This window comes from Rhinolophus sinicus, chromosome 7, assembly GCF_057876585.1.
Source record: "Rhinolophus sinicus isolate RSI-liver-muscle chromosome 7, RSI-T2T, whole genome shotgun sequence".
NCBI lineage: Eukaryota > Metazoa > Chordata > Mammalia > Chiroptera > Rhinolophidae > Rhinolophus > Rhinolophus sinicus.
The window spans coordinates 20,592,060-20,664,148 of NC_142507.1; the positions used below are offsets into that span (position 1 = coordinate 20,592,060).

At 38.4% G+C, this 72,089-nt stretch overlaps 1 protein-coding gene across 1 annotated transcript; it reads left to right on the plus strand.

The window, feature by feature from the left end:
- Positions 1 to 2,017: 2,017 nt before the first annotated feature.
- On the plus strand, positions 2,018 to 33,958 carry BPNT2 (3'(2'), 5'-bisphosphate nucleotidase 2). The gene is made up of 5 exons (XM_019717578.3): positions 2,018 to 2,667; positions 16,996 to 17,158; positions 18,683 to 18,778; positions 26,214 to 26,375; positions 27,857 to 33,958. The coding sequence occupies exons 1-5, from the start codon at positions 2,275 to 2,277 to the stop codon at positions 28,126 to 28,128; spliced, it is 1,086 nt and encodes a 361-aa protein (XP_019573137.1). The 5' UTR covers positions 2,018 to 2,274; the 3' UTR covers positions 28,129 to 33,958.
- Positions 33,959 to 72,089: the final 38,131 nt, after the last annotated feature.

Consider the following 72,089-nt stretch of genomic DNA (forward strand, 5'->3'; position numbering starts at 1 on the left):
ACCACAAATTCACTATTTTACATTTACTTTCCTATATTTTTCACTTGTATATATGCATTTTTAAAAGGTTCTAACAACTTATTATTGAGAAAGCAAGTTTCTTTTAATCAAATCGCTATAAAGGTTCTAAGAAAACATCACTGTCCCACATGTAATTAACTAAATTTTTTCTCCTTGTCCTAAGCTTCTCTTAATGATTACATGTTTTCTTTTATTAATATTTATTATCAATTGTGTCTTGACTACTCGAGCACTTCTTGGAACTATGATCTTTAAACTTGCACTTTTTTTCACATCCCTTGGCATTTTTTCCCTCACTTTTTAAATCCCTTTCCTGCAGCGTAAATGCTCCGGAGCTTTTAGTATCTCTCTAGTTGTCTCATCATTGACGCTTTGCATAAGTGTCACAGTGACCACGGCCCGATACTCCTTTCCAATATCCTTGGAAAATAATATTCAGTTTATTTTTACAAACATCAGCCAGGCTTTCCAGTGACGCTTTTAATATTTTCACAGCTACTACCCAACTCATACATTTTGTTGATTTCATAGTGCAGTTTCAGGTGGTTCTGTTCATTTTATGCCTTTATACCTCAATCTTTGATCCCTTATATTTATCCCTGAATTTAGTGACCTTCACTTTCAGATTTCTTTTGAAAGGAGCTTTGCTTAATTTCAAAGATGCTCCCAAAAGCTGGCAAGGACAGTGCCAGTTCCTTAAGATCTAGTGCTGTCAACACTCCAGGAACGGTTCTTTCATTGATTTGTATTTGTACTTGATTTTGTGCTGTGATTATTTTTAAGCTATATACAGACTGCCAGCAGGGAAACCAAGCAATCAGTAGTCTTTGTTTATTGTATCTGTATAACCATTTGCAGATTCTACAGCAGTCCTGAAGTATAAGGAAGTGGTAAAGGTCAGGCTGTCTCTAATGACTTGTTTAGCAATGGATGTTCAGAATCCATTCTGTACACTTACAGTTTTTAAGGTCAACAGTATTAAAGTCCACTTAAAACCAATGACTTTTGACTATGAATAGTAAAATAGGATGCATTTTAAGTTGATTTTATGTAAATATTCTAACATTTAAGAATGATACTGCACATCTTAATATTCACTTTTAAGATGGAAGATAAACTTATTAATACTTATTTTAATACTGATTAAAATTTAGTGAAGTATTCACTACTCTTGCTAAGACCAATGGCATAGTAGAAGGCAGTCATTTCTGTTAAATGCTTCTGTAAGTACATTTCGAGGGCGTACATTGTCTCAAAGATTACATATTCTAGATTGACTGACCATCATGGGAGGACCTTTATATCAAGTGGACTTTCTCAGGCAATTCCTCTCCCCCCTCAACCTCTGAGAGGATGGTATAGGTAAAGTATCCTTGCAAGGGAGAGAAGTCCGGAGTGTTTTTTCATTATGAAAGCCTAGGATCAAGGTATGCTTTTCAGCAGCTCAGAGTGGAGGTAACGGGAAAAATCTCTACATACATACAGATACAAATGCATAAACATTTAGATCACAAGAGAGGCCAACAGAATGAAGGGCCAAGTAAAATTCTTCCTGTCACCGCTCACCTCCCGCTCTGCCTGGAAGAGCGCGGAGAGGCGATTTAAAGCTACAGGCTCTGTCTACACCAGTGCTGAAGAAAAACGCATACAGATCTCTATGAAAATGACTTGTATTTTCCTTGGTTCCTCAACAATCTGAGCGATGGGCAGTCAGGACTGTCATTATGGCTTTATTTCAGCCATGTACAGGTGTTAAAAGGGAGATTAGACTTTCACAAGGCACTCTGTAGCCTTCCCTGCGTAGAAAGTAGCTTCGCCACATCCAGGAGTGGTGTGAAAACCCAAACACTACGGGACCCCAATAAAAGGAAGCAGCGCAGCCCAGCACCTCCCAGAGCACTTGGCCGGCCGCCTCGCCCCATCCTCGCCCCGCCCCTCGCCCCGCCCCTTGCGTAACCCGGATACACACCCACGCTACCCTTTCACCTCCCGGCGGTTGGCTAACGTGGACGTGCAGCTCGTTGGCCAGCTGAGGAGCTGGGGCCGCGCGGCCCCGGGGAGTTGGGCACGCGGAGGCCGACTGTGTCCTTGGCGGCACGGCTCTGCCTTTCCCAGGAAGGAGCGATGGGGCGCGCGGGCGCCGGGGAGCGGGCGCCGGTGTAGTCCTCGCGGCGCCTGGACTGGGAGCGCGGCGGCGGTGGGCGCCCGGAGGCCTGTAAGGGCCGCTGCCCCGAGCACCCGGCCTCCGGCGTCATGGCCCCCATGGGCATCCGCCTGTCCCCGCTGGGGGTGGCCGTGTTTTGTTTGCTGGGGCTCGGCGTGCTGTACCACCTCTACTCGGGCTTCCTGGCCGGCCGCTTCAGCCTCTTCGGCCTGGGCGGCGAGCCCGGCGGCGGCGGCGGCGCGGCGGGGCCGGTGGCCGCGGCGGACGGGGGCACCGTGGACCTGCGCGAGATGCTGGCTGTGTCGGTGCTGGCCGCCGTGCGCGGTGGCGACGAAGTGAGGCGTGTCCGCGAGAGCAACGTCCTCCACGAGAAATCCAAGGGGAAGACGCGCGAGGGAGCCGAAGACAAGATGACCAGTGGGGACGTGCTGTCCAACCGCAAGATGTTCTACCTGCTCAAGACCGCCTTCCCTAACGTGCAGGTGGGTGCCGCGAGCGGCGGGAGAGGACGGGCGGAGAGTTCGGGCCAGGAAGCATGGAGCCTTGGAACGAGTCCCAGCTCGCAGACTCCTCCCAACAGCCTCAGGTGGTGGGGCTCTGGCTCCCATTTTACAGATGTGGATGGAGATTGACACGCAGAACTTTAGGTGCTCAAGGTCATACAAACAGTTCGTGGAAGAGCTGGATGAAATTGCTGGCAGTCAGACTCAGGGCCCATGCCCCTCTGTCCCCTTCCCAGGTGTCTGTGCGACTTTAGACCCGGGATCTGGAGCTCAGGGTTCTGGGTGGGCTTTCACGTCGAAAGGCTGAGAAAGTTAACCGCTCCCTGCCTCAGGCTTTTCTGTAAAATGAAAGAGTTGGGCTAAAACCCACAAAGCCCTCTAGCCTTCCTTGATGTAATTACTGGAAGAGTCGTGACTAGAATACCGGTTTTCTGGCCGACCTGCTAGGAGCCCACTGAAGGCCGAGAACTGGGGAACTGTTGCTGTGGAGCTGTTTGCTGTATGCAAGGCGTTTGTGGGGGTGTGCTCATCATTTACTTTAGCTGTAGTGTTATCAGGACCCTCTTAATGGCATATATTTTGAGGGCCCTTTAAGGAAAGGAAGTTGCTGAAAATGTGTTTTCCAGCAACTTCCTTTCAACCGCCTATCCCTTATTTACTCCAGAAAAGAACAATTTAAGAGCGTTCGCCTTTTCTTTCGGTAGGTTTCTGGTAAGGAATTGATATTTTCTTAGGGCAATCCAGACACAGACACTTTGTATTTGCTGTTAATACTTCATTTTAGTGGAGCTGCTATTGAATGAATAAAGCTTTTAAAAACGTATTACAAATTCCAGAGGAAGAGCTCTACATAGTGTAGCAGTACTTTATAAATGAATGTCTTAACTTACCTAACAGTAGGTTTTGGCTACTGGGAAGAAAAATTGTTGTTTCTAGTGGAATTTAATTAATTAGATAAACAGTGAAATCTACCCTGGCTTCTTGGAAAGGTCTAACCTTTTACTGTTCTTGAAAGAGTTAGGAGAGGATTGTCTTTGTAGAATTAAGTATATGTCTTGTGTGATCCTCCCTTTCGTCTGTCATGTTATTGCTGTGATTTTCTTTCTCTTTCTTTCCATCTGTCTTTTTTTCTTACTCTCTTTTCCTTTCCTTTAAAAAAATTTTTTTTGCAGCAGGAAGGAACATTGACTTTCATAATATGAGTTGCTGAATACCAGATATAATTGACACAAGAATTCTCAAACAAAACTCACATTTTCACTTTTTCTTTTGCCCCACCCTGTTGTCATCACAGATAATACTTATGTGTTGGCATCTAGATGTGAGACGTACTTATAAAATATATTTTTCTCTTCTGCAAAATGCAGCGTTCTTTAGAGTTTGTGGAAGATAACAGGAGTTTCAGAGAAGTTGATGTATAATAGTTATAACAATAGTAATAATAACAATTTATTAAGTGTATTCTAGGTGTCTGGATACTGGCGATACAAAACTTTATTTGATCCTCACAGCAACTTTAAGAAGTAAATTTTGTTTATGCCCACTTTAGAGATGGGAAATCTGAGGCTCAGGACAATTTAGTACACAGTTTATATCAACTATCTAACTCTTTTTTTTAGCTAGATTTTTAGGAGACTTGTTGAAACAAAATTTATGTTTGGTTTCCTGGGGAAAACATAAAAATGTAGAAACTTAAAAACAATAATAGTGAAATATAGTAAGCAGAGCTGAATTTTTTTTTTTTTTAGAGTAGAGACAAAAATACTCTTAAATATTAAAAACATGTATCTGTGTGCATGTATGTTCACATGCAAACTCCATCCCACCCCATCCCTGCCAAACCTTTTGCCTTGGGTAAATTCCACAGGATTCTGAGTTTGCTTTCTCACTTATTAGCAAACACTAAGGGAATAGCTGCCAAGGATAGTGAGCTGCATTTTATTAAACACAAAAGCTAAGATTTTGAAATTGCAGATGTTGAAATCTCTGCCTTTATATAAAATAGCTTTTTTTCCCCTTGTGACTGAATATTTGCATGTACATCTTTAGTGTTCATGTTGGATGGTGATTGGTGGAATAGAGTGGGTTATGTTCATTTATACAATGGTAAAATAGGATGGTGTCATGTTGAGCTATCTCCTTTTATCACTATGTTGTTAGACTAGAGGCCAAATGTTGTAGCCATCTAAGTAGAGACAACCCTACATTCTTTGCTTTCTTCCCTCCCCTCCCCCAACACCCAGAAGTACAGCCTTAAATGTCCGGTTGTTTTTGAAGCCTCACCTGAAATGGTAAGGAACTTAAATCCCATTCAGTTTACTTCCTTATGGAAAGTTAGCACTGAGAAACCACAGAGACTCTTTTCTTTTATCCTGGTGCCCTGTACAAATGGAGCAGGTCTCTTCTTTTCTCCCATGACCTTCCTATCTAGAGTAAGATGCTTGAACTCTCCTATCTAGTGTTCATCCCTCAGTAAAATTTAGGGTATACCAGGTGTCACTGTAGAGCACTCATCTGGGGGCGTTTTTCCCCAAAAGGACATTTGGCAATGTCTGTTGGTTTTCACAACTGGGGGTGGCATCCTTTTGACATCTGGTGGGTAGAGGGTAAACAACCTACAATGCTTAGGACAGCCCCCCATAATACTGAATTATCTGGCCTAATTTTTCAATTTGTGCCCAAGTTGAGAAGCTCTACACTAGAGAAGTGAGTATTGTCCTAAGAAAACTCAAGTTTGGCCTAGGATTCCTGGATTTCCTTTTGTTTTCAACCTTTCTCATGTTAGGGATCTTGTGAGAATCCTCAGGGCAGCAGTTCTTCTCCTAAACACATTGGCAATACTTGATTTCACTGTGTAACTGCAGCCATTTGTGTGACACTGTGTCTCATTATATCCCGTGGATAATGATGAAAATGAAGGCTGAAGGTAGTTTCTTGGAGTAGATTTGCAGACAAACACAGAACAGACATACTTACACTTATAGTTTTGATTTAAAGTAAAGGGAATTCTCTATTTGAGGGGCTCCTGTCCTCTACTTGACTTGTTCAAAGTTTTGACAATGATTTATTTGAAGATAAAGCATGGTACTCCATGCTGGTCGGAGCAGCTTGGGTTTCTGTCTTCCTTGACCTCAAGGATGGGAGTTAAATTCTTTCAATAGAAGTACTCTCTGGAAAAGTTTGAGAAGTTCTAATATAGTGCAAAGAACATCTGCCTTGACATCTTTTGCAGTCTTCAGCCTACGTGATCCTGGCCAGTCTTTTAACTTCTTTGAGTTACAGTTTCCACTCCTATAAAGTTGAGATAAATAGTAATGTGGTAATTAGTGCAGCCATAAGTGTTGCAGACAGGGAGAAAAACAAGTTCAAAGGGGCAGACCCAATAGAGATGGTACTGTGGTAACTTCAAGTAGCCTGGTGAATCTGAATCAGAAGCACAGTCGAGAATTACTGTGGAAGAAGTTAGTAAGGGAGGTAGGCGCTGTATTATATGCCAAAGAAGTTTGTACCTGATCTTTGGTTTAACCCTAGAGTACTAAACGAAGACCAGATTTTCCTGACTTTTCTTAAAGCCTACAATATGCCATACTTTGGGTTTTAGGCATTTAGAGGCGGGTGAGACCAGTTAGGAGAGTGCTAAAATAGGCTATGTGAGAGATGAGGACCAGGACTCAGGCAATGGGAAAGTTATATGTAACTTGTTTTACTAGCTAACATTTATTTAGACCGTGACAAATGGCAAGCATTGAATTAAGCTTCTGTTGCCACTATTAATTTACTCTTGACAAAAGCATAGGAGGTTAAGTACTGTTGCCTCCATTTTGCAGGTAAAGAAATTGAGGTTTGGAGAGGCTAAATAATTTGCCAAAGGTTACACAGCTAGAAAATCTTTGACTCACAGAGATTCATTTAATGGTCTGAGAATCATTTCAGGTCTGTCTAATTCTGTATGTAAGGTAGTATAGGAGGTATAACTATAGAAGATACTATTAACTACAATGTTTGGAATGATTGGAAGGGCTCAGGGTAGATGCTTAGAGAATAGTTTAGAGGGGGTAGACCAGTTAGTAGACTTTTTCAAGTGAAAGATGAAACATTTTGAATTGGAGTTTACGGTTGTGGAGAAGATAGATGTGGAAGGATATGAGAATTTCAAGGGATGTGTCAAGAATGACTCCTCTATTTCTGGGACTTGCACACTTGGTGTTTTGCTGGTGGTGAAGTGGAGTGGGGGATGACAGTACAAGGAGGACGGTTATGAGGGGATGCTTTTGATATGTTCAAGGAGACATGTTAAGGAGGTAGTTTAACATATGGCTCTGAAACTTTGAAGAGACATCTGAATTAGAAATACAAGTTTGTAAGCCATCAGTGAGTATTGTGATATTAATTGAAACCAGTTGTGGACAGGATTGCTTAGTGAAAAAATATTGTGTGAAAGGATAAGGTGAGGGCCTAGGGCCAAGGATAACAGACTGAAAATACCATTTAATAAGAACAGTAGCAGCCAACTTTTATTAAGTACTTATTGTGTGTTAAGCACTATACTGTTTGTTTGTTTTTACCTTTTTTATTTTATTGATTCATCCAAAGAACTCTCTACAGAGATATATCATCCACTTTTTAGTAATGAGTAACTGCAGCTCAGAAAGATTAAGTGACTAGCCTAGGTAAGTCACATACCAATAAATCAAGGTGCTGGAATTCCTATCATAGAACACATACTCTTAATAATGGTTCTGTATGTAGGTCATCGGTAAACTTTGTGAGTGCTTGCTTACTGGGAGCGAAGCAAAATTGAAAAAGATGGGAGGTAAAGAAATGGAGACAGTGAGTAAAGACAGGTCTTTCAAAAAATTGGGCTGTGAGGAACTTGGCTCGGGTGTTATATGAGACTACGAGAAGGTTCTATGTGGGGGTGTTGTTTGTTTTTGGTGTGTTTTTAAGATGTGAGACACTAGAGCATGTTTATTTATAGAGATATATTTGAGAGATAATTAGTTGATAGTCAAAGCCTTCTGAAAAGGTAGAAGGAGAATAAGACAGGTAGAGCAATGTTTATCCATTTAGAAAATAGTTATTGAATAACTGCTGTGTTATAGGTACAGTGTGAGGCATTATACCCAAAAATTTATTAGGATTTAATGATTTATGGAGAAGTATAGTAAATGGTACCTTCTTAAGGCATTAACCAAAAGCCTCTTTGACCCCAAAGTAACTGAACTGTCATGTGAGTAGCATTAATTGTGTTTTGGGGTCTTGATTTCTTATTGTTCAATTCCCTGTTGAGAAGTGGGACAATATAGGCAGTAGCAATGTGGAAGGGAGAGTAGATTGAGTGGAAAAGGATTGTGGAGAAGAAATGAAACTATATTAGTAAAGAATAATGTTGTCAATCAAGAAGTATTTATTAAGCATCTATTGTTAAGGCAGTGGGAATGAGGCTACAGTAATGAAGGAAACTGTCTTTGAATTCACAGAACTTACGTTCTAGTACAGGGGTGTCCAAACTTTTTTCAACGTTTTTTTACCAAGGGCCATATGCGGTAAAATACACAAACAGCCGGGCCACTCACTCGAGGTGAAGTACATATTGCCTCACCTGGTTTATTTAAGTAAACTAAATATATTTTTGGAATTTGCTGTGGGCCAATTAACAATGGATTGCCGGCCGCAGTTGGCCCACAGGCCACAGTTTGGACACCCATGTTTAGTAGCTTAAGAATTATAGTTTACATGTAAACAAATGAGTTGATTTCATCCTGATACTGGCTTTGAAGAAAAAACAGTAAGAACATATGGAAAGAGTGACTGGGGGATCCTGCTTTGGCCATGGTAGCCAGGGATAGCCACTTTGAGGAACTGTCATTTGAGCTGAGAGCTAAATGACAAAAAACAGACTATCATGCAGAGATTTGGGGAAAGGGTATATGAGCAGAAGAGTACAAGTACAGGTGCAAAGGTCCTGAGGCCAAGGGACCGGAAGACAAGTAAGTCTGTACCAGTAAGTGCCAATAGAGAAAGTTTACTGGGGCCGGATCATCCAAGCCTTGCCTTGTAGATGATGGTAAGCAGTCTGGATTTTATCTCCGTGTAATGAGAAATTGTTGGAAGGTTTTAAGCAGGGAGAGACACGGTCTGATTTTGGAAGAGGCAGGTTGCTGAGTTGAGGAGAGAAGCTCCATAAAAGCAGTGAGTTTTGTCTGTTTTTTTCATTATTATATCCCAGTACCCCAAACAGTTTAGAATATGTAGTCATTAAATAGTTGTTGAAAGAGTGAATAAATCAGAGAATGCACTATAGGAAGCAAGACAATAAAAGGCTATTTTAGGAATCCAGGTGAGGGGTAGATGGCAGTTTTAACCAGGATTTTCTTAGTATATGTAGCGACATGTATTTAGAATTGGGTGGTAGAATTTATAGGACTTACTGCCTGATTAAATGTGGAATGTGGGATAGAATTGAAGAAGACTTACTGTTTTGACCTTAGCATCTGTTTGTAAGCCCATTTACAATGGTGGATAGTGGATTTATTATATTTGTCGGTGTGTAATGGTGTAGTAGCAGGTTATAAATAGTTGTACAAAAGCAGATCAGCTAATTGTGCTGATGATCTTGCTCTCAGTTTTTTTCTCCCTTACCTGACTTTTAGAGAGGATCTTTTCAAATATAGTTCCATAGTTTTTAGTTCATACTCAGTTGAAAGGATATGGAGAAGCTGACTTGAACTCTAGTCAGAAATCTTAATCATGAGGTACAGTAGTTGCCACACAGACTTTGCACTGCATTTTTGTAAACTAGAGTGACTGAGACACAGAGAGTATGTTTTATTTTATGGGATTTATTTTTGTTTTAAGTTTATTTTGTGATTTTTGCATGGTGTTACTCTTAAATTCATTCATCTGTGGTAGCCTAGCATTGTCATTAAGAGTGTAAATTCTAAAGCCAAAATACTTTAGAGTGACGTCTGTAAGATGGCAGAAGATGAGTTCTCTACTGTCATTCCCTCACAGAACATAGATTTTGGCCATTACCCATGAACAAGAGTACCTCTGTGAGAGTCTGGGAGTCCAGTGGAGAAGCTCCAGCACACAACTGGAGCAAAAAAATCTAAGAATAGAGGCATTGACGAGAGTAAGACCAATATTTTTACCTTGCTTGCATCACTCCTTCCCCAAGGCAGCACAGCAAGGAGGGACCCTCCTCAGCCTACAGTTTAACCCACAGGAGCATGTGAAGAAGCACCTGGCTTCCCCAGCTGTTCAGGACAGCTTGGGGAAAGTGGGCCCAGAGACCCACTTCCTCACCTCACCTAGATTACTGAGGTGATCTGCAAGGCTGATGGGTTCAGAGGGACTATGGGAGCACAGCAACCAGGGTTCAGAACTCATCAAAGGAACGTTACTAACAGCTTTGCAGACTCCAGAAAGCCTACCCACTAGCCACTGGAGACTCCTTGCCTGCAAGAATCCAAATGGCTCATGGGCATCCCTAAAACTTCACACATCTCACCCATAACCACCCCACCCACCTTCTTTGGCTTGATTTTGGTACTTGCTCCTGCAGACCATGAAAGCAAGCTTTTGCAGATAGCTAGTGAGCAAATGTAGAAAGCCAACATGACTCTGAAGAATTGGGAAAAGGCTCACATACTTAAGCATTTCAGGGCACCACCCTAGAGAAAACAAATGAAAGGCTCTCAGCACTTGGCCTTTCTGTGGGATTGAGATAAGGCCTACAGTTACCCTCCAAGAGGAACTGAGAAGTGTGGGGAAAGCACATCCAAATAAAAAGTCTGAGAAATCTTCAAAGTCCCTAGTCAGACTACCTGGTGAAGGTAGTTCTCTCCCAAAGTCACTCAGCAAAGACTGGAGGAGGTGACTTCAAGGAAAACAGAAAAATCAAGGAAACAGGACACCACCAAAGGAACATGATGACTTCCCAGTAACCAACCTGAAACAAATGGAGATCTACAAATTGCCAGACAAAGAATTCAAAATAATTGTTTTAAAGATGTTCAATGAGCCGTGAGAACACAGATAGACAACTCAAATAAATCAGGAAAACAATGCATGAACAAAATGAGAGGTTCTACAGAGATAGAAGTCATTAAAAAGATAGAGATTTTAGGGCTTAAGAATACAGTGAATAAAATTTAAAATGTAATACAGAGAATCAGCAGAACACGTTATCAAGCAGAAGAAAGGATTTGTGAACTCAAAAACAGATCATTTGAAATTATTCAAAGGAGAACAAAAAGAACTAAAAGAATGAAGAAAGCCTATATGAATTATAGGGGACCACCAAGTGAAACTATTCACATTTTGGGAATCCCAGAAGGAGAAGAGAGAGAAAAGAATAGCTAGTTTATTCAAAGGAATAATCGCTGAAAACTCCCCAAATCTGTGGAGAGATATGGGCATCCAGGTTCATGAAGCTCATAGGTCCACAGTTTCAATTCAAAGAGGATTTTATTGAGCCACATTATATTAAAACTCAAAAATCCAAGACAGAGAGAATTTTGAAAGCATCAAGATCTAACAGACATATACAGACCATTCCACCCAGAAGCAGTAGAATATACATTCTTGCAAAGAACACACAAAGCATTCTCCAAGATAGATCATATGTTAGGACAGAAAACAAGTGTTAACAAGTTGAGGAAGGTTGCAATTATATAAAGCACTTTTCTACTCACAATGGTGTAAAACTAGAAGTCAGTAACAGGAAGAAACCTGGAAAATTCCAAATATGTAAAAATTATACAACATACCACTGAACAACTAATGGGTCAAAGAGAAATGAAAATAATATCTTGAATAAAAATGGAAGCGCAACATAGCAAAGCTTCTGGGATGCAGCTAAAGCAGTTCTAAAAGGGAAGTTCATAGTGGTAAATTAAGCCTACATTAAGAAAAAAGAAAGATGTAAAATATGAAAAACAAACCCAACTTATAACTCAAAGGACTAGAAAAAGAACAACCAAAATTAGCAGAATGAAGGAATAAAGATCAGAGCAGAAATAAATGAAACAGAGACTAGAAAGACAATAGAAAATATCAACTAAGTTGGTTTCTTTAAATGATAAAATTGACAGACCTTTAGCTAGGCTAAGATAAAAAGAACAGATATATAAAATTCAAAAATGAAAGCCTAGATATTGCACCTGATACTGCAGAATACAAAAGATCATAAGACACTATTATGAACAATTACATGCCAACAAGCTGGATGAAACCAAGAAGAAATAGATAAATTCCTAGAAACGTACAATCTCTGTGACTGAACCATAAAGAAATAGAGTATCTGAATAGGCCTGTAACTAGTAAGGGTACTGAATCATTAAAAATCTCCCAACAAGGAAAACTCCAGGACCAGATGGCTTTATGAGTGAATTCTACCAAACATTTAAAGAATAATTAATACCAATTCTTCTCAAATGCTTCCAAAAAATTGAAGAGGGTGGAGCACTTCCAAACTTAATTTATGCTGCCAGCATTACCCTGATACCAAAGCCAGACAAGGACACTGCAAGAAAAGAAAGTTATAGGCCGATATCCCTGATGAGCATATATGCAAAAGTACTCAACAAAATACTAGCAAACTGAGTGTAACAGCACCTTAAAAGGATCATACACCATAATCAAGTGGGGTTTATTCCTGGGATGTAAGGACGAACAAAAGATAAAAATCATATGGTCATCTCAATAGATGTAGAAAAGGCATTTGACAAAATTTAACATCCTTTAAAAACCCTCAACGAATTATGTATAGAAAGAAGGTACCGTAACGTTAAAGGTCAAGTATGACAAGCCCACAACTAAAATGTTCAGTGGTGCAAAGCTAAAAGCTTTTCCTTTAAGATGAGGAACAAGACAGGGATGCCTATTCTCACCAATTCTATTGAACATACCAGTGGAAGACCTAGCCAGAGCAATTAGGTAGGTAATAGGAATAAAATGCATCCAAATTGGGAAGGAAGAAGTAGAATTATCTCTGTTTGCAGATGACGTGATCTTACATGTAGAAAACCCTAAAGATTCCACCAAAGTACTGTTAGAACTAATAAGTGGATTCAGTAAAGTTGCAGGATACAAAATCACTATACAAAAATCAGTTGTGTTTCAATACACAATCAATGAACTATCTGAAAGAGAAGAAAACAATTCCATATATAGTAACAGCAAAAACAATAAAATACAATAAAAACTTAATCAAGTCCCTGAAAGACCTGTGTACTGAAAATTATAAGAAATTGATGAAAGAAATTGAAGACACAAATGCAAGGGTATTGCATGTGCTTTGATTGGAAGAATTAATATTGTTAAAATGTCCATACTACCCTAAGCAATCCGCAGATTCAGTGTAATCCCTATCAAAATTACAGTGGCATTTTTTTTTTTTCCAAAGAAATAGAACAAACCCTCCTAAAAATTTGTATGGAGTTACAAAAGATCCAAGTAGCCAAAGCAATCTTAAGCAAGAAGAACAAACCCAGAGGTATCACACTTTCTGATTTCAAATTATATTACAAAGCTAAAGTAATCAAAACAATATTGTACTGGCATAAAAAAACATACACATAAACCAATGGAATCGAATATAGAGTTTAGAAACAAACCCACACATAGATTCAGCTAATCTCTGAAAAGGCACCAAGAGCACACCATTGGGAAAATACAGTCTCTTCAATAAATGGTGCTGGAAAAACTTGTTAACCATGTGCAAAAGAATAAAACTGGACTTCTGTCTTCCACCACTGAACAGAAATTTAAATGTAACATGAAACCATAAAGCTCTTTGATGTTTGTCGAAACAATTGTTACTTTTTTTTTTTTTTGGCTATTACACCAGAAGTACAGAAAACAAAACCAAAAATAAACAAGTAGGACAACCTCAAACTAAAAAGCTGAACAGCTAAATGAAAAGGCAACCTGTGCAATGGCAGAAAATATTTGCAAACTATATAGTCTTTGGTAAAGGGTTAATATCTAAAATACATAAGGAACTCATTCAACTAAATAGCAAAAGAATAAATAATCTGGTTTAAAAATTGGCAAAGGACCTGAATAGATGTTTTTCCAAAGAAGACATACAAATGGCCATCAGTTATATGAAAAGGTGCTTAACATCACTAATTAACAGGAAAATACAAACCAAAACCACAATGAGGTATCACTTCACACTTTTTAGGATGACTGTTATCAAGTAGACAAGTGTTGACAAGGATGTGGAGAAAAGGGAACCCTTTTACACTGTTGTTGGGATTGTTAAATTGGTAAAGCCATTACGGAAAACTGGAGTTTATACCATAGAACTACCATGTGATCCGGCAGTCTCACTTCTGGATAAAGAGCTGAGTGAAGTGAAATCAGTATTTCAAGATATCTGCACTCCCATGTTCATTATAGAAATACAGAAATATTCACAATAGCCAAGATATGGGAACAACAGGATGGTAAGTGCCTATTGATAGATGAATACGTAGATAAAGAAGACGTACACGCACACACACATACGGGATTGTTATTTAGCTATTTTAGTGTTAGTACTAAATTTAAAAATCCTGCCATTTGGGATAACATGGATGAATCTGGAGGGCATTATGTTAAATGAATTAAGCCAAACGGAAAGACAGATATTGCATGGTATCACTTATGTGTGAAATTAAAAAAAACAAATTGAAATCCTAGAAACAGTGGGTGTAGAATGGTGGTTGCCAGAGTCTAGGGGGTGGGGGAAATGGGGAGATGTTCCTCAAAGGGTACAAACTTTCAGTTGTAACTGAGTAAGTTTTGAGGATCTAATGTACAGCAAGGGGACTATGGTTAATAATACTGTATTATATACTTGAAATCTGCTTCAAGAGTAGATCTCAAGGGTCTCACCACAAAGGAAAAAAGTAAATTGGTGAGGTGATGAATGCATTAATTAACTTAATTGTGATCATTTCAGTATATGCACATATCAAATCATCATGTTGTACACTTTATATGTACAACTTTATTTGTCAATTATACCTCAATGAAGCCATGGTGGGGAGGAGCTAATATGGCACCAGTGCCTCAGTCTTAATTATTCTAGCATTAAAATAAGTTCTGATATTCCTGGTGCGGTAAGGAAAGTCACCCCACTATAATATTCTTTTTTTCTTTTTTTTCTCCCCAGAGTATCATGACTTTTTCTAGCTTTTTGCTCTTGCATTTAATTAAATTGCTCTGTAAATTTTTTTTAAATGGCTTGTCCTATTTCCAAGAGTGGGAAAAAAAAAACAAAAACCTGTAGGGATTTCTATTAGACTTACGTTAAATTTGTAGTTTACTGAAAATTGACATCTTTACCATTTTTAAAAAGTTATTAGTGTTTTTTAATATAGTTTTAATTTTCTTGATAATGTTTTTGCAAATATTGGGTACATTTATTTCCAGGTAACTTATTTTGTTGTTGTTAGGTTTCCTTTTTTTTATGTTAAATATTTTTAATATTTGTTGCTGGTGTATAAAAATGCAGTTGTTTGATAGTTATTGATCTAGCAACTTGGCTATATTCTGTTATTATTCTGTAATTTATCCACAAGTTCTTTTGGATTTTCTCAATAATCAGCCATCAATTGCATAATATTAGGATTTTGCTTCTTCCTTTCCAATCCTCGCCCCACACCCCCACCTTTCTTTAGCTTTCTGCAATGGCTAGGACTCTGCACATTGGTAACAGTGGTTATGATGGAGGGTAACTGGCTCTGTCGTGCCTGCAGGGTCCTTTACCATGTGGCTCTCAGACCTCATCTCCAGCTCCTTTCTTGGCTCATTGCTCTAGCCATGCTTGCCTCCTTGCTGTGCGCCAAATGTACCAGGCACACTCCCACTTCAAGGCCTTAGCATTTTTTATTCCATGGGCTGGAATGTGCTTTCTCTAGATGCCTGCCAGGCTCACTTTTTTTTATATCTTCACTCTAATATCACCTTCTCAGTGTGGCCTTCCTTACCTATCCTGTCATTTAAAAATAAACAAACAACTTTAGTGCAACATGTTTTACATATCATAGAATTTGCCCATTTCAAATATCCAATTCAGTAGTTTTTTATAGATTTGCCGACTTGTGCAATCATTGTCGTTAGTCAGTTTTAGAACATTTTATCACCTTAATATCCCTGTGCCCATTTATGGCTAATCTGTGTTCTACTCCCTGCCCCAAGCAACCACTGATCTACTGTCTCCATAGACATACCTGTTCTAGACATTTCAGATAAATGGAGTCGTCCAATGTGTAGTCTCTTGTGTCTGCTTCTTTCAGTTAGCATAATGTTTTTCGGTTCATCCATGCTATAGTATGAATCAGTACTTCATTTCTTTTTATAGCTGAATAGTATTCCATTGTATGATGTACCACATTTTGTTAATCCATTCATCGGTTGATGGACATTTGGTAGTTTCCACTTTGGTGCTATTATGAATAATGATCCTTTTACTCCTACAATATACTTCCTGTTCTTCCCTACTTTATTTTTTCCTCCTTGCCACTCTCCAACATACCACAGGGTTTAGTTATCTTGTTGGTTGCTTATCTCCTTCACTAGAATCTAAGCTCCACAAGGGCAGAGATCTTTGTCGCACATTGATCACCATTTTACATTATGACGTGGCACTGTGTCAAGCATATTGTAAACAATCAGTAAACATTTGCTAAATCAATAAAGGAAAAAGTGAATGGATGAATTGGATGTTTACTATACTCTGTACTAAAATGTTTTGTTACTTAAGTGGCTTGGTGTTTCAGAAATATTACTATTTTTAACCTCTTCTATAACAATTTGGGATATTTTGGGGTACTTTGCAGAGATTGTTGACAGTTGTAGGGTTTTCACCCTGAATGACTTTGCTTATGTTCTGTCAGTGTTATAATTATTCTGACACTGTAGTATGGGGTCTGGGCATGGTATCACATTCAGTATAAATATTAATACACTGATCTACTCTGGAAAGGGAGCTTGTCAGAAAGCACAGTAGCCTGCTTGTTTCTTTGATGCTTACTTTCTCTGTATTTCTCTATTTCTCTATATTTGGATTCTTTGTCTTGCTTAGACTATAAGCTAAGCTTGAACATTAGATTGGAAAGTACTTGAAGACAAGATGTTGCTGGAATTTCTTTTACATGTAGTTTTATTTTGCAATGAAATGCCTTGAAATAAAAAAAAAATCTACTTTGAATTTATGTGATTTTTGTGTGAAGTGTTTCTTTTCTGCTTTCTCAGCTAGTGATTTTGTTTTACTTCAAATTTTTTAACTATCAGCTATTTTTAATGCAGATAAATACGGAGGAACATGTGGATGCAACCGATCAGGAGGTTATCTTATGGGATCGTAAAATTCCAGAGGACATCCTGAAGGAAATAGCCACCCCGAAAGAGGTACCAGCGGAAAGTGTTACTGTCTGGATCGACCCACTTGATGCTACACAGGAATATACGGGTAATTTTAAAATTAAAATTGATCTCAATCTTTAGATTGCCGTTATATATCAGAGAATCAGAATTAAGGCAGGCAGTGTGTATGTGGTGATAGGTATTTTACCAAGCTAAAACATCTTTTCCAATTAGATTCTTTTAAGACAGAGAGCTGGATTAATGCAGAGTCATATGAACCATTTGCACAGGATAGGTTATTATCAATGTTCCCCCCCCCAAAAAAAAAAAAAAAAAAACACTGTATTTATGCCATACTCTTAGTGATAGTGGCTTGCTATGTTATGTCATTGATTCTTGTGTGAAGGGAAGTTTTTAGCAGTCATAACAAAATAGTTCCTATTTGACACCTGTTTATTCAGGTGTTTATTTATACAGAGGGTGCCAAAAAAATGTATACACATTTTAAGAAAGGAAAAAACTGTATTAAAATTGTAATACTCAATATATATAATACCAATATCCGAAGATGAATACAAGTCACGTTTGACTTCTGCAGTTACAAGAGGTGTTCAAAGTGGTTACCATCAGCATAATTTTAGTACAGTTTTTTCTTTCTTATAATGTGTATACATTTTTGGGCACTCTCTGTATATTGAGGTGTTTGTTTATGTAGTCAGAATACAATACCTGTGATAGTGGGAATTTCAATTTTATTACATATGAATCTATCATGGAAATTCAAAATAGTAAACTAAACCCTAGACACCAAGACAGCAAGTAAGTAGCAAAACAGAATTACCACCCCATCCCCTTTTTCCATTCTTTTTTACCTAGTCCTAGCTCAGATTTAATTTCTGTGGACCCTCTCCCATGCCTTGTTTCTTACCTAAAGATAGCTAATACCTGCCTTTTCTCTGTTCTCTTGGTGTATATGTTAAACTTGCTTGCTTCTAGATGGTAAGTTCTGAATGTATGGGGTTTCTACTTTTTCACCTTTTGTGTTCTAATGCTTAAGCACTGAACTTGTCCCTTAACAGACAATAGGTAATAACTATTTGGAGAACAGGACGAAGACACTAGGTGTGTTATTCTAGCTGTTATAGTAGCAACTGAAATTATAAAACTATTTTTTTCTATTAAGATAATAGGAATACAGAATATCAAGGAGTTTGTTTATAAAAAGTTTTCCCTAAACAGAGATTGGCCTGATTATATGATAGTGATAATACTTAGTAAGCACATCCCTTGTGCAGGAACTATTCTAAGTATTTAACTTAATTTTTAAATTTAATGTTAAAATTAAACATTATTTAAATTTATACCTAAAGATGGGTACTTAATTAGTGTCCATATTTTACAGATGAGGAAACTGAATTTAAATAATTTTCCCAAAGACATGCAGCTAATAAAGCAGTAGGCTAGAAAAATAACCCAGCTAATCCATTTATAAAACCAAAACTCAACTATTTCCTTAAACTGGCTCTCATTGCCAGACTCTGTTGCTTGAGGGGGGGTTGCATTGTATCCTGAATTTGTATGTTACTTTGACAGGCGTGTGTTTTGTTTATTGGTTGGTTTTTTTCCACAGAGGATCTTCGAAAGTATGTCACTACTATGGTTTGTGTGGCTGTAAACGGTAAACCTGTGCTAGGAGTAATACATAAGCCATTTTCTGAATATACAGGTAAGAAATATGTTAGAGTAAGAATTAATGTTATTAAATCATTTGTCTGTACCGTGTTTCCCCAAAAATAAGACCTAACCGGAAAATAAGCCCTAGCATAATTTTTCAGGATGACATCCCCTGAACATAAGCCCTAATGTGTCTTTTGGAGCAAAAAGTAATATAAGATCCGGTCTTATTTTCGGGGAAGCATGGTAGTACTTACCATCCTGTCAGAGTCTCAACTGTAGCTCAGTAATTATTAGAGTCAATCCCCTACCCTACCTTACCCCTTCACTGGATACAGTGAGGAATTTATTGTTGGTACTCATAATACATGACAAAGCAGGGCTTTCTAAACTTTGTTTAGAGGATAGAGACTGTTTAATGAAGATGAAAGATTCCTAGTGTATAGGAATACATCTGGTTACGGACTCCCCAGCAGCTGAGGTCCTCCCTGTTTCTCTCAAGATTTCTACCCCCACCGCCCCAAGGGTTTGACCTGTAAGTTGCATAAGTCACTTCGGCTCACATTCCATTGATCAAAACAGCTAGAACCCATCTACAAGGGAGGCTAAGAAATGTAGTCTTTATTTTCAGTGGCCATCCAACCTAAAATTCAGGGATTCTGTCACTTGGGAAATAAGGAAAGTTGATATTGGAGTATAGTTTAGCAATACTGCTATACTTAGCATAGCTCAGGAGGGAGAGACACAATTACTATCAGTATTCCCACTTACAAGTGAAAAAAATGAGACTCACAAATTTAGTACATTCCTTATGCTCATCCAACTAAATTAGTGGAGAAGTCAACCCGGGAATTCTATGCTAATCAGTAAATTGCACTACTTTTATAATTCCATGGTTCCTAATATTTGTATGGTATTTAATAATTTGCAATATGTTTAACATTATCACATTTGAACCTTTCAGTAAACTGTGTGACAAGGAAAATGTTTTTGTCTTTTTTTGCTGATCATAAAAAGGGCTTAGCAGTTTTTACCATGAAAACGATACATTTCAAAATGTTGCTGTAAGAGCTAACGACGCCTTTTTCATATCTCACATTTGTTCAGTCTTTTCAGTTTATGAAGTATACTTACATAAATTCATTTCAGCCTCAGAACAACTCTAGAAAGAACATAAAACAGGAATTATAGTCATTTTTTAAATAAAAAAGAACATGGACGCATAAAAGTAGAGTAAGCTTGGGGCTTTAGTCTTTGATGCCCTCTCATTCTTTTGACAATGTCTCTTATTGCCTCTTCTATACCAGTTAGGATTGCATTTAGCTGCATATAAAGTAAATCTGATTACAGTGGTTAAACAAGTAAGGGCTTTATTTTTCTCACTTAATAAGACAGTCAAAGAATAGTATTTGCTCAGTGGCTTTGGTACCGTTTAGCACCTGACTCCTCATTTTGTTTCTGTTCTTAGATGACTTTTTGTTTACATGCTCACAAAGATGGGTGCTTCCAGTTACCACGGGTCTGTTCTAGACAGGAAGAAAGAAAAATGAAAAGAGACAAAAGATCATTTCCAGCTATTTTTTATATTAACTTGAAGCCCTCTGCTTCATTTCCTTGGCCAGATATCACATGGCACCCTTAGCTACAAACAGAGCCTACTACTCCAAAGAGAGTTAGAAGCATAATAAAGAAAATGTGGAGGAAAATGATATCGGATAGGCAAGTAGATTCACATTCTCTGGGCCCTAGTTTCCATATCTGTTCATTTCAGCCAGGGAATTTGGGGTAATAAAATGCTCATTTTCAAAAATCTTTATTCCATAAAAATATGTATGATAAGGCTTATCTCCCTTAGAATAAAAAAGCTGAAAGTCTCTAACTTAGGGACAAGTTACATTCTTCTCTGATGTAGCTGACTTGCCCAGCATGCTGGAACATAAGGTGTTTGCTTGCTGGTCAGCAAACATTCCACAAGAATCAATAAGTCCTTAATTAGGTGTGGGTTGACCTTCTATTCCTGGATCAAAGGTTTGTTTGGCTTGTGCCCTCTTTTTGGACTGTTATTTTCAGATCCAGACTGTATATTGATGTTGACAGAGCACCACCTGTCAAATATTGTATGTTTACCAGAATTTAACTGCAACTGACTATAATGAATGGGAACTAGGTACTATTGTTGTTGGCAGCAGTTAGAGCAAAGCTGATCAGAATTCTCGTCAGATTTAACTAGAATTCACTGAGTGTAAAATTCTTAGAAGCAAGAGATGCTTCACTATTTTAGTGAAGTAATGTATAAGTGTAGTATATCCACTCAGTGAAAATTTGTAGCTGTTAAAAATAAGTTATAACATTTGAAGTCTGTAGCAAAATACCAACCCCTTTTTATGTCCTACTGGACTTTTTTTTAGCATATAGAGAGAATAAACATTTGTTAGCTATTATGTTACCTGATAACTATTACCTCATCATCAGTCATTAATATTTACGTAAGCACCTACTATATTTTTTAAGGTGATTGAAATCATTTTGTCCATGTAAGTGTTGGGACTGAATGTATTGAGTTTATGGAACATGAAATATATTTTTAAAAGTATTAAATTAGTAATTCTTTTACTAATTAGTAATTAGTACCTAAAATTATCCTGGTACTATCTACTGAGATATGCTGTCTTTATTTTCTTACACAATACTGACCTCTAGAGATAAAGCACTGTAAATTCACTTCTTAGTAATACTATATTTTTTAGATCATTTCTAAAAAGAATTGAGAGGATTTTAATTTTTCCCTTCTATTTCTTTTTCTCAAACTTTTATTATGAATAATTTCAAACAAACATAAAATTGTAATAAATTACCATATACAGTAGTACCCCCCCCATTGCAGTTTCGTGTTCTGTGGTTTGTTTACCGAGATCAACCACAGTCCAAAAATATTAAATGGAAAATTTCAGAAATAAACAATTCATAAGTTTTGAATTGCTCTCCCTTTTGAAGTAGTATGACGACATGTCGTGTCGTCCTGCTCCATCCCACCCAGGATGTGAGTCATCCTTTTGTCCATCCTTTTATCCGTGCTGTCAACCCATTGGCCACTGAGTAACTTCCTTGGTTACCAGAGAGAGAGAGACTACTTTCACATAACTTTTATTACACTCTATTGTTATAATTGTTCTATTTTATTATTAGTTGTTAGTCTCTTGCTGTGCCTAATTTCTAAATTAAACTTGATTATAGATATGTGTGTACACATATAAAAACAGTATAAAAAAGTGTTCCGTACTATCTGTGGTTTCAGGCATCGAATGGGGGTCTTGGAATGTGTTCCCCTCAGATATGGGGGAACTACTGTTTCTACACAAAAACAGTACTATAAAGATAAAATTAAAAATTATTCCCTAATTGATTGAATATTCATATTTCTCCCAATTATTTCTAAAATGGATTTTTACAACTGGTTACTTCAAGCCAAGATGCAGACAGACAAGCATTTCTTTTGGTTGTTATGTTACATTCTTTTAGTCTAGAACAACCACCTTCAGTCCCCTTTTCCCCATGACGTTGACTCCTTGAGGATACCAGGTCAGTTTTCATAGAATGTCCTGCCTTTTGAAGTTTTGTGTTTCCTCAGGGTGTCATTTAACTTATTTTTATGTCTTTTTCTTATAAAGTGCAAATTAGCTCTGGAGCCTTGATTGGATTAAGGTTAAGCATTTTTGTCAAGACTACATTGTAAATATTCTTCATGTACTTCCCTCTACATCATATTACGTGACATATAATATCTCACTATTGATGGTGGTCATGCCCAGATATCTCAGTTATAAAATTATTTTGATTCTCTTGCTGCCAGCATATAATCTGGAGAGATTTTGACACTATTAGAAATTGAGATTCTTTCATATAATAATTTTAAGATCTATTAAAGATGTAAAATGGGATATTCTGGGGTTTTTTCCTACATGTACTAGCTAGAATTCTTCTATAAAGGAAATTTCTCCATCAACCGAAGTTACTTGTTTATCTTGAAATGTCGTTCTTATAAGATAAATGTTTAACTCATTCCTTTACCAGTTTTCAATTAAGGAGTTGGGGTGAAAACTATCTCCAGTGAAAATAAATGTTATTTGGTGGGGGAGAGCAGGCTTTCTTGGTTTTTTGTTTTGTTTTTTTGGTATAACTTTATGATTGCATAGATTTTTATGTATTCGATGTGATTCAAATTACAGTTATTTTTTAAGTTAAATTGGTTTTTTTGTTGTTGTTCACTTTTCCTAACACCTTAATATATACCACTTCATGGTCCTTTTCTTTAGCTATTATCTGTTGTTTCTCTCATATGATGAGCAACAATTAAGTCAACTTATTTTAGCCTCCTTGACCACCATCCCATTTTAGTCAATCATATCTTTTTTTATGTGTGTATTTCTTTACTATTTAGCTCTTCAGATTTAAATGGTGTCCTTTGACTCTGATCAATCAACTATGAGATAACATTTACACACCTTTATTCTCCCACCTTTGTTCATATCTTTTGTTTCCTCTTAAATACAGTTAAATTCAGTGCTAACAAGCAATGCTTTTGCTGAGAGTTCCTCAGTCATCTCTTGGTTGGATAAAGCTTGTTCTCAAATAGATTTCTTCTGGAGAACTAGCTCATGGATATGGTATTAACCTGAGTTCTTACATGGTAAAATCTTTCCCATTCTGTGATACTTGAAAGACCTCTTGGATAGTTATAAAATCTTTGGTTTCATCCTGTATTTATTTCCTAGGGCTGCCATAACAAAAGACCACAGCTTAAAAACTACAGAAACTTACTCTCAAAATTCTGGAGGCCAGAAGTCTGACTGATAGCAAGTTGTCAGTAGTGTCCTGCTCCCACTGAAAGCTCAAGGAAAGAATCCTTCCTTCCCTCTTCCAGCTTCTGGTGGCGCCAGGGAATCCTTGGAGTTCCTTGGTTTGTAGACACATCATTCCAGTCCCTGCCTCTGTCTTCACATTTCTTTGTATTTCTGTGTCACCGCTTGTAAGAACACCAGTCAGTGAATTTAGGGCCCACCCTAATCCAGTGTGACCTCATCTTTAGTTACATCTGCAAAGACTCTATTTCAAAATGAGGTCACATTCTAAAGATTTTGGGTAGATATGAATTTTGCGGTAGGACACTATTCAAGCCTCCATACTCCCTTTTTTCCTGGTTAACTGGTAGAAACTGTTGAACTGGTGTCATGGCTGTCTGAGCGCATGTTCATTCTTGGTGGCAAAAGGATGACAACCTGATTTTCTTTCCTTTTAAGTGGCTTGGTCTCTTAGCCTGGAGAGCCAAATAGTTTATCGTTAAAGTTTAATAATAGAATGATGATAAATCTCAGATTCGGGGTTGGCATTCTGGGCAGATAACCTACATAGTATCTCGCTCAGTGTCGACATTTAGGTCATCTTTTATTTCAGGGACATTTTCTTGAATTATCATTTTAAAGATTAGTTCTGTTTCATTATTTGTTTTTCTTTTACAGGGACTCCTAACATATGTTTGCTGACTCTTCTTTCACTGGCTTCTATATCTGTCACTTTCTCTCTGGTCTCTTTTATCTGTTTACTTTTTCATTTTTTGCTTTTCTCATTGCTTGCTGTGCTTTTGGACAAGTTCTTTGTGTATTCTGTGATTTATTGCAAAGTCTTCAGTGGTTTTTGTGTCTTTTTTTCAGTTTCTTTCCTGTGTTATAGAAGTTCCTATTTCATATCTTCCTATTATTAGCTCATTTTTTCTTGAGTTGTTTTTTTGTTTGTGTCATAGCATTTTTTATTTTTTTGTTGCTTTTTATTCATGCTGTAATGTTGTGTTATAGTTTTCCCCCCTGCTTTGTAGAAATTTTCAATTAGTCTGAAATGTTTTCATCTTCATTCTCTGTGTTTTCTTCTGTGATTTTTCAATTGACATGCAGTTTTACATTTCTTAATCATATTTGGGCCAGCTACTATGGAATCCATTGGAGGGTGATGATTCTCAATTTAGGAGCCTCCTTTTCTGTTAGCCAGAAAAAGGCATTTATTTCAAGCACCTTTTTTTGTTTTCACATTTCTTCTTTCTCGTTTGATCCTGTGTTGGTCCAATAGGGTCCTTATCTTCAACCCATTGCTTCTCTTTAGTTCTATTTGCTGTCTTCCAAGTTGTGTCTCTTTTGGGGAGACATCCGAAAGATGTCAGACATCCTCCAGTATGTTATTAAGACTTCACTTTTGGTTCCATGTCTTCTCCAAGACTCTTCTCATTGCTCTATTGTCAAGTTCCTGGCCTGCTTTTAGTAGTTCTCATTTTACATGGGACCTTTTCCTTCTGGGGAGAAATCCTGGCTGATGTTATCTGAGTTCTACCACCACTGATAGTCTTCTGACCTCTTGGCACTTCTGTGAAGCTCCCGCCATATTCCCCACACCGAAGTCAGTGGCAGCACTTATTCTGCCGATCTTGAGTATTTACTCCCCTTCTTTCTCATAAATTAGGGTTTAAGTTATCCTCTGTCTTCTACTTACAGGTATTAAGGGTGTTTGTGTTTATTCTCTTTTTTGCAATGTGGGGTTTTAGAAGGAAATGTGAGAAAAGTCTGAGAGACTGCCATCATCCTTGGGAAACTCAGAAACCCAGACTCGGTTAATTGTTTTTATTTTTTTCTTCAGCCAGGAATAAGTAGTAATGCAGCTCCTTCCTTGCTAGCCATGGTGGGTTATAGTTACCCATTGTGAGTGAATGCTAGAACAACACTCTAATTGGGAGAATTCTGAGTAAGTTGGTTTTGTTGTGTAGTTTGGTAGACAGTAAAGAAAACTTATAAACCAAGGAAAACATTTCAAGCCATCTCTAGAGTCTCCTCACCTTCTTAAAAACTTCTACTCTATTTTAAAATCTAGAGCTTTTTTCTTTTTATGCTGTCTGATAAAGCAGATATGTTAACTTACCCCTTTAACAATTTTAAAATTTGAGTTATCCAGGGTATCTAGTTGTGCTTATGTCCCAGGTTGGGTTCCCCAGGAATCAGATTTTGGTATGGAGATTAGCATGCGGAATATTTACCAGGGGCTATTTACTAGGGGCGCTCTTGAGATTACTTTTGTGGAAGGGGGGGAAGGAAGCTGGATTAGGTACCGGAAGAAGTTGAGTTGCAGTGGGATTCCAGTGAAGATTCAGCCACCACCCCACCAGGGGCTCTGGAGCCTAGGAGCTGTTAAGCCAAGTATTTAATAGCTATTATCTCTGGCTGGGCAAGATGATATGGTCTTTTTTAGATTTGTCTTAATACATGCCTATTTTAATGTTAAAAAAAACCATGTTACTCTGTATTCAGAAAAAAAAAGTAAAGCTTTCTGTTTTGGAAAAAATGTACAAGTAATTCTGTGGAAAAGGATTTTTTTTCAGTCTTTGTACTTTGAGTTGTAGTTTTAAAAACTTCAATGCTCTAAATGGATATTATTGTATATTTGCTTTTCAGCTTGGGCAATGGTAGATGGTGGGTCAAATGTGAAAGCCCGCACTTCCTACGATGAGAAGACCCCAAGGATTGTTGTATCTCGCTCCCATTCAGGAATGGTCAAACAGGTTGCTCTTCAGACTTTTGGAAACCAGACTACAATTATCTCGGCTGGTGGCGCTGGTATGTTCCTTCTCCCCTGCAATGCCTGTAAAGTGTTCCCAGCATGGTCAAGGCTTCTTCTGTTAGGAGGAAGAAGTAGTTGTGCCATACTTGGGAAGAAAATGAGAATGGACAGTGGACTTTCGAGACAGGCGTGGTCTCATCTTGGTTATTTCTAGGGTGGGATTTCAGTCACACATGCCTTCTTGTTAGAAACAATATCCCAGTAGAAACGAACAACCTCACAATAGTGATTTCTATTCCTCGAATACTACAAAAGCATCTTCCTGCCAGTGATGTACCATCAGTGGTTGTTTTATATATGATCTGATTTCAAAATTATTGTCCTATTAGTTTAACTCTAGGAATATCAGGGAGAGAAGAAAAGTTCCAAATATATTCGATGCTTCATATGGCAGAAGGATGCCAAGAGTCATCGTGTTATTACAATGGCTAATCCCTGGGTCACTTTGAACACCCCTGAACTCCTCAGCTTGCGTGTCTAGGATGAGCCAGAGAGTCTAGTGCCCACCCAGCTAGCTTAATGTATATTCTGTATTATTATAGCCTATGTTATCTAGATCAAGGATCAGCTGACTTTTTCTGGAAGGCCAGAAAGTATATATTTTAGGCCTTGTGAGCCACATATGGTCTTTCTTGCATATTATTCTTTGTTTAGTTCTGTTTTTTTAAAACCATCCTTTAAAAATATAAAAAGTATCCATACCTCGAGGGCTATGTAAAAATAGGCTATGGCCTGGATTTGACACATGGGTCATTTGCCCACCCTAGTTTTGAATGTTGTTTAATGTCCTAGAAGTGTTTTATTTCAAATAAATAGCAAATAATGGTCAGAAATGTGTGTTTAAAACCTTTTCAGCACAATAATAAAGGGAAAAGTAATGCTTATTAATTTTTAAGCCTAATAGTTTTAGTTTACTGATTGCACATATATGCCTTCCTTAATATAACTTTGTTATTTTCTTACAGACTCTCTGTTAGGTCGATTATGAAAAGTAATGGCCAGAATACTCAGTAGGAATGGGATAAACCAGATTCTAGACCCAGTTTCTTCTGTGGTTGTTTTGTTATTTTATTTTTAAACTTTGCCTCCTTATAAAGAGGAAGTAAGATAGTGTTATTTTGTATTCTCTTCTTTCAAATCTCGCCTTCCTAGATATTCAAGTGAAGCCTGTGGGTGTTAGTTGCAGCATAATATCCATAGGAAATCATACATCCTAGATGTTTCATTTCACGAAAAAAACCACAAAGATGTAAATTTTAAAAATTACAGACATGTATTTGGTTATATTTGAGAATACCTTAATAAGTTCCTTTGCAGTGTATTTTTTGCTCATTTGGTTTTAATGTTTGTGCTGTAACTTTTTTAAAAACTATTTTAAAATGTTAGACTTAGCAGTTGCAAAGATAGTACAGAGAGCTCCTGAACAGCTCTCTAAATCTTTCCAACAGTAACCTAAATTCTGTGTTTTATCTTTTAGGTTATAAAGTTTTGGCACTCTTGGATGTGCCTGATAAGAGTCAAGAAAAAGCTGATCTATATATTCATGTGACATACATCAAAAAATGGGATATATGTGCTGGCAATGCCATCTTAAAAGCCCTTGGGGGACATATGACCACCCTGAGTGGTGAAGAAATCAGTTACACCGGTGCCGACGGCATTGAAGGTGGGCTCCTGGCCAGCATCAGAATGAACCACCAAGCTCTGGTCCGAAAACTCCCAGATCTGGAGAAGACAGGACATAAATGAGCAAAGCTGATTACAGATCACAGCTCTTCCAGAGCTGAATGGTCAGCCTGAAACGCTGGAGACTTCAAAGGATCAGTGGAGACTCTGCATGGTTAAGGCCATCCTGAACTTTTTAAAGTATTTATGAAGCATCAGAGACTTATTTTCCCTGTAATAGGATGCAAGATCAGGGAAGATGGGTTGCTTCGTGTCTCAAGTATTGTCTTTATTTTTGAGACTATTTTCGTACAGTTGTCATACACAAGGCATATATATATATATATATATATATACACACACACATATATATATATGTACATATATATGTACATATATATATATTTGTGAATTACAATCTATAGCTGAGTCTACATTGTTGTGAGTCACCATTTCCACACATCATGAATCTTCACTGTTAGTACTTTCATATAGAATTGGGCTGAAGAAAGGATAGATTTCGTGTAGGTGTTTAATGTTACTTTATGCTTAATATCTCATTTAAAATAAAGGGATTGGGGGTTTTTACCCCTAATTCAGATGGAAAGCACAAGAAGACACATGTTCATTAATATGCAACAAATGCTCTATTTATCTGTTAATGAAGATTTCTTATGGATTAAAATAGAAAGAGTTTAAATTGTTTTTATTTCTTTGAAATTTTAATAACAGGTTCACCAACTAATAGAGAATATAGATATATGATGGTTGTGTTGTAATTTCTGCGTGTGTGTGTGTGTGTGTGAGTGTGTGTTTTGTTTCTACAAGAAAAGTGTGTTTGTATTCATGGGTTCATCTTTTCTGCCATCGTTCTGTTGATTTTCATTTGCCCTTTGGACAGTGCATGATTCCATCCTTTTCCTCTTGGCCAGCATTAGTCTTCAACATGTAAGGTTTGCATTACGGTTTCAGGGTTAGCACTAGAATTATGGTACATTTTCTCATTAGGGACAAAATATGCTGTAAGGCACTACAGAAATATAAACAGTTATATTATTAATTGAAAGTTATTTGAGACTGTGTGAATTGCGCTAGCTTTCATTATTTTCAAAAGATGTGTTTAAGTACTTTTTAAAAATTTTGCCAGGTTTGTGTATAGGGATTCTCTCATTATCAAGAATGAGTTATGGTTGCTTTTGCCATGGTTGTTTTTGCCATGGTTGCTTTTACCATTAATAAATGGATCTAACCTAACCAAACTCTCATAGTAGTAACTTTTGAGATAATTTATAGTTTCCCTTTAGAGTAAAATAATGAGGGTTAAAGTTACTTTTTGATGCATTTAAAAATTTTTTTCTCTTCAGTATGCAGAATCTGGTTGGAAGAAAAGTTGTGGCATACTTGTTGTGTCACTGTAATTAGAACCTTGCTTTGTGAACTACCACTGGGATGTCTGATTTCTCTCATGTGGTATCTGAAAGCTTCATGTATACAAACAAACCCTTATTTCATGGGACTTTGATGCCCGTGTAGTCCATAATACACTGGTAAGGAGAGGGATTTCTCATGGTTTCTTTCTTTCCTTCCTTTTTCTTTCTTTTCTTTTTTTTTTTTTTTTTTTTTATAATTTTTTAGCAGTAAAGCAACTTTCCATTTGTTTTCTTATCTTGGAGGTATAATTGACCAAAGAGTGGACATCCTCAGCTGGTAGAATGTGCATCCAGCTTTAGGTTTGCACATTACACTGTCCAAAGCCCTTTAACTCTTCATTAGGGAATTAAGCCTAGTATGATGCACATGTTTCCATCCAATCTCTAGCAACTGGTCACAAATCTTACAGAGTAGTGGGTCTCAGTGGGTAAGCTTTTGTTCAAAGTTTTGTTAGTAGGAACACTTGACATTTAAACAGGACTTAGGAATTCTAAGTCCTGAACAATATTGAAGACCTCATCTTTTTACTTTGCAATGACATAAAGGATTCCTGTTGTCTCAGGAGAGATGGCAAAAGGCATATGCTGTTTCCTGAGTCCTATAGTAGAAAAGCATTTGTGTCGTTGTAAACATATCAAAGTTAGGGAAATCTGACTGGCATAGTGGGAAATGGGATTTAAATGGAATTTTTCCCCCCAATATTACATTGGAAACTTTATGATTTAATGGAAATGAAGCTAGTTCATCTTAGCAAGCATGATTGCTTTTGGTTTTATTTTTAATTTCGTTGATCTGCATATAGATAATGACTGTGAAGGACTTATGTGCAAACATTGGCTGTCAGTTAAATGCATTATTTTTATAATTTGTTGGGTATAGTCTAGTTACTAATGATTTTTAAGTGTTTTTATAGAAATTTCCATTAAAAACATTTATTTTGTTTCTAAAAGTCAATATACATTACAGAACTAATATAACTACAAAGAACAGTATTTATATTTATTTATGTGAGACATTATTATTCCAGAACATAGCAGTAAAACACCTTCATAAATGAGGCATATAACATCTCCCAGAATTACATAAATAAAATTTCTAAAATGTAGCAAAATCACTAGAGTTTACTTTTAGTGACCCTTACCTCTCCAACTCCTGATTTTCCATTTCCCTCATCTTTGCCCTTATTTAGAGGATAATTTTCCCTTAAAATTGAGTTTTACACAATTAGTAAAAGCAGAGACATCAGTAATCACAGTAGCTGTCCCCTCCGTCTCTCTTCATTTCTACCTTTTATTTCTGCTCCTCTTTCTTAACCTGTATACTCTTTCCCAGCGCTTGTCCAGGAATTCTTTCGTAGACCTATTTCTCTCAAGATTGGCTGCTGATATCTTACAGTAGAACTGAGACTCAAGTAAAATTCCAAGTGAGGGAGATCAGTCCTGGAGGAATCCTACTTGACCATTACTTTCCAAAAACTGCAAAAAGGAAAGGAAAGTCACTTGCAAAACCGCAAAGCTCTAAGCTGTCAGGTCTAATTCAGTGCTTCTGTCTTTGTAAAGCATTTTTTCCAAACCATCCTTCAAAGAATGAAAATGCAGAAAATACAAGAGAGTTGGATATATAAGCCTGTTTGAGACAATTCGCTTTTCCTATTAGTTTTCATATGTGTATGCCTATTGCAGTTGAGATTACAAGGGCTTACAAGATGGGTCATATTTGTCTTTGGTATTCAATTATCCCCTTTCCCCCAATTTCAGTGGGATTTTTTCTTGATTTTAAATCAATATTCAAGCGAATTGTTTATAGCTGTATAATGAAGTAACAAATGTTTCAGTTTATGTGTTTTACGTAATAGTGCAAACTCTTCCTGTTGCTGGGTGCTCCTTTTGAATATTGTGGGAACTGTGTCAGAGGAAGTGAGGGAGGGGCGGTGGCTAAGAAAAGGTTGGGAAAGGAAAACTCAGTGGAAGAGGAGCAGAGGGAGGATGCAAAGCAAACACCTGCCCGGACCCCTGTGATCAGGAACTTTGCCCTTCTCTCAGATATTTAATTTCAAAAACTGGATTTCACTCAGGCTTTGACGGTGACAACTATCCCTGATAGCTCAAGCTTAAAAGAAAGCCAGAATGCCACCCTCTACTCAAAAAAGAAAATACCCAGCTTGCCTCTCCTTGATAACACTTTGAAAATGGCCTTATGGAGATAATCTTTGGCAAGTTGTAAACAAACTATCTGGATTTTATTGTGACTGCAACTACTTATCTTGGTTATGTGTTGATTGCTGCTGGATAGAAACAGTGATTTTTCATTTTAGATCTTGGTTAAATTTCAGATGTATTTAATTATTTTCACTATATGCCTACAAAGTCTGTCTTGTAACTGTTGTGTAAAATAAACCTAATATGTGGTTTCATTTCTATCCTAAAATAGTTGTGCCTTAACAATAGGGCATTGTACGTTAAGGGAAACCAAAATGTGTCTGTCTTTTTTTTTTTAACAGATGGGGAAAATAGGAAATTTTTGCCATTAAAATTTTAAGTTCTTTTAATGTGTTTAGTATTAGAGTTGGGGAAATTCATTAAAGTTAAATAAAATTGATATAAAATTATTTTTTCATAATCTAGCATTTACAGCTAAAATACATTTTTATAACTGGCATCTTGATGTATATAGGTCTGAAATGATACCATTTGGTTTTTAATTTAAATTAATATAGGCCAGTATAGATTACATGTTTTTTTTTTGTTTGTTTTTTTTTACTTTTGAATGATTTCACTGTGCTCTTATATCTGTTCTAGCCCTCTGAGTCACTTTGGTTTTAAAAACAATAGCTATTCATGGTGCCATATCACTACGTTATTAAATGTTTCAAAAATCATGTATGTTGTACTACGTGACAAACCTGAACAGTTCCTACACTACATGGGGTTCTGATTACCAGTTACTAAGAGGGCAGGAAGAATTGAATTTTGTACTTCAAAGGGAGGTTTTGGTTTTGAGGTGCTGATTATGTATATTGTTGATTTTTATGTCATCAAAACCTGGCAGGTGTTTGCATTGACATTTTCCATTGGTAAAGGCTTGCAGGAAAGCTTTTCCTTTGCTTATTTTTAAAATTTGGTGGTGAGTTAATTCTGTGAGATTTATAAGTAGTTTTCCTTTGAGATAATACAAGCCAAACTCAGAAGTTAAAGATGATGAATAATATTTAAAAAGTTGTTATATATTGTGTTTGTAAGGTTCCCTAAAGTGTTATAATTAAGGTAATTTGTGTAAATTGCAAAAGAAGAAACTGATGTTTGATTAGGTGTATGTTCCATTAAAATTCTTTTTGAAGTGTATGATATCCACATAGTAAATTATTCAGGAAAGATCCTGTATTTTTTTAAATAGGAAATATAGCATACCAACTCATCATTAGATCAATTAGCTTACAAAGAGTTCATCTCTCTCCCCAGGTTATCTCTTCTTCATTTATGTTAAAGGGGGAATGTTTATGGACTTTAATTTCTGTGTAAAACATGGACTTCAATTTCCATCTACCCTCACATCCACCATTGGCAGTGGCCGAAGCTACTTTATAGTCCAACAGGAGAGATGTTCCGCCATGATGAACTGTGGCGCTGCCGGTGGGTTTTTTCCCCATTTGATGGTATTACTTAAGCTACTAGATGTATATACACAGAGGGTTGAGTTTACACTGAAACTGTGAAATGGTGTTTCCAGTCTATGCCCCTCTTCAAACTTTGTTTTTTATCATCCTCACTTAAGTCCATCTCTTCTGTATAATAGACTATTGCTGAAAGGGTTAAAATAAAAACACCTTTGAATACCCCTCCCCCTCATACATTTAAAGTGGTGGAGGAACTAGACCATTTCCTGTTGCTAAGACATGCTGAGATGCCAGAGTTTCATTTACTTGGCCTGCTAAGCCCTGCCTCACCCACATCACCAAATTTAAGGGGGTCCCAACTTCAGACTTCTACTGAGAAGTAAACTCTCCTTCCTGTTTTTAGAGCAGTTTTTTGTTTGTGTGTCTGTGTGTGTTTTGTTCTTCACCTATAACATTTATTTTTATATGTGCTGTTGTAAACTCCTGAAGGATAGGGATTATGTTTTGGTGATTTTTGTTTCCACCTCAACACCGGCAGCTAGCCCAGTGTCTTGAACAAATTAGGTGCTTAATGTTATGTTGAACTAAATCGAATAAAGGGTTACTATTAGCATTAGCATTTCTCATGCCTCAAGTTATGTGAGCTGGTAGCTCGTTCTGTTTCCTCTGTAAATATTTATGATTATCACCCCACCACACACACACTAAATTATTTTTATAAGTTTTGCTTTCTTCCGATACTAGTCCACGGCCCATCAGCTCTAGAAATTGTGATTGCCTCCAATGAAATGGTTATCCCAAACTCTGCCCCTGGATATACTTTGCCAAACTGAAATTTGAATTTTCTGAATAAATTGGTCATGTCTGAAATGGTGTGTCGCATGTGCTTTTTTTCCCACCGTTTTTTTTTTTTTAAAACTATGGTAAAATATCTATAGCAAATTTGCCTTTTTAATCATTTTAAAATACGCAATTCAGGGGGTATTAAATACATTTACAATGTGCGTCTGAAGAACCTGTTCATTATCCCAAACTCTGTACCGGTTAAACAGTCACTCCCCATTCCCTCCTCTCCAGCCCCTGGTCACTGTTTTGCTTTCTGTCTTATGAATGCATCGGCTTTTGAATGCTTGTGTTTTATAGAATTTTCTGTCTTTCATGTTTGCAAGTTATCTGCTTGACAATGGGTGTATATGACAAACAGTTACAACAAAAGTATAACTTGAATCCTTTTTAGATTTTTTTAAAGTAACTAAGATGGAGGATAGAGCAAAGGAAGACAACAAAATTGTAGAAAGGTGGTCATAGAAAAAGTAAGATGAGAAATATCCAAGGCTTTTGTTTTCCTCAAGTCTTGTAGATGATAAAAAGAGGTCATCCATCTCCTTTAAGATGTTTTAGTTCTTAATTTGGTTTCTTCTGAGGATAAATAAAGCAACTTTAGAAGAATAAGGCCTTTCATTCTATCACTGCTATTGATAACTTTTTGTTACATTGTTTTAAGTTTTTTAACTACACTTTTATAATATAAATAGACATCTTTTCAAATGCTACATGATTTTTCTGAAATTTTACTTGAGTTTCCTGAGTATTTCTTGAAAAATTATTTGTCAGCTTTGTAGATTAGCATTTCTAACTTTCATTAGACAAAGTTGAGTATAAAAATGGCAGTGACATGCAATATTATATTAGCTTCAAGTGTATAATGATTTGCTATTTATATACCTTACAAAGTGATCACCATAAGTCTAGTAACCATCTGTCACCATACAAAGTTACTACAATATTGACTATATTCCTTACATGTCAACTATGATTTTTAAAACATGGCAAGGTAGGAGAGTTAGATGGGCTTGCTCTTGAAGCTGGTGAGCCCTGTCCTGGCTGTGAATTTCAAAGTGGTTGATACTCTGGAATTTCCTACTACCCCTTCCAGCCTCGGCGGGTCTCTCTAGGCCACAGTTACATGTAGGAGGCAGAAAATACCTGTTTTGACAACTGGAAGAAGCAAATGTCGTCTTGATGCTTTTTAGAAATCTGGCATGCCTGGTTTTACATTGAGTCATTTGCACTATTGGGTTTGTATTAGATACTCCATAAATATACCTTAATCATTGCTTTTATTATTATAAGTGTTCAGCTCAGGAAAGGGCAGTGTGAGTGTTCTATTTTATCTAGCTATCCTCCCCCTCTTTTTATTTAACCACTGGTGAGATGGAGGAAATATAAACCCCTGGCATCCACTTCACATTCATGCCATCTAACCAAAAAATATCAAGAATTTCCATGATTTATTTCTTCATAGTACATTTTAATTTCCTGCAATGTTGGATCACCTCCATGGCCCTCTTTTGATATTTCTGTTTCTACGTTCTTTGAAAGACAGCATATGTTAGCGGCATCATTTCCCATAGCCCTCTTCTCCAAAGAAGGAGACTCCTTAGAGTTAAGCGTCTTGCATTGAAACAGATTTTGTGAAAAATCCCTAGAAAAGTCAAAATCAAGGAAGGTAAGGTGATAAAAAAAAAAAAAAGAAAAAGAAAACAGCACAGTGGATAGTCACCAATTAGGGTGGGGAATCAGGTTATGTGCATCTGATGGTTAAATAGTTTGTGTGGTATTTTTACATTTTTAAAATTTCAATCTCACTAAAAGCCCCTGGGGAAAGCATATATTCCCATTTTAGAGATGGTCTTCCACGTTGCAAATTGCCAAGTGACATTTTGAATTTTGGCACTTGAATTTTGCTGTGGTTTATTAGAACTTCCTGGAAACTCTCGTTCCCCCCTTTGATGTCAGTGACCTTATTTCCTTCTTGTTTTCCTTCTGCCTCTTTAAGTACTTCTTTTCAGTTTGTTTCCTGGATCTTTTGTACTGTTCATCCCTTCGGTGTTTGTGTTCCAGAGGGTCAGTTTTTGGGCTTCTGTTCATTATATTCAACATATTCTCCTAGGGCAATTTTAAACTATCACGTATGTCCTATCGCCAATGACCCCAGATCTATATCACCCATTTAAAATTTCTCCTACGCTCTAGATTCGTATTCCAAAATGCCTATCCTTAGTTGAATAACCTGTATGCGCCTCAATTTAAGCATATTAAAATCTAAATTTGTATTCTTAGGAGTTCAGACAATTAAGTTTGTGAACTCATCCTAGAAAAAGTGCTACATACCTCACTGCTGAATATCACTACAGTCACCTTCGAAGCACTCCCCTTGGGAAGCTATGCACCGATGCCAGCACCTAGTCCACCCTTCCAAGCAATTTGGGAACGTTTTCTGGAAGAGCCATTAGAGTAGTCATCGTATTACCCTTGATGTCCTGAATGTCATCAAAATGTCTTCCTTTCAATATTTCCTTTATCTTCGGATAAAGAAGTCATTGGGGACAAGATCGGGTGAGTAGGGAGGGTGTTCCAGTACAGTTATTTGTTTACTGGCTGAAAACTCCCTCACAGTTGGTGCCGTGTGAGCTGGTGCATTGTCGTGATGTAAGAGCCATGAATTGTTGGCAAAAAGCTCAGGTTGTTTTCGTCTAACTTTTCATGCAGCCTTTTTTATCACTTTCGAATAGTAAACTTGGTTAACTATTTGTCCAGTTGGTACAAATTCATAATAAATAATCCCTCCGATATCAAAAAAAGTTAGCAACATTGTTACAGCAAGTTCACAAACTTAATTGTCAGACCTCATATAACTAACCTCTGGCAATCTCCATAGTAAGGACATCAGTGTCCCCAAATTCTCACAAACTAAAGAACAGAAATCAACTTTTCATGAACTTACTTTAGTTGCCTGCCCGTCTTCACCCAATCTCAAGTGTTTGTCATTATGCCTACCAGATGTCTTGTGAATCTGTCTTTTTTTCCCATTTCCACTGAGCAATTTTAGACTCTATCATTAAATTAGCTTAAGAGATTTTAAAATACATTATAGGAGTGGGGCTAGAAATATGTTTTTTAAGTAAGTTTTTAAAAATTATAGACATAACATATGCTTACAAAGAAAATGAGTAAAGCATAGATAAGCACAAAGTAAAAATACCACCCTAATTCCACTCAAAGCTACCCATGACTTACACAGTTATGTGTGTATTTTTCCCCATGGAAATATACATTATATATGCATATTTAACAAGGATATTTACCTATTTTTTCCTCTGCTTTGTCAACTTAGCAATATAGCTTTGATATTTTTTCATATAAGTACTCTTACAGCATAAGTTTTAGTGGTTATCATATTCAAATGCACAGATGTACATGTATACATGATTTACTTGTGGTATCCCCCGTTTTATATTTAGATTATTTTCCACTTTAGTTATTACAAACAACACTACAATGGTTACCCATGTGATTACTCCCTTAACTCCTTTTATATCAAATGGTACACATTTAAAGCATATAAGCAATGGATGCAGTCTCATTAAATCAGCAACAGATGTTTACTGCAGAAAATTATGGATCAGCCGAAATGGTGCAATCCCTCACACACATTCAAACACAATTAACATATTGGCTGCAAGTTTAGGAGGTTCCACGATCTCTATCAGGTTCAATAATTCACTAGAAGGACTCAGAACTCAGTAAAGCTGTTGTACTCACGGTTATTGTTTAGTACAGCAGAAGGATACATATTAACATCAATAATGGGAAAAGGCACAAAGGGCAGGAGCCAAAAGGATTCCAGGTACAAGCTTCCAATTGTCCTCTCCCAGTGGAATTGTGCAGACAGTGCTTACTTCTTTCATCAACCATGTGTGGCAACACGCACAAAGTATTAATACCAACCAGGGAAGCTCACCATAGCTTTGGTGTCCAGGGTTTTTATTGGGGTTGGTCATGTAAGGATGAATGACCCCCTCATGGCTGACTTTAGTCTCCAACCCCTGCATAGGTCTGGTTGATACCTTGTGTTCCAAAGGCCCCACCATAAATCACATTGTTAACAAAGACAATCCAATATGGTCTAAGGTCCCCTAATTCTTTGCATGTGTAGAACCTGTTGATTTCAAGAAATAAGCATCTTGAGCAATGAAAGATTTTTTCCAACAAAATCCTAAATTAGTGGAAGAGGGCATACGTCCTCTGGAAGACATATTTACTATTGTTTTTAATTATCTTGTTTTATATCAACATTTTATCACTTGGTTGTTAAGAAATATCAGAAAACTATGAGAGAATAAAGCTAAAACTATGGTAGTCTCTTCACTATTTTTTTAAAGATCATAATGATCATTATATTTATAAATAATCAAATTTTATGATCTTTGTTTTGAGAATTAATATGCGCTTTTGAGATTAAATATATGTAGTCTAATCAAAATGTCAGGGTGACTATGATACACATAATTTAAACTAGTCATTGAAGTGTAAGCAATTTTATACTCTAGACTTTTGTTTCCTGAAGATAAACCTCCTCTATTTTTATAATTCGCATGAATTTGGGTAGTATATTGATTTTAAAAGCCATTTATATGGTAATAAGCAGAATAACAGTGAAGTTAGTCCTTGAGCTCTATTACTTGTGAAGGCAATAAAAAGTATTTCCAACCAGAAAAAAATAAATTTATTTTTGCCCCAAATGAATATCATTTTTCATCTTCAGTTCACTCAGAGACAATATTTAATGACTTCAGCAGTTTAATTATCGAAGTCTTGAGAAAAGATAATCTCTGAGTAAGTCAAGAAGATTCCAGGTCTACTTCTTGGGAAAAACTTCCTGGTTTAAAAGGCGAAAGAGATCAATAAAGCCTGAATGCACTGGAGACAAGAAAAGATGTTTAGGACAGCAAATATTAAAGTAACAGTAGACAAAAAAGTCAAGATGTAGTGATTTCTGGGCAGCAAGACAAAGAATAGCATGTGCCGACTTCTTGCGACACCAGCCAAGTGTGTTATGGCCTTTCCCTTCTGCTCACCATCCCTCTGAGCACTGGATCTGTTCCAAAATGTTCATAAGAAGAGCACCATCTAGATATTGATATGCAGCAATAACTAGAAGTGACAGTTTGGGACTCTTTGAAAACAATAGCTTTCCAAGGAAAATTTCCCTACCCTATAAAACAAGAACTTCACAAGCTTTAGGTAATATATGTTAACTATGTACAACAACCATGAATGCTATTTGGTAGGATTCTGATTGTAATTAGTTATTCCATGTCTCAAAGAACAATTAAAACAACAACAAACCTTTATGACAGGTACAGCAGCCCAGAGAGATTTTTCTTCTTTGGAGACGCAGTGTGGTACAGTGGTGAACACAGGCCTTGAGATCAGATGGGGTAAATTCACATCTACTTGGGTGACTTTGGACAAATAACTTATTTTCTATGTGGCTTAGTTTTCTTATTTGCAAATGAGGATAATGAAAATATTTCCCCATAAGGTTAATCATGAGAAATAATCATTCAGTTAAGTATTAGTCCCAGGTTTTATTATTATTATTATTTATTTTACTTTATTTTTTTTAGATGAAACTTTGTCATAGTTGCATTAATATAAGCCAAGATGTGTTTGGTCGGCCTCCATCTTAGTAGTATGTGAGAATGAATGTGTAGTGAAAACTCACTTTAACATGTGCTTACGTCTGACAAATGATAACCCATCTCTCTGTTTCATAGTCTTCCCAGACACAACATAAGTACTGCTTTCCTTCCAGAAAAGGGCAGCCGTAAAGGACTCAGTGATAGAGCAAAGTGCTCTTAGATTGAAATGGCTGGAGACGGCTTCCTTTTCTGATCTGGAGCAGGGCTAGAAGTGTGATGCCCCTGCCAACAGTTGGCCGTGCATTCTAATGGTGTCATGGCCCTTGATGCAACCTGTTAGATCACAAAACTCCCAGGTCAGTAGGAAATGTGAGAAATGATAAGTTATATATAGGACAAGTATTTGTGGGAAATAGACACTGAACACTTTTCATCTCAAGAGCAGTCTGAATACTTTTCTATAGTGATTTTATCATTTATTATACAGAGAAAATCTACATCTGTTAATTTTATGATTTTTAATTTCTAAATTTTGCAATATGCCCTTTCAATAACAGTGAGCTCAGAAAGTACATATAAAATGAAAAATTAAGGATTATATTTCCATTTCTCAAGAAAGTGGATAATGAATAGTGTTATCTGTATGCAGACTCTCGGTTTTGGTAATTCCATGTTTCCTCGAAAATAAGACCTAGCCGGACAATAAGCTCTAATGCATCTTTTGGAGCAAAAATTAATATAAGACCTGGTCTTATTTTAATATAAGACCACGTCTTTATAATATAATATAATATAATATAATATAATATAATATAATATAATATAATATAATATAATATAATATAATATAATAAATACCAGGTAATATAATATAATATAATACCGGAGAAACAGGATTCTTGTTATACATATGTTTATTAGACTTAGCTTTCTTTGCTTATCTACATCAAGAAAGTCTTTAGTAGGCTTTACATCTATTTCAGTTGTAGGAACCCCGTGGTTAAGCAGCCCATGCCAATTGCATCAGACTATTCTGATTACTGCTTTGGCTCTGCTGCCCATTATAGTAATCATGCCTACCCTGTATTTGCTTATTAAATGCTGCCAGTTAGATCCTGAATTCCTGGGGTCCTATTATCCCCAATGAATTTAAGGATTCCATTTCTACGTATGGTAGCAGTTTCCATCATAATTTGTAACCTACAGAGAAAGGTCAACACAGCTCTTGAAAGATGCTGGAGCCCCTCTCAGAATTAATTTCTCATGTCCTTTGGGGAAGGGAATGTCTTCTGGACCCTCACGTGATCGGAATGAAGGGATAGGAAAGTAAGTTTTGCATGATAAATTCACTCTAACATTCCGATATTCCGAAGCCTTAGGACAACTTCCTTACAGTATGCCAAGGACGTCCTGGCATTTCAACCCCATTTAGTGAGGATCAATTTTGGTTCCATATTTCAGTCAACCAATGAAATAAACTGTTAGAGCCCTTCCCCGCCCTTTTATCTAGCACACTGAATCTGGAATACCCACTTCTTAAACCTAAATCAGTAAATTCAGGTGGATACAACATTGTATTCTCTCCTATCTGATCCCACACCCTTAAGGTCAATTCCTACACACATTCTCCAGGTTTCTGTCATATGAATTGGCAAATCATGCAATTTTCTGAGGGGGCGGGGTCACGCAATGCATCTCCTTCAGGTCGCATTGTGTATCTCACCCTCTGGGAGTTTTTGAGACTCGAATCTCTTTATAGTTCTAGAAGCAAGGAGACGCCCTGGGAGTAGATCTTGGAGAGGATCAGCCGTCCGCTGCAAAACAACTAACTCAGTGAAGGTATTTACAGGTTCTCAAGTAAGAGGACGACCCTCCTCAGACGGGGGTGGCAGAAAAGGCAGGGTGGAGTCGGTAGAACGCAGACTCCCCGGCTTCATCAGAATCTGGCCATATGACCCCATCCCAAGTTTTGGGATGCTATTTCTTCTTAATCAATGCCCTAACTTTCACAAAAAAAAAAAAAAAACATGCAAGATTGGGGATTCAAGTTGCCCAATTTGTGGTTCAGCCACCTGCAGGGTTAGACTTTGAATTGAGTTTTCAGAATTTCTGTTCTGTAGTCACAGGAGATAAAGACTTGTTTGCTTGTTTTTTTAAGGGAGCCACAGAAGTTTTTCAGGTACCTTATGTGGACCTTAACCTGGGAATTTAAAGCCCCAAACTTATTTATTCCCCAAAGTCCTGCAGCACACTAAAAGCAACCAATCACCCTCATTTTTCTCCTTTTAAAAACTAAAATGCTCTAGATAAATACTTAATCACCCAGAGACTTGTCTTCTGTAGGGACTTGATTACAGGTATACACAGGTAATAATTTTCATAGCTGGTTTGCCATTTTCTACAAGTGGTCCCTTTACAACTGGAAATTAATTTTAAAGGGACATTAATACCTTTAAATCTAATCAAATTGAGAAAACCATTCCATATAACCCAGAATCAATTCTGTGAACTCATCTTTAAGTTTCTGTTCCTCCTGAACCATTCTTGGTACCAAATTCTGCATCAGTCTGCGTTCAATCAGAGAAGCGGAAGCACTAGTAATGCCTATATGTGTACATGCATATATATATGTGTGTGTAAGTCTATATAAAATAAGAGCTGTTACAGGGATTTGACCTTATGTAACTGTGAGAGTCGGTTAAGCAGTGTCTGAAGATGCTCTCTTTGTTATAATGCTAAACAGCAGGGTCCAGTCCTCTCCAAGTTGCAGCACCAAAAACTGAAAATCAACAAGAAACCATTAGCATAAGCTTCTGTTTTCAAAAGCCAGATACAAGGAGGGCTTCAGCAGAAGTTTAGCTGCTGCTAAATTAGTTTGGGAAGTAATTAGTCAAGGATGATTCTCTGAAGAGAAAGGAATTGTCCGTGTGGATGAGTGGCCATTGTTACTGCAATTTGGATTTTATCTGGTGAGGACTAGTTGTGGGAACCAGGACATACAGGGGCGACAGCTCTCAGTTCTCATCTCTCCCAGCATGTTTGAAGCCAGTGGGGAGTCCCCGAAAGGACCCTGATCACTGAGGGCAAGGTATGCCAGTGACCAGCATGGTGCCTGACACAGAAGAGGGGCTCTGAAAAATATTTGTTGACCTAAAATAACCCACAGAAAGAATAAGAGGTTGCTGGGGGAAAGAGGAAACAATTGAAAAGAAGATGACAGAAGCAGAAGGAGTTGTCTGTAGCACAGATGAGAGAGCTTTGACTGATGAAAGCAGAGGAAATACTTTTCTTTGAGACAAGGTAGGAGAGGAGAATTTGTTTAAGATCGAGTATCGAAAATATAGAGAAAGCTAAAAGGGGATTATTTAACAGCCCTGACATTTTTATTTCTTGGGGCGTTGGGAGTAGGAGAGATTTTAGGGACAATGATAATGAGGTTATTTTCAAAGCTGGTGTGGGGAAAGTGTCTTTGGGGGAGGGGTGTCCTCCTGGAGGAGTTAGCACTAGTTACCTGGCCGACACTGCTCCTCTATTTGGGAAAGCCATTTTAAAGGGACTCCTCCCTATGCAGACTCCTTTCCTGCAAGGAGCCCCTGGAATGGGAGGAACGGAATGAAGGCTCTGTCATAACATACAAGGCAGTCTTCAGCGAGGCCAGAGAATATCGACAACGTGCGCAAGGAGGCTTAGCATCTGCAATTATAAATCTGATGTGCAAACATGTAAATTTTTTTGTAACTGACATCAAGGATATCCTCTTCTGGTTAATGGAGAAAGGAGTTAAACTTGTGAGAAACAGAGTACACAAATGGACAATGATTTGATCATATTTAAAAGTAGAACTTGAAGCCACAACCTGCAGCAACTTACACAGAAAACTGACCCCTTATCTACAATAAACAACCCAGGAAGCGAGTGTTTGTAAGTCAGACTTGCAGGAAGCCAGCTTGCTATCTCTAGTGACAATCCAGGAAGCTAAACAATGATTTCTGTAACAATCAGCCCAAAATGACCAGGACTTCGTTTATAACTGACAGCTTCCCTAAATTATGTCTCTGCTTCCATTTAGGATAAACCAGAAAAAGCCAAATATACACACCCCTCACCAATCACTAGAATTCCCTGTGTCTAGTCAGCCTGCCCACAGTTTCCCTAGGCCAACAGCCTCCAATTGGGGCATATCTAAAGCCTTCCTTTTTTCTACTGAAAAGCTTTCTCCCTCCTCTGTCTGTCTTTGAGTCTCTTCCAAACTCAAGTGACAGTGACCAGAATAAATGACCTTTGCTGTGCTTTTTGCATTTGCTTGGTCTTCGTTTATTTCCACACTGGCCAAATCAAGATAACACAGTCACTGCAGATGTAGAACTGGGGCTTGCTGGGATCTATATGCTGTCACACTTGAGAGTTCTCCCTTCTCCCTCTGCTTTTGGCTTTCCCTACGGTGGAACAAGCTGCTAGAAGCTTCTATTACCATCTTGGCAGTGGGATGGGCATCTGCTCTGAGTACAATTCTCTCCCACCCTCTGGTCTCTGCTGAGGCAACTATACACAGGGTCTTAGGGTGTTGGTCTTTGTGCCTCAACTGTCCTGATATCCCACTGTGGACTCTGGTCATCAGTCTGTGTGTCCACTAGCCCTGTAAGTACTTCTGTGCCCACTTGGAGTCATGTGGGACTCTCCGCGTCTTTCTCCTCATCTTACTGGTATTCAAGTAACTCTAGAAGGCTGTCCTCAGGCCCTTTCATTATATGGATATTTGTTTTGATTCCTTGCTGCCCCAAATTTTGGATCCCACTTCCTCTGTTTGTGGCTTCACCTTCACATGGTAGAACAGAAACTCTTGCTTCCAGTCTTCTTTGCCACCAGGACACTGATACGTGACTTAGACTCTGCAAATTTCACATGTGGTTCCAAGCTCCAGGGCAGTGACATGAAGAAGGCAGCACAGTGTGAAATAATTACATTGAGGGTGACAATGAAATATTCTGCTTTTAGAGTCAGTCCTGGCAAAGCTCTGAAAGGCAGCATCTGGCAAACTGTGTGTGCAGTGAGCTAAGGCGCCTGTGCCCGGTGATGGTGGCTCTGGGGTCTTTACTGAAGGTCCCACAGTATAATCTGGGCATTGTTCCTGGTTGTGTAGCCTCCAACCCTGATTCTCTGCCCTTCCTGAGATTCTGGGAGCTCCCTATTTTTATTTAATACATTCTTTTTAGGTTGAAACAAAGTAAGGTAAGTTTAGTTATTTTCAGTTAAGAACCTTATCAAACACTTCCTCAACCATTGCTAATTTGTCATTCAGGGACTCTGTGGCCCTGACAAATAGGCCAGGCCCAGCTTCCCTGAAAAGCTTAGTTTGTTCTTCCAATAATAGGGATTAACAATTCCACTGTTGTTCATAAAAAAACTCCCAAAGCCCAGCCTGGTCCTTGATAGTGTGTTGTGATGTTGCAGTGTGAGGCTAGATGGGTTTTATTTCCTGCTACAATATTGTTTGATTCAGCTGGCCTCTGATACCCTGCAAGATCTTCTATCCTCTCAGGCATTAACCTATGAACATCAATGGGCCTTGCAGAAATAGGTGGGAGGCCAGGTGTGGCTTGTGGCAAGTCCTTTCCTACTTCAAAAGTTGGTTGTTTTAGAACAGTGGTTTCCAAAGTGTGGCCCTCAGACCCTCCCAATCAGGTCAGCTGGGAACTAAGGTATGCAAACTCTCAGGCCCTGCTCCAGAACCACTGACTCAGAAGCAAGAGGGTGAGGTCCAGCCACTTGTGTTTGAACACATTTTCCAGGTGGTGCTGATGCTTGCTCATGTTTGAGAACGTTGGAGTCAAAGTTAAGTATAACTCCCTAAGTCATCTTTTTTTCTTTTTAATGTAACAGCTTTATTGAGATATAATTCATATATGAGGTGTGATCAAACAATATGGTGAGTTTAAATTTAAAAAATGCATTACAGTAAAAAACACATTGTCATTAATCTCCCTTCAAAGTACTCCCCCTTGCTTCAAATACATTTATCCCATCATTCTTGCCACTTTCTGAAGCTGTTCTGGAAGTCCTCTTTCGTGAGTGTCTTCAGTTGCACTGTCGTGGCTGCCTCGATGTACTAAATCATTTTGACTTTGGGGAAGAGCCAGAAGTCACACGGTGCCAGACCTGGTGAATGAAGTGGATGAGGACACACCATAATGTTTTTATTTGACAGAAATTGCCGTACCAGAAGCAATGTGTGACACAGAGCATTGTCATGATGGAGGATGATTTACGGCACATGTTAAAACACTCCTTCTCTTAACCGTAGCTCACACCAGACTGACTGCACCAAACACGTTGAAAGTTGTCATAAACTGTTACTGAAGTTCGACATGCTGCTTCCGCATTGAAGATCTCTGTCTTTCCATTGGATGGCACTCAGCAGCAGCATTCACCGTATTGATCACAATGAAAAGCCTCCATGTCACACATCACTTCTGGTAGGTCAATTTCTGTCAAATAAAAACAAACATTATGGTGTGTCCTCACCCACCTTATTCACTGAATCTGGCACCGTGCAACTTCTGGCTCTTCCCCAAAGTCAAAATGACCATGAAAGGTAAATGTTTTGAATCATTTCAGGACATTGAGGCAGCCACAACAGCTCAACTAAAGACACTCATGAAAGAGGACTTTCAGAACTGCTTCAGAAAGTGGCAAGAATGATGGGATGAGTGTGTTTGAAGTGAGGGAGGGTATTTTGAGGGGGTTAATGGTAACGTGTCTTTTACTGTAATAATTTTTTTAAACTTAAACATTCACCATATGTTTTGATCACACCTCATACCATACCAAATCACCCATTTATAGTATATAATTCAGGGGATTTTAGTATATCTACAGTTGTGCAACCATCACCGCAATCACTTTTAAAATATTACCATCATCCCCTAAAGAAACCTGTACCCATTAGTAGTCCCTTCCCCTTTTCCCTTCAACCACTTTGCCCTTAAGCGCTAGGAAATCACTAATCTCTTCTTTGTACATTTCCTTTTTCTGAACATTTCACATAAATGAGATCATACAATATATAATCTTTTGTGATTAGCTTTTTTTGCATATATCATAACATGTTCAAAACTGATCCAAGTGGTAGATGTATCAGTACTTCATTCCTTTTTAACAGCTGCATAATATTCAATTTTATGAATATACCACATTTTATTTATCCATTCATCAGTTGATACATATTTATTTTAATTTGGTTTTATATTAGAACTCTGTGGTGCAAGTTTCCTCCTTCCTTGTGTAATTTATGTACATGTGAATATTCTATATTTATACACATTAGTAATTCTGAATTATTTTTCAGTACCAAGTATATCACAAGCATTTATGAAGGTTCTAATTGCATAATCTTTCCCCCTGATGGATGTAGCATTTGTAAGACTATTCTTAATGCTACTATTACTGCCACAAAATTAGAAATAAATTGAACATGTGGGATTTCATAAGATGTTTGTGTTATGAGTTCCTTACCATGTCCATTAGCAGGAGCAGCCTCATGGGTGCTGGGGGCTGGTATCCAGATGAGACTGAGCTCTGGGTCCACGTTCCAGTGCTGAGGTGAATAATGCCCATGGAATCTGTCTGAGCATCATGATTCCTGCTTCTTCCATACACACTAGAAATTGTGGCACCAAATGTTTAACTCAAAGAGTGGAAAGAGATTACCCACCCTAACTCTTTTCTGTAGCATGTCAACTATGGGATTGAAAACTTGTAGGGTGGAGACATATGTGTGTTTTACAGGTGGACAGGGAATTCTAAATTAAGACATATACATTTGAGGGGGATGCCAGGTGTCAGAGAGAAAATATTTAGAGGATTTTCATCTCAACAATTCATGGCCACTATACCAAACCTATTTCATCAAGTCAGATGAATAGTCTGTCTCCACATGTTGAGATTATCCAACAAAAGAAGACACAAAAATATCTTTGCAACTGAATTAAAAAAAAAATTATTTCTAAGCAACAGATAATAAGAGATGCCTCCAAGAACTTATTGGTTATGGACGTGAAACTCCATGTGGTTCTGCATTTTGAAGATTTATGATCGTAGAAATGACTGATGCAGAAGTCAAGGATTTTAAGTAAACAAAATCTCATAACTAAATTACAAATGCTTCCATTTGTATATATAAATAAATAATAGATAATTCTGTACTACATGATTTCAAAAATGGCTTCTAAAATTTTAGTATTTTGGAAGCACAGAAAAAAATATTAAATGTCTCAGCTTTTTAGTACCATCAAGAACCATTTTCTTTTTCCTTTTTAACTCGTGTGGGTGGCTCTTATCAGGAATATCACTGCAGAATTTTCAAAGCACTTCGACATGAATTCAAGTTTTCCCAAAAGAGGGCTGACCCTGTGAATGCCAACTATCATCTGATATTTTAAGGATTATACTTGTTCTCTTTTATCGTTTGCCACTTATAAAAATTTTAATTTGTTTTCTTGAACAGTTGGAAGCTTGGAGCAAATGGAGAAAAAACATGATTCACAGTGAATCCACTAATGTGCAGCATTTCCGTGGTCTCCCTTTACTCTCTAGAACTTTATCCCTTCCTCCCAGCAAGCGATGTCTGCCAGCCAATCCTGCTTTGGGGATTAACATGAGAACATCAAGAAAAAAGGATTCCATCTTGTTGGACAGAGGGCAGAGTGTTTCTTTCCCAAAGCAGATTTCCGATCGTGAAACAAGATTTCCACAGCTCTGGTGGGAGTTCTCCCCAGATATGTGCTGCGTCAGATCTTATTTCACAGTAGGAATGCAAATAGCACATTTGTGAAAGTTTTTCTTTCTGTTCCCAGTGAATTTCGTTCTCTAGCTGGATTAAGATCTTTGGTTACATCAAATCTCCAATTGGCAGAGGACCAGACCTCATTTTTCAAAGAGAACATTGTCATGAAAAATATTTTTTAAAGTGGCTGTAATTTTGCCTAAAGCAGCTGTTGGTAGGTAAGCAGTGGAGTGGCGTGGGGCCGGAGGGAAATGTTCTTTCTCAAAAACATTTTTTAATTCTCTGGAGAAGTGATAAAACATTCTTCAGTGTGTCAAACAGTTGTTTTGGACTGCAAGCCAAATACATCTTGGGAACCTCAGCAGATTAAATATCTCAACAAAAGGAAACATGTAAAAGTGTAAGGTCTGCTGCTAACAGTAAGAGCTGAATTGCCAGTAGTGATAGCCCTGGACCCCTGGAGAGTGGCAGGGTGGATCTGCTAACCCAGTAGTTGTGTAATTCAACAGTTCAAGAATAGTGGTTTATTACTGAGCCTTGTCAGGGACAGGAATTGGGAGCTTCCAGAGACCAGGGTGTTGAGTATAAAAGTCCACCCTCAGGACACTGGGGCAGCAGTGTCTGCATTTGAATAACCCCCTTACTGCTTATTAGCTGCATGGTCTTGGGTGAGGTACTCAGCTGTAAACGGCACAACTGCAGCACCAACCACAGGGCTGTTATGAAGACGAAATGAGAGAGAATAAGGAACAATCTTAGTCACACAGTCCTAGAGGATGTGCGCTCTCTCCTCTGAACACTTGTCTGGTCCGAAGGCCTTTGACCCATGCTGTATTTATTAGGCAGAGCTCTCTTACTTTCTAGAGACAGAAATGAATTTAAATTAACTTAAGTAGAGAATGGCTCAAGTGTGTAAGAAAGATGAGGTGAAGGATCGACTGTCTAAATGATGTGGTCCTCTCTCTCCCTCCTTCTTTCTCTCTCCCTTGGCTCTTTCTTTCTGCTGCTATGTTGTCTTCATTCTCTCCTCCCAGTCTCCTTGTGAAGACTCTTTCTCCACAAGATGGGACTATGGCTCTCAGTGAGCCCAGACCCACCTTCTTCCAGCAGACCCTACCTGTATGGAATAGTTTTCTATACCAACTCTACAGAAAAGTTCTGGAAAGGATTGTGGTTGGTTTGGTTGGGACATATACCCCCACCTGTCACGAACTGTCCTGTTTATGGGACAAGACAGGGCCTGTTAAGAAAAGAAGAAAAGTCAGGCAAAGGAAACAACAGCTACTAATACCCAATTAACAAGGATTTATTTATCTGTGAGGATGAGGTGAGGGGAGCCCACCCATCCCCCGTCAGTGCCCATGGCCAAGAGCAGCTGACAACCATTGTCCCCTCAGGCTTCTCACTTGTTCTTTCCTGCTGGCAATCTCAGCTCTGCAGCCATAGATGTCCCCCTCCATTGCCTAAGGCCACACAGAACACTTTCTTAGCACCTTACTCTTCTGTGAAGTGCTGCGCTGGGGAGGGGCAAGCAATCAACAGATTGTATTGTGCCTTTGTTTTTATGCTCAGAACACATGAACATATATCCTTATCAAGTTCCCTGATCTTCTTCTGTAGACTTACAGGTAGACTTACAGGAGTCAAGGCAAAGCCATTATTACTGTTAGCCCAAGTAGCAGATGGCCGTCCTCTTACTGGCCTGTAGGAACCTGTGTGGGGGGAGGTGGACAAGGTAAATTGCAAGTGGGAAACAGTGAATATTGTAGGTTTGAGTATGCTGAGTACTGGGCACCCAATGACCCAGGTCCCAGGCTTTCTTACTTATCCCTAGTGGTCAGCTCCACCCTGGCAAGAGGAGAATGTGAGGCCCCAAGTCCTGTAGTGGGCTGTCCATATGGCAGATGTGGCGCTAAGATGAGACACTCAGATTAACTAACTACTAGGAAAGATTGAGGTGGTAAAAAACCAAAATACTCCTGATTTGTCAGAGCTAATAATTTGGGCAATTCTTAATCTAAGGGGCAAAGTGTGAGCACCAAAGGGCTCTGTAACAATGGGGAACAGAGTAGGGCAGAAATACCCTGGAGTCAACACCAGCCTTCCTTTGGGGGGACTTGAGTCCATGGTGAAGTTCTGTGGAAACAGAGATGATGTTTTTGATTAGAGACATCCACAGAGTTCAAAGGGAAAAACAAAATAGTCCTTGAGGAATTAAGACATTTAAAAAGTTTTTTGTGCTTTCAAAGGACTAACATTTAGAAGTGATTTTTAAACAAATAATGGTCTACATCCTAAAAATTCTATATTATAATGAACAAACAAACAAAAAAAAAACTTGTTTAAAAACCTGGTTATGAATTTATTTAATATCCTTGACTTCTGCATTAGCAATTTCTAAGATCAGAAAGTTGAGTCTCACATTTATAACCAAAAATTCCAGGGAGGTACCCCTTACTCTCCGTTGCTTAGAAATAAATATTTTGTCTAGTTCCATGGACTCAATCATCTATTGCCAACCTGTACCCACAACCCTGGTTGGTCTGAGTTTTGCTCTGACTCCTCTGATTAAAGTGTATAAAATTATACCTGCATTAGTTTGCTTGCGTTGCCGTCACCAAGTACTACAGATGGAGTGTCTTCAACAATAGAAATGGATTATTTCATAGAAGCCAGAAGTCCCAAATCAAAGTATTACGGTTGATTCCTCCTGAGAATTATGAGGATGAATCTATTCCATGCCTCTCGCCTAGTTTCTGGAGTTTGCTGGCAATCTTTGGCAGCCCTTGGCTTGTAGAAGTGTCACCCTGATCTCTGCCTTGATCTTCCCATGGTATTCTCCTTGTGTGTGTTCAAATTTTCCATTTATAAGTATACCTGCAACCACCTCATTTCAAAATAAGGTCACATTCTGAGGAACTAGGGATTAGGATTTCAACACAGGAATTTGGGGGAAAGACAATGCAACTAGCAAGAACATCCCTAGGAGGAAATAGGATGAGTGTAAGAATGGAATAGAACTAGAAAGATGCACTTTTAAATCCAGAGCAATAGCGTTTTTAGTGCAACTAGAAAGTTTTTTTTATTATTGTAATATTTTATGAGTGTTTTGTTTGCTTTTTAAGGGATTAAACATATTTAAGAACAACTGACATATTTGATTTCTGAATAAGTTTAAGGTTTTGATTAGTGTTTAAATGCTTTGAGATATCTAATTTGTTAAAGTCATATACTTTGATGTATTTTTAATGTAAATAGTATGAGCATATTTAGATGAATTAATTAAAAAATTAGAAATTGAATATTAGAAAAATGGTAGTGAGTGTTACATAAAAGAAAGCAACTATTAATGACTCCGTTAATAGAAAGCTACAGAAAAATCCTAATGGAGCATCATTAAATCTTTAAATGTCCCTGCCCATTTCCCAGGTCTCTCAGTAAAAAGAAGAGCCACCCTGTGGAATTCTGCGTCCCAGGCTGAGCATGGCAGTAGGTGGTTCTGGGAGATGTGTTAGACCGATTTTCAAACATCTGTTAGCTGCAGTCTTTTGCTGAGATAATATCTCACATGTAAACTCAATCTATAAAACAGTTTAAAGCCAACATTCTCCACTGTCACTGGAGCAGTGTTCCTTTGAATGTGATCTTTTCACCCCTTGCTTCAGACTCACCTGGAGGTAATAGTTAAGAAGCAGATTTGTGGGCCTACAGTAGACTGACTCTCCGATTCAGAAATTTAGCATCGGGGCCCAGGAATCTGCATTTTAACAAACATCTAAGGATATTTCATATATACACAAAAGTTTGAGAACTGCTTTTCTAGCTTAATATATGTTCTGGCACAAATTTGCCTTAGCCCATGTTAGACTAAGAATCTGGGTTCGAGTACTGATGTCTCCACTTTATATTAGGTTGGACCAAAGTAATTGCGGTTTAAAAGGTTAAAAATAAACGCAAAAACCGCAATTACTTTTGCACCAACTTAATAGTTCCTTGATTTGGGTACAGTTCTCATCTGGCTATACCCCAGTTTCACTACCTTAAATGTTATTGCCAGTGTCCAATTAAACAATGTAAGTAAAGTCCTCAGCACAGGCTCAGAAATGCTAATTTCTCACTAGATGTCACGTCCATCACCATCAGTATTCCCAGTGTGCACTACCACCACCATTCTTCCAGTGACTTCTACCCGGTTAGCCAAACTAGGGTAGCTCGAAAAACTACTAATCACCACTAACTAAATGAATGCCTGCTTTTGTTCCCCCTGGAAGTGACCATACTGTTTCTGGGAGACTGAGCACAAACCCTCACCTACAGTTGGATGCTCCCCTTTTTAACTGTTAGTTTGGGGCTCACATGCAATGATGGTAGTTTTCTCTGACCGCAGCACGTCTTTCCCAGATGGTGGGTTTTGGCTATTTCATTTGTTCCAGCCCTTGGTTCTCATACATTACAGTGCATGTGACTCACCTGGGGATTTTGCTAAAATGCAGCCTTTTGGTATGTAAAGTATGGGGCGCGGGGCTGAGATGCTGCACTTCGGAGATGCTCCCAGGGCATATCCAGGCTGCTCTTCCAGGAAGCGCACTCAGAGGAGCAAGGCTCAGGAAAGTGGAGCATCTTTGTGTGATTTCCCCCCAATGCCCTCCAATATATATTGTTCCTACCACATATCTTAAATTTGGGGTTAGACCACCGAAAAGACTCTATTGCCTGCCCTGAGTCTCAGGGGCTCCAGACAAAGTCTTCGTAGGTAGTGAGGTGGTGCTGTCCCTACGCCCAGGACTTTTCTGCACGCCGTGTACACCACTCTCTGATGAGTAGGAACTTTGTTTTATTTACATTGATATTGCTTTAATTATTATTGTCGTTATTTTATAAAATGAACATCTGAAGAGATACATGAACTTATGATAGACTTCTCCTTGAGAAACCCTAAAATGTTCTCTGTTTTTATAGTTATAGAAGGTTGCTCGCTGACTTGTGAATTTAGAAGAAACATTTTGAAGAAATTTCTCTAAAGATATTACAGAATAGCTCTTGGCTTTTCACTGTAGTTTTTTTGTTCAAAAAAATCATGATATGGGTATTTTAAAGTAAAAAAATAAATAAACCTCTTGACTGCGGTTGCTTCTTGTTTTGGCTATAAATTTAGTCGCTATAGAATAAAATACCAAATTCCGCCACACGGGGGAAGCAGAGCATCGCTCTTTCTACGCTGAACAGAAAGCCATGTTTTGAGATTAGGGTTGAATGTCAAAACCTTACAGTTAGAATTTAAAATAACAGAAATTATCTCACTAGTAATAAACCCTTCTGCTGGTTGAAATTTCACAGGTGAAACTTTCTAACTTAAAAGTTCATTTGAAAAGTCACGTTTTAAGTAAACTCTATTATAATATTAAGGGAAACAGCTCATCTTTTCGTAATTGTGTTTAACCCCACAAGGCTTGCAGCTGGGCAGGTAAGAGGATGAAGGTCGGGTATGAGTGGGGCATTGATTAATTTAATTCCAGTCCAGGCTATCATTTTGGCCAGGACTTCTGGCAAGATACAGAAACAGGCAGGGGGAAGAAGACAAAAGCCTTTGAGGAAAGAAAACTGATTTGGGTGAATGCTATGTCCAAAGAGCTAAAGCAGAAGGCAACCTTAAAGAATCACTTAAAAACAAAACAAAAAAACAAAACAAAACCTTTATCTTGAAGAATCACTTTGAAAACTATTTAGGTATCATTTGAGCTGATATCTGGAATACTTCCAGCTGTTCTGCAAGGTGATAGGACTTCTCAATTTTTATTTGGTACTGTGAAGGCATGCCATTTTGGACGTGCTTCTCATTTGTCTCTATCGAAGTGACAAAATCTTACTTATCTGTGTTAGAAAATTAGGCACCCATAAAATAGACATGCATGAAGGGGTGGCCGGTTGCTCAGTTGGTTAGAGCACGGTGCTCTTAACAACAAGGTGGTAGGTTCAATCCCCACATGGGCCACCGTGAGCTGTGCCCTCCACAATTAGATTAAAACAAAACTACTTGACTTGAAACTAATGTGTCCTGGAAAAACACACTTAAAATAAATAAAAGTTAAACATATATATATGCAGGTTCAGTAGTCTGTCATTCAGCTGTGCCCTCACATCACACAGAAATGGCTAAATTCTAAAGGAAGACCTGAGTTCTCCTTGCATCCCATTCCTCTCCTTCATTAAGGCTGGAGTTTGAACACACAGGAGAGTTTTCAACTCAGATCTTCTTAATCACTGTAATGATGTCCTCCTTCGGTGAGTTAATATATTATCTCAAGTAGAAGTCACCATGCTGGCTGACCTGGCCTCAGGATGTGGGGCTGGGCAAGGCACTCGTTCAGGGTCAGCGCTGTAGCATCAGTCCTGTAGCTGGAGCATGTGGTTGCCAACAGGTAAACCTACTGAATTCCTCAATTCCATTACGTTGTCGTTAGTCCAGCCATGACTTGACTTCTGAGCTCCCAGCACAGGTATGCAAACTGCCTACCTGAGCCCTCCTTGAAGACACTGTCTTCCTGAGAGGTAACCAGTCCAGTGAAAGGCAGCATCACAGTTATCCTGAATTCTGCCTTTCCTCATTCTCACCTGTAAATAACTAGCAACTTCTTTTGTTTCTACTTTCAAAATGTATCTTGCATCTATTCACCTCTCCCCATCTCCGTCATCACCACCTAAGTCCAAACAACAATCGTCTTCAGCTGCAGCACTGCAAACCTTCTTAAGACCGTCCTCTCTTCTATCCCCAACCCAATCAATCCTCCACCCAGAACTATGCGTGATTCTTGGAAATATAAATCACATCATATTTTGGATCTACTTAAAATCCTTTAATTTAAGCCCATTGCTCTCCTAATTAAAATACCTTCCCTTTGGCCTCTGGTGACCCTCCAAAGGCCATGTTCCAGTGTGCCTGGGACTTTCCTGGTTTTACTTCTCAAAATACTATGTCCCAGGAAACCCCTCATCCCCACAAACTGGGACAGCCATTCACCCAAAACCCTGATGAAATCATCTCGACCTACTTCTCCAGCCTTGTCCCATTTCACTTGACTTCGTACACACTAAGACTGAGCCACACTTAACCTTGTGTTGTCTTGTAAGCAGCAGACTGAGCTCTTCTTGCCCTCAGCCGCTGCCCCGCTCTTTCCTGTGTGACTCCTCTTCCCAGACCTTCATATGCTGGCTTCATCACCCTCCTCAGGCCAAGTCTCCATGGTCTTTCTCCCATGGAGGAAGGAAGCCCTGCCTTTACCTTCTACAAAACAAACCGACCTTATCATCTGCGTAGTTGTTTTATGTGACTTCTCCATTAGAAGGTAGCTTCTTGGGATAAGAACCTCTTTGTTTTTTGTTCACCTAGAAGACATAATTGTTGTCAGTAAATATTTGTTGAATGAATTTTACAAATGGTGGGTATCTCTTTCTTAGCTCTAATTAATTTTTTTGCCCATCTTACTCTACATTCTCAACTTACTCTCTCAGCTTAGTTCAGTGGATCTAAAACTACTGTGTGCCAATACTTATTAAACAAGTTTAGCTGGGATTCCATAACATTCCGGAGATTCTCATCTGTAGGTGAGTAGTAAAACCCAGGACTCTGCATTCCCCTACTCCCCCCCCCACCCCACCCCCGCATCACACACAGCATGGGGTGGTCTGCAGGCCATATTTTGAGCACTGTGGAGTCCCACCTTTTGACTCCCTTCCGCACTTGCTATCGCATTCCAGGTTTATTTCCCACTTTATAGCCACCCCCTCCCTGCATGCCATCCAATTCTCCAAATTCTCCTTATTCAACATTTAGTTGAAAAAACACCTTCTCCTTCTTGGGAATACAAGGATGAAAGACATTGTCCTTTTTCCTCAGTTCAATCTAGCATTTCCTATTTATTTTCTAAAAACCAGATTAACTGTCACAGTTTTATGAAGACTTCCTTAAATTTCCTCCAGAATTGTTTGATCTGCCAAATTAAATTTGATCTTCTTTATTTTTGCTGCCAATATATATCTTTATATTTGAAAACAGAAACCATGAATTTTGTCTGATTACAGGTCTATCTCTTCCACGAGAGTATGTTCTCCTTGAAGGCAAGGATCCCATCTTATCCATGTTTATTATTCCTACGTTTAGCAAATAATAGGAGCTAAACAAACCTTGTAAAGTGAATGGATGAACAATGCACTCACTGGTGAGCTTTAGAGAGAAAAAACAGATAAGCAAATAACCTCAATACTATGGAATAAATGATATACAGTGAAACAATTAGTTGTGACGGGTTGTGAAAAAATTCAAAAAGAGAAGGTAATAGTTTATGTGGGTTTTGAGGCGAAAGTCTTTGAGACTCAGATGGGGAAAGAGGAATGGGTATTCCAGGAGAAAAAGTTCAGCGTACACGACATGCTTGAGAACTAACAAATACACCTGTGTGGTGTGAGTGCGTTAGGAGCAGGGCCTGCAGAAGGAAGCTGAAAGGCTGGGCAGGGAGAGGCAGTGGAGCCCAAGGGAATTGTAAGCAATGGGGGAAGAGATGAAGGGCAACAGCGTAACTAAATCTGTGTTCCATAGAGATAACTGGTGGCCGTGTAGAGGCTCAAGGATAAGGGACAGGCTGGCAGCAGGGAGGCCAGTTAGAAGGCTTTTTAGTCGACAATGAATTAGGGTGAAACTAGGGCAGTGGTCATGGAGATGAGGAGTGTGGTAGGCAGAATCATGATCCCTAAAGATGGCCTGTCCTAAGCCCAGAACCTGTGAGTGTGTTACTTTACATACCAAAGGAGAATGAACGTTGCTCATCGTCTGGCTTTGAGATGGGGCGATTATTGTGGATTATCAGGGGGACCCAAAAAGGCAATTCCAAGCATCCTTAAAAATAACAAAGGGAGGCTGAAGAGCCAGAGCCAGAGAGGAGGCAATGTGATAAGGACTCAGCCTAATGCTCTTGCTGGCTTTGAAGGTGGAAGAAGGGACCATGAGAGTGGGAAAGCAGGTGGGCAAGTCAAGGACACAGATTGTCTCCTAGAGCCTTCAGGATGAAACACAGCCCTGACACCTTGATTTTAACCCAGACTTGTCAGACTTCTAAAATATGACACTGTAAGATAATAAACATGTGTTGTTTAAGCCATCAAGTATATCGTAACTTGTTACAGAAACGATATCAAATTAATACAAGGGATTCATCTGAGATACACACAAAAGGTAGAATTGGCAAGAAAACAAGTTAGATGTGATTCTCTATTATTCTCTAGTCTTCAGTGCTATAGATCAAAGTTACTGAGATCTTTGATTAGAGCAGTGGTTAACAGGAAGAGATGCAAATGGCATTTGTTGATGCTGTGGGAGAGAGAGGCATATAAAACGATTGTAAAATTCCCAGATTGTGTACAAATAAGTACCCAAGGGGGGAGACAGAGCAGGTTTGTGGGTAAATAATGGGAGTTTAGTTTCTGACATATTGCAGTCGAGATGCTATGGGACATCCAAGCAGAGCCAGACACCCAGAAACTAGATGCAAACATGGGTTAAGAGTTCAGAAGTGAAGATAAGTCTGTAACAATGCACTGAAAGTTACAGGAGGTCCTTGCAAATTGGGATCAAATGAAATCCCCCAGGGAAACACTAAGAGTAGAAAAAAGAGGCTTTGGGGTGAAGCATGCAAGGTGGACACGGAAACAAAAAGAGATAAAAGCAAAAAGAAACAAATACATACATACAAGCAAGGTCAGAGAAAGGAGGAAAATCTGAAGAGCATGGTCTCATGGGATCTAAAGAAGAAGGAAAAGACCAGTTGGGTCAAATGTGGTAGGGAGTACAGGAGAATGGGGGCAGGAATCGCTCCGGAGGCTTCTGGTGCTGACCTAGGACTCCAGGTGAAGAGGTAGTCTGGTTTACAGCTCTGCCTCTGTCATTAGTGGTTGTATGATTTAAGGCAGTGACCTTGTTGGGTCTTAGTTTCCTCATTTATAAAATGAGACACTGCATTTGTTTCCTAGAGCTTTTATAACAAATTGTAACGCGTTATGTGGTTTAAAATTACACAGATTTACGGTCTCACAGTTCTGGAGGTCAGAAGTCCAAAATCAAGGTGTCGACAGGGTTGTACTCTCTCTGGAGGCCCTAGAGGAGAGTCTGTGCCTCTTCCAGCTCCTGGTGGCTGCCAGCATTCCTTGGCTCCTGTCTGCCTCACTCCAATCTCTGCTTTGCGGTCACAGTGCTTCTTAACTTCCGTCTCTGCAAACTTCTTCTGCCTTTCTCGTATAAGGACACTTATTGAATTTAGGGCACATCATGATAATCCAGAATAGACACCTCCTCTCCAAATCCTTAACTTAATCACATTTTTTTTTCTTTTTTGTCATATAAGGTAATATTCATTCTGTAACCATATTCAGTGAATAGTCAGTTTCAGGGACAAGGGCATGAACATTGTTTTTTAGGGGCTACCATTGAACCCATTACCAATGGACTGGTGGAAACTCAGCCCAAATAATCTCCATAGTCCCTTCCAGAGGTGACATTTAGTGAGTCAATAGACTGACTCCATGGGAAACCGTATTATTATTTACCAAAGTTCAAAATAATTGACAGAATAAATGAATATTTATTTTAACAGCAACAATATGTTATATCTGGGTTGCATTAATTTTTTAAAGACTGTCACATGCCTTACTGTGGTTGGTGTGTCCCTAACCCACACATACAGTGGAGTCCTTTGGTGAGCTATACATTTTTTTATTAACTTACCTGACTTCATTTATCTTTCTATTGACTATTCTGCAAATTCTTTGAGGAGTGAAGTTTGGCCACTATCAATGGCATAAGGGAAAAATTTTCATTTTAGAACATTAAGAAATTTTATTTCATTTCTCTTAAATACATTCAGTATATTCTGTGAAGATGCCAGTGGGTAGGAAGGGCAACGCCTATGTCAAGTACATACTTTAATAAATGGATAATTTATGAGTATGTTCAGGGACAAAATTTACATACAAAGTGGTTTTCTAAATTGCCTTAAAATAGTTTTGAGCCTTAAGCATTTTCCTTGCTTACATTTTTAGATTGCTTTGTAAGCTCTTATTTCACAGAAAGTACAAAGGTACACGTTAGCCCTGTCAGCCAGAGTTATTTCAAATTCTGATCTAGAGGAGTCTCAAAAATGAATGAGGCTTGCTGCCAGACTTAAAAGAAACCAAGCTACATTTTTATTTGGCTTTTGTGCTAAACCAGAAAGGACAACTTCTTTCTCACTATCAACCAATCCTTCCCTAATTTGGGTGCCTTAAGAAAACTTGTCTATTTAACCCTCTTCTGTTCTAGTCTCCCTTCCCTTTTGCTAAGATTAAATATTTTTCAAGGAAAAAAGATGTGAAGAAACACCTTCAAGCAATCAAAGAGTCTCCAAGCACCTTGCAGCACACACACCTGAGTTAATAAGTGTTTGTTTATGAGATGTGAGAACAGGACAAACATTGCACTAGAATTTTTGACAATTTTATAACTGGTCTCTATTTTAGAAACTAGGCATTTCTATGCACTGTTCCCAATATTTGGGATCTTTTTTCTGTAGGAAATGAGAAAGACAAAACTTTAGAGTTTCTAAACCCTTCAAAGGCTAAGAAGCAGGTTGAAATCTCTTAAAGCTGAATGCTAGAAAAAGCAAAAACCAAACAAACAAAAATAAAACACAAAAAACCCTGCACAATTTTTTCAATATAAATTGTAATTCACTAAATTTTCCTTAAAAAGGCCATTTTCAGAAAAGAAAAGAAGCAAGGTTTCTCTGTAAAGGACTTATGCCCAAATAAATGAAGGGGCAAGTGACTGTGAAACGTTGAAGCTGTCCTATTCATGTTGCAAAGGTGATGCGTCCTGCCCTAGTAACAAGTATACTACCTGGACTACAAATACACCTGCCACTTCATTCTCTGCTTGGCCCTATTTTGGGTCATATCATTCCCCTATTGAAAGTCCCAGTCTCCTAAGTCTGGCCTAGAAGTATGACCGGGACTTTGCTTACCTAACTAGCTTCTTGCCCCTCACACTCCACAGCCTTGTCTTCTCTGAGTGCATTGTACTCTGTCTTCCTTTCCTGGGCTTTTTCCCATGTCTCTGTCATTCACCCCCCGCCCCAACCCAGTCTCTGCTTCTTCTTTACCTGCCTCTCAGTGCTTGTATGTGCTGTTTGCTCTTTCTGGGATGAGTACCCCATCACTCTTCAGTTGGCTGGCTAGCTACGGTACTAGTCTTTTTTAAAACTCAGCTAAGTGATGCCACATCCACATGCCTTCTCTGAATAATACCTCTTCTTTTAGGATTTAACTACCCATTCAGTTTTGCTCAAATATCTCCCTCTTCTGTAGGACCTATCATCACTCACTCTTCAACCAATCTCATTTCACTAATCTTCTTGAGGACACAAACCATTCTACTTATTAGCTACTCAATGAACAGTTTATGAATAAGAAAATGAAGACAATATTTGAGGCTTAATGTGTGGTTTTGATGAGCTAGAAGACCATAACACTTGTTTGTACTAAGAAAAGAGCTTTCTGATCTGGTTTAGTTAGTATGATTTCATGAACTAAATATTGTCAGGGCAAACATGTACCTTTTGTTATTTCTTTGTCACTCAACTTAATTTAGTGCAGAACCTCCCATTTTCTTGAATGGCAAAATTCTTAATCTTACCACTTCAAGATAACTCAATCATTTCTTGTTTAAACGTAGTCTCCCTTGGGCAAATACTGAGTTAAATCCAAAGTCTCTCCATTGCCTGCCCACCCCTATCCCGCATTCCTTTGAGTATGACCCCAGTGTCATGGAGGAATCCCTGGCCCCTGGGCTCATCTAGCTCCCTCAGCGAAAGTAACCGGTTGCCTATTTTCTCTATTCAGACACCTGTGGGGACCGCTCCAGGGAACTTGCTGGTCTCTCTCTAAACTTGACCCTACTTTAGCTTGGTTGTGTGCTGATTTTCTAAGTCTCGGCTACATTCTCTATCTGGACCCTAGCTGGGACTTTCAGCTCTGTAGCCTCTGTTTCAGGGACCTTTGGCTTGTATCCAGCTATGTCTTTGGCAAGTACTCTAGCTGTGAGTTTTCAGCCACTTCCCCGCTGATTCAGGCTCCTGTATTAGCATTGAGAACATTTCCTCATCCTATGGGAGCCCATGGAAATCCAGGGAGGTGTGGACAGCTCTCCCAGGCTCTACCTCCCCTCCGCACTTGACCTTTGCTCCCTCCAGAAAGACCCCTTCCTAGGGGTAGAGGCCATGGGAGGTGAACAGGAACGTGGCTGCTAGGAGTAGCACAGACCCTCTGAGTCTCTGGCCTTCAGTCTCCACACCTCAACTTTGAGCTTTCCATGGGCAGGCTCGTAGGCTCCCTATGGGAGCTCAGCCATCCCCTTGCTCAAATTTTACGGTTTATCTTTCAAGGATTGGTTGCTCTGTATCACTTCGAGTACATCAGGGATTTGAACAAGGAACCTACACTGTTCCTCAGGGGTCTGGAATAGGGGAATGACTCCTGGACATAGAGTATGGTTTCCCTCTATATACTGCCTTATCTTCTATTTTAGATTGACTGGTTGTCAATGCCAGAAAGGTATCCCATTCTTCTCTCCTTCTCCTCTCCCAAGAGCAGGGTATGTGAGACTTAGATCCTGAACGTTTAGGGAGGAAATACATGTTGAAAGCATTGGTACACAAAGGTGCTCAATTGTGCTAGTTTATTTATTTGTAGTGACAGAAATGGCAGTTATAACAGTTGAGGAGATAAGATTTTTTTAAAAAACACTGGAGAACTGTCTCCAACTCCACCCCACAAATAAATTACATAGGCTGACCTTATTCTTTTATGTTCTAAAAGGAGTTTCAAAATTTCATTAATGATATGTTTAGATGTGGATATTGCTAAAACAAAACAAAACCCTCCTGAACTCAATTTATTCTGTTATATGTTCATGGACTTATGTCATTTTAGCTTTTCTGTTTCTAAAGTAATGATGAGTTCTTCCAGCCCCTAAATGTCAGGCCCTGGTGATTTTCATTAAATCAGTGTTCCTAAAAAAATAGATTCAAATCACATTCACTCAGCAACTAGCTTTGGAGAAAAAAGAACATACAAGTATAATTTGCCACTTACAAATATACAAATAGTTCATATTGAAGACCAACAGATTTTAATACTCATTTATTCGATAAGCAAATAATACAATTGGGAACAGAATGCCAAATGATCAGAATTGACTAAGAGATCTCCCCATAGTGGGTTGGAGCTATATGCCATTGTTCAGTGGCAATATTTATACTGAGTATTTTCTGTGAGCACAAACACCAAGGGTTCTCTGATTCCCAAGTTTATCTTGGTAGTAAATTAGCTGCATAAAGCTAGACTTAACCCCACGAACGAACTCAAGATAGCCTTCATACTTTCTGCGAATTCTTTGAAGCAATAAATAAATAAAATTACCAAATTATTTTATGTGACAAGAAGAGTGGTCTGACCCTGATATAGCTCCTGAACCATAGATGGCTCTCCTCAATGATGAAAATGTTTCCAGCCTCACGGGACTATTGTTAAAATAAGATGAGATGAGGTAAGTGGAACCATTTGCCATAGTTCTGGAAATACAGTAGAATTAAATATGGAGCTCTTGAATTGAGTGACTGGGAAAGATTGGAACCCCCACTACCACCACCAGAGGCAAAGCTAACCATGCACCCCAAGACCCAGCTGGGTGGAGAGCCTTAGAAAAATCACAAAAACACCTGAAAATGAGAAAGTTGCCATAGTTGAATTTTGGAAGTGTGTAAGATTCTGAGAATGTGGACATACACTTGGAATGCCAATGTCAGTGTAATTTGATATGAGATCTTATGGAGAGTTTGACCATACTTACTACTGGTAAGAGACTTAATATTTTGTTTATCTCTGGTCCTGCAATTCCACACATAAGAATTTACCTTAAGAAAATTAAAAAATAGTGTGTATTATAGTATAAAGTATAGGCTCTTTTCGAAACACTATCTGTAATAGTTAAAGACTGAAAACATTCTGGGTACGTAACAATAATGAAAGGGATTACTATTCAGCTGTTAAAAATGTATAGCAGAATGTTTAATGTCATGGGAGGATATGTGTGGCATATTGACAAAAAGAAGGAAATTAAAATATTATGTACATTATGATTTAAAATAAATTCTATTATACACACAGAAGGTAGATGACCTTGTGCATGCATACTCACACAGCACACATACACACGCACTTACAGACATACACACACACACACTTATAGACACATACACACAAAGGGCAAAACAAACAATGACTGGAGAGCTGTACAACTAAATGTTAACAGTGATTTTTCTCTGGGTAGTGGGATTCTTCTTCTTCTCATTTTCTTAGTTTTACTTGCTTGTGGTATCCAAAATTTCCACCAAAAAAAGCTTGTCTTTTTTAATAAAATAAGAAAAATTCAAGTGTCAGAAAAAGAGGAATATGTGACACCTTTTATTATAAAGTCATCCCTACATCCTCAGATGGTTGAATTAGTGCACATTATCTGTGTTTTCTTACATGAAAGCTCTTTATTCTTCCGGTACCCTAACCTTTCCTTGTCTTGTATTAGAAGGATAATATAATTAGTTGTTTGTCTCATTAAAGCTGGTTTAATGATCAAGGCATTTCTTGAGACAAGGCAGATGTTTCTGATTAATTTACTCTAGCTGATTAGATTAAAACTCTGAAATGGAAATATTCATCCAGGTTGAAATTAGCTTTGCCTGACTTTGTCATGCTAAATGATTGTAAAGCCTAGAATCATACTGATGTAAGTAGAATTACCTGAATTGACTATGGCTGTTTGGTTTTTGCTTTTACTCTTTATTTATTTATTTTTATTGGGGAGTATTGGGGAACAGTGTGTTTTTCCTGGACCCATCAGCTCCATGTCAAGTCGTTGTTTTCAACGTAGTTGTGGGGGGCACAGTTCAGCTCCAAGTCAAGTGTTATTTCAATCTAGTTGTGGAGGGTGCAGCTCAGCTTCAAATCAAAGGTCAACTTGTTTGCAATCTAGTTGTGGAAGTCGCAGCTCACTGGTCCATTGGGAATCGAACCGGTGACCTTGGTGTTATGAGCACTGCACTCAGTCTTTTACTCTTTTTAAACAGTTAAAATTGTCATCTTTTGACGTAAAATATGATATCATGGCAGAAGCTAAGGCTCTTTAATGTTTACTTTCCTTTTGTTCATTTTAAGTTCAACTGAAGAAACCTCTACTAAATTCTTCCTCCATATAAAGCCTGGTGTTAACGCCAGAAAGGGACGAGGAGTTAAGATTTAATTGCTACCTACTTGTGTCTCTGCTTCTGTGGTGCATTCAGATGCATGTGTATTGGGAGGGGATGGGGGTAGGCAGAAAGAGTAGTGTGAAAAAAGAAGGCAGAGAATTATAGCATCCATTTTCAGGAGCTATCAAGTAGAGTGGTATGGCAGGACCATAGGATTGGTTTGAGTGCTGGAAATAAAGCTAGACATTTAAGTTGAAGTCAAGACATTGAATATCAAATTAAGGGGTTTGGAATTTACTTTGTATGCAATGGGCAGCAACCAAATATTTTAACAAAAGGAATTTTCTAGAAAGGACTGTGATGACTGGAATAGGGAAGAGAAAGACAAGAGACCCAGAGACTGGTTGGGAGACCAGTGTGCTTGTACCGGCAAGACTTCCTGAAAGTCCAGGCAAGGGAATTATTGGCAACGTGAAGATGAAGCAGAGCTCTCAAATGGCACCGAAAAAGGATTTGCAACATTTGGGCACAAGTCGGATCCAGTATAAAATAGAAGCAGAATCTAAAGGAAACTTCTATCTACCAAATATGAGAAACTTGGAAGATGATAATGGCATTACCATTATAGACATGTTAATAATAGTAATAATGATAATACTAGTAAAATATTAAGGAGATCAAGAGAAGCTGGTGAGTTTGCTTTTTGTATATGTGAGAGGATGGTACTGTGGAGAGAACCATGTAAAAATATCCAGCCACTGCAACTGTGAACCTGGAACTCTGGAGAGAAATCCAGACTCTATTTAAGGGAAGATGGAAGAAAAGGGGGCAAAAAAGGAAGAAAAAGGAATGACTGAAAAAGAGTAGTCACCAAAGCCAAGGAAAGAAACTAAAAAAACGAGCAATTCATTCCTTCATTGATTTATCCAATAAATATTTAGGACTTTACAGTATACCAGACATTCTTCCATGTGCTGGGAATGGAGCAATGAATACGGTAATGGATACCCTGACATCATGGGACTGACCAGCTAGTGCTTTAATTTATTTTAAAATCAGAAGAAAAATATAAATTTTGGGGTCAAAGACAATATTTAACATATATTTATCTTTATGTCAATATAGTTGGAAAATATAATTTTTAATATGCCTTTAATGGAGGAAGGAGCCACAAAGGCAAAAGGACCAAAGGCCCATAAAAACTGTGACAGAGCCTAGGGGTTGCTTTAGAGTGAAGACCAGGGACCATTCCTGAGATGATTTGAATCTGAGGAGACAGGAAGCTAGGGAAGAGCATGGAGAAGTCAAACCAAGTGAGACCTGTCTGAGAGAGGTCATTCTGACTGGCAGTTTTCAGGTCCCGGGTATTCTTTAAGAACAGACAGCAGTAGAGTGTTAAGAACTAGACTACAAAGGGTTTAGAGGGGGTGGGAGGGAAAGGCTAGGAGGATCTTCCTGAAACTGCATTTTGGGAAAAGGATGATGGCATAGTCATTGGAGGAGGAGGCCAGGTTGAGTGTCTTTCATATTAGCATTTCTTCAGATTACTTCTTTTGTGCACCTTGATTCCACATCACTAAATGCTGTTAATATTGTCAAGGGAGAAATTTGTGGAATTTAATAAATAACTGAGTTCTCTCCAAATGATGCTACAACGTTCATTGGGCTCAACAGAGCCAAAGCTAATGCTCCTGATGTTCAGGAAATAGTAAACTAATACTGTCTAATGAAATGAATTTGCAAACTGTCCACTACGCTTTTGACTCTTCCAGTCCTTAGAATGGTAAATTAATGTGACCTGCTGTGACAGTTACTATCTCATATGTCACATTTACCTAAATAATTTTTCTCTTCTCATCTTTCTTCTGATATTATTTAAACTACAGTGAAGAGATTATTTAGATATCTAGCTCCTGGTTTGTTGTTATAATCAGCCTCATTAATTTTCAAGAACTTTTTCATTTACCAAAGACTCTGTGACTCATCCGAACATACGTAGCAATCGAGGTAAATTGAATTGGGAGGCTCTGTTTTCAACTACTTTGCCTTTCATTTGTTCCAGTTGTGTTGCTCAAAAATGTTGCTTAGACGAATAGTTCTGGGAAGTAAAATGGTGATTTCTTTAGCTCAGATATTGTTCTAGCCTGTGGAATACCTACTCACTTGTCTTTCAATATTGGACTCAAATGGTTCTTATCCTATGAAGGCTTTTCTCATCATGGCTTAGCCCCTCGCTCCAGCTGAAATGAACTCTTTCCTATTTTATACCACCCCAATCTGAGCATACTTCCATCACAATGGTGAAAGAGTCTGAATTCTGGAGTGAGATCTACATAGGTTACCTCATTTCCTGTTGTCTCAACTTCTTCATTTATAAAATGAGTATGATATATTATACTCATTTATCCTTCTAGGATCTTTTAAAGAGTCCAATGAGTTAATATATGCAAAGCTCTTAGAACTTATTAAGTGTCAATATATGTGAGTGAGTGTTTTTAACATGTGTCACATTTCCTTCCTAAATTGAAAGCTGCTAACTTCCTGTGCTTGCTTGCTTGGTTATATGCAGCGCTGGGCATGACTTACAGGAAAGAAGAGCACACAGCACAGGAGAGCACTCCAATGGGACTCCTCTTCCTCCCTCATCTGCCTCCTCCACATCCATCAATAGCCTGCATATTTCATCTCCTAAGTGTCTTTGACTCTCTCCCTTCTCTTTAACAGCCCACATCACTTCCTACTTAGATAAATATAATGACCTCCTCACTGATCTTCATCTTCTCCTGAGCATTTGCTCTGTGCTAGTCATTTTCTGCATGAAGCCAAAGGGGGATTTGAGAAATCTAAATCAGAACATATTAGTCTAGGCTTAAAACTATTCAGTGGCTTTCTTGTCCTTTAGGTGAAGATTGTAAACTTTCTCAGTCTACCTGATAAGCCCCTATACACGTCAAACTCAACCTGGGCCCCTTTGCTCTTCGCTCTCTGCTTTCTCATAACGACACTGACCTTTGGGCCCTGTGCTCTCGCCCACTGTGAGCTGGGCATGCAGGGTGGAGAAGGCAGCCTTCCCCTGCATGTCTGTCTCATTTACATCCATATCCTGAAGACTGAGTACATATTATGCCTTGCGCATAATAGACACTCAAAGAATGTTGGTGGAAAAAAGAGATTGAAAGATGCATTTGGCATTTAAAAATGGCTAGTTTTTAAAACTGTAAGTTTGGATGGTAAACATTTTGTTCATAAGGGAAAATATGTGTGGTGTACCTACTCCATGACAATCAAATAAGAGAACATAATAAACCTGCTAATCCCAAAGTCTGACACATGGTAGGTATAGAATGAATTTCCTCTCCTTCATGCCTCTTTCCTCTTGTTGTCCAATTCACTACTCTTTTTGTCCAGCAGGATTGGAGCGAACACTGGTGTCATCACTCTTCTTGCTCAGCGTAATCCAAAACTGGTTACTATACATATGAGGTGTGATCAAAAGATATGGTGAATTTTTAAATTAAAAAAAAAATTACAGTAAAAGACACATTGCCATTTATCCCTCTCAAAACACTCCCCCTCTCTTTGAACACACTTATCCCATCGTTCTTGCCACTTTCTGAGGCAGTTCTGGAAGTTCTCTTTCGTGAGTGTCTTTACTTCATTCTCCATCATGACAACGTTCTGCGTCACACATCACTTCTGGTACAGCAATTTCCGTCAAATAAAAACATTGTTGTGTGTCCTTATCCACCTTATTCACCAGATCTGGCACCATGTAACTTCAGGCTTTTCCCCAAAGTCAAAATGACCATGGGAGGTAAACGTTTTGAATCGATTCAGGACATCGTGGCAGCCATGGCAGTGCAACTAAAGATACTCACAAAAGAGACTTCCAGAACTACTTCAGAAAGTGGCAAGAATGATGGGATAAATGTGTTCGAAGTGTGTTTGTGTGTGTGTGTGTGTGTGTGTGTGTGTGTGTGTGTGTGTGTATTTTCAGGAGGATTAATGGCAATGTGTCTTTTACTGCATTGCAATATATATTTTTTTAAATGTAGACATTCACCGTATTTTATGATCACACCTTGTAGTTCTCTCCACAGCACTGCAGAAAGTGTCAAGGGAAGGAGAGAGAGGTTAGTTCTGAAAACATTAGTCTATCTCCCCAACATCTCCCAATGTCTTTCCATTTTCACTTGGCCTTTTCTCCTAACCATGCAGTTAGATCATTCGTTTTGGATTTGTGACATCAGAGATAAATGTGGTGTCAGAGAGTAGAGATAAATGAATGTTTTCTTGAATTTTGAGTTTCAAAAACCTAAGCACTTAGAGTAATGGAGAAGACAGATAAAGATTTGGAGGAGAGAATCATGTATATGAGCAAATTCCTGCTCTACCTACCTTAAGGCCAAAATCTCATTTCTTGGGCTGGTGGGGAAAACCAGAGGGAATTAGGGAGATACAGGCTCTGGGGGGTTCCTGAGGCAGCACTTCTCCAAGCTGAACCCTTCAGAAACACTCGACCTGATGTATTTTCATCTGAGAGCAGAGAGGTTTTGTGCCTATTTCCCTGGTATGGCCTGGAAAAATAACAAGATCCCAGAGAAGAAACGGTTGCATTATGTTTCTAGGAAGCCTCATAGAGTTTCTTGAAACATGGTATGTGTGCAGCAGAATGAATCATAAGTGCCCAAGAGTAGCAAAAAGTTATCACAGAGACTTCCACACCTGAAGGAGTCCGTGGGGCCTCTGTGTGTCCCTGGTGCGGGTTGTTGATGGAGGGCCAGATGGGTGAACCTGTCACCAGGGACTGATGTGGCCAAAAGACAGGCAGCAAGAGATGGACCATAACACTATTCAAGCCCAACTTCAGTACTATTTATGTCCCAGAAACTTACATACAACCTAAAAAGAAGGATGGAAGTGAGATAAGAATTCTTAAAATAACTACGATTCAGTTTTTGTTACTTAAGCAGATCAGGAAGAGGTCAAAATAATAATTAGATTGAATTATATCAAAATTAAAAAAATCTCTTTTTCATGGTTGAGTAATGGGTTGAGACTATTCTTGGTGCCAACAGCTCTGCCACTACAGTCCAGGCAAAGTCAAAACAGTAAGGAGAGGAATGAATCATTCTCTCTGACCCCCTTTTTGGTGCCTAGACAAGGATGGGGTGAGATGCCTCCTGCTTTTTAAACTTATTCCTCTGTTTTCCATGGCAAAGATAAGCTGTGTAACTATGAATTATGTCCTAAGGTCACCATGGTGCCACTGCTGGCTGCCACTGTTGTTCCTAAAATAGTATAGTATTTTAAGAGTCACACAACTTTAATCACAATAGGAATATCCCCTTGCAGAACCAAGAGTTGATGTTCATTCTAGTCGTGCTTACCTGTGTTGTCAAGCTAAAAATATTATGACAGCTGAATGTGTCCTCAAATAATGCCAAGTATCTGCTTGACCAATAAGCCAGGTGGAATGGGGGCAAGAAGAAGAAGAAGAAATACGTGAGCTGTGGAACCAATCTGATCTAATTCTAATGAGTTCTTTTACTTCATAGCTATGTTGTCTGGAGCAGGTCATTTAACCTGACTTCCAGTATTCTCATATATATATAAGTCAATATATAAAATTAATTTACTAACATCCGTTTGGTAGGGTTGTTGTAAAGATTAAAAATATATGTAAAATACTGAATATAGTTCCAGGCTTATTGATGCTTCTCCTTACAATGGCTGATCAAAATCTCTTCAAATTAAAATATGAAGATAGGGAGAAAAAGTCTAGCAAAATTTAGGCAAAACAACACACACAGAGAACTTGTGAAAGAAATATTAAGTCATTTTCAGAAAAAATTCAGAGATGTGGAATTCACTTAAGGCTCAAGTGTTTATATATCTATGCACAGTGCATGGGGGAAAGTCCATTAAACTTGCAATTTTAAAACAAACATCAGTTCAGTTTAATAAATTCATGTTGGGTATGTTTCAAGACTGTTCCAGCCTCTGAAAATACAAAGATGGATATCACATGGCTTCTGACTGCAAGTAATTTATAATCCAGAAATTAAAAATCTCCAACTATCGATGGCATAAAATTCATGACTCAAATAAGATAACTAAAAGGTAAATTTTGCTCAAAAGAAACAACTCAAGTAGAATGGAACAGTCATGTTTCTCAAAAAATACATCTAATTTATAAAATTTCTGAACTTAAGGAATGGTAGAAAAATATTCAGGTGAAAACAAAAGGGAGAGAAACAAGTAATAATATTTTGATTGTGTAAAACAGACTTGCTGGCCAGATCGAAGTTACAGACGATAGGCCTTATTCAAGGATAAAACTGGCTCAGGAAGTAACAGTAAGGAAGGGGTGTAACCCTCAGGACACTTTGTGGAAAGTAGAACATCCGACTTTCTTTATTGACAGTTTCATCTTGTAGCAAGTAGAGGAAGTAACAAGGAAAATTTCTATTCTGTATTTAATTCTAACCAACAAGAAAGAGCTTACTGTTGGAGTAAAAGTTATATGAACCTTGGGAGAAATCAAGTCATCTTGGAATTCATAACAGTGAAGAAAGGAAACAGTGGGCATAGTCAGACGTGCACTCTAGACTTTAGGAAAACAGATTTTTCAAAAGTTCATAAAAAGGCTGGCATGATTCCATGATTGAGACTCTGAAAGGAAATACAAGAGTAAAAAGAGTTAGGAAAATATTATTTAAAGGAACATAGAAATAAAAGTATGGATATTAAAGAGTCAAGAGAAAAAGGGACAGAAGCAGAGATAGAAATTGAGAGAGGGAGACTGGGATAGGGGGCAGACAGTTAGAGACCCACACAGAGATGGAGAGAGAGAGCTGATAGAAGAGATTGACAAGGAGAATGACACAAAGAGACAGAGTCAGGGGGGAGGGAGCGGGACTGGCTAGAGAAACAGACAGTGAGCTTAGGTCCTTGTTCTTGGAGAGTGAGAGCTTCTAGCTTCCTGTGGTGTGGGACACTCTATTAAGCAGAAAGCCAGGAGAACCCAGAGGAAGTAACTCACCCCCTCCCAGAAGACTCTGAATTCTTACCCTGCTTTCCACAGGATGGCTTCTCTACCCAGGAGAGTATAGTGTAGCAATGTGACCCCTAACTGGTGTCTCTCAATAGCCTCTCCCAAATGCTTCCCAGGCATAGTTTCAACAGAAAATATCATCCAAGAGGAATGAAAAGTTCTAAAAATGAAACTATACAATCACAAATGTACCCACTTGGGAGGAAAAGGCATAGGAGCCAAAGAAATTCACATTTAGCTGCACAGGAAACTCTCAGATGATCTTAGGTTTAAAATATATATACAAAAGAAGAAAAATCACATAACCAAAAGTGAAAAGAAAAATGAAATAAAAAATGTGACATAAAATATA

Bases quoted from the DNA above. Each gene is read 5' to 3' on its own strand.
- BPNT2 (XM_019717578.3), top strand. From the start codon at position 2,275: ATGGCCCCCATGGGCATCCGCCTGTCCCCGCTGGGGGTGGCCGTGTTT. The intron at 2,668-16,995 runs GTGGGTGCCGCG...TTTTTAATGCAG, and splicing joins CCGCCTTCCCTAACGTGCAG to ATAAATACGGAGGAACATGT. The intron at 26,376-27,856 runs GTATGTTCCTTC...TTTATCTTTTAG, and splicing joins TATCTCGGCTGGTGGCGCTG to GTTATAAAGTTTTGGCACTC.